This window comes from Bufo bufo, chromosome 1 (genome assembly GCF_905171765.1).
Source record: "Bufo bufo chromosome 1, aBufBuf1.1, whole genome shotgun sequence".
Lineage (NCBI taxonomy): Eukaryota > Metazoa > Chordata > Amphibia > Anura > Bufonidae > Bufo > Bufo bufo.
Genome location: NC_053389.1, coordinates 44,863,408 through 44,935,496, shown reverse-complemented (window position 1 = coordinate 44,935,496; position 72,089 = coordinate 44,863,408). Strand labels below are relative to the sequence as shown.

At 45.6% G+C, this 72,089-nt stretch overlaps 3 protein-coding genes across 3 annotated transcripts; 2 read left to right on the top strand and 1 right to left on the bottom strand.

Moving 5' to 3' along the window:
- Window positions 1-15,897: 15,897 nt before the first annotated feature.
- On the top strand, window positions 15,898-19,270 carry LOC120986821 (chymotrypsin-like elastase family member 2A; the record flags this gene model as incomplete). The annotated part of the gene is made up of 7 exons (XM_040415526.1): window positions 15,898-15,996; window positions 16,247-16,344; window positions 16,451-16,579; window positions 17,046-17,182; window positions 17,820-17,965; window positions 18,271-18,423; window positions 19,246-19,270. Coding segments are annotated over 7 exons (780 nt in total), but the record flags the coding sequence as incomplete, so codon positions are not given.
- Window positions 19,271-27,731: 8,461 nt separating this feature from the next.
- TMEM147 (transmembrane protein 147) lies at window positions 27,732-37,579 on the top strand. Its single transcript, XM_040422412.1, has 7 exons — window positions 27,732-27,809; window positions 27,886-27,955; window positions 31,743-31,808; window positions 32,544-32,680; window positions 34,443-34,527; window positions 35,489-35,610; window positions 37,344-37,579. The coding sequence occupies exons 1-7, from the start codon at window positions 27,733-27,735 to the stop codon at window positions 37,462-37,464; spliced, it is 678 nt and encodes a 225-aa protein (XP_040278346.1). The 5' UTR covers window position 27,732; the 3' UTR covers window positions 37,465-37,579.
- Window positions 37,580-42,316: 4,737 nt separating this feature from the next.
- On the bottom strand, window positions 42,317-60,669 carry ATP4A (ATPase H+/K+ transporting subunit alpha). Its single transcript, XM_040415525.1, has 22 exons — window positions 60,571-60,669; window positions 59,625-59,684; window positions 59,344-59,547; window positions 58,573-58,686; window positions 58,328-58,462; window positions 58,030-58,147; window positions 56,746-57,014; window positions 56,422-56,620; window positions 56,223-56,332; window positions 55,959-56,093; window positions 52,393-52,585; window positions 52,069-52,244; window positions 51,511-51,647; window positions 51,201-51,351; window positions 50,590-50,758; window positions 50,322-50,476; window positions 47,290-47,413; window positions 47,006-47,151; window positions 44,911-45,044; window positions 44,625-44,726; window positions 44,401-44,492; window positions 42,317-42,699 (listed from the first exon to the last, which is right to left on the bottom strand). The coding sequence occupies exons 1-22, from the start codon at window positions 60,652-60,654 to the stop codon at window positions 42,671-42,673; spliced, it is 3,036 nt and encodes a 1,011-aa protein (XP_040271459.1). The 5' UTR covers window positions 60,655-60,669; the 3' UTR covers window positions 42,317-42,670.
- Window positions 60,670-72,089: the final 11,420 nt, after the last annotated feature.

Here is a 72,089-nt window from a genome sequence, read left to right as displayed (position 1 = left end):
GTCTGCTTAGCTGCTGTATCTAATCCTATCATGTGTGATACTGTCTGCTGAGCTGCTTTATGTAATCTAATCATGTGTGATACTGTCTGCTGAGCTGCTGTATCTAATCCTATCATGTGTGATACTGTCTGCTTAGCTGCTGTATCTAATCCTATCATGTGTGATACTGTCTGCTGAGCTGCTGTATGTAATCTAATCATGTGTGATACAGTCTGCTGAGCTGCTGTATCTAATCCTATCATGTGTGATACTGTCTGCTGAGCTGCTGTATCTAATCCTATCCTGTGCGATACTGTCTGCTGAGCTGCTGTATCTAATCCTATCATGTGTGATACTGTCTGCTGAGCTGCTGTATCTAATCCTATCATGTGTGATACTGTCTGCTGAGCTGTGTATCTAATCCCATCATGTGTGATACTGTCTGCTGAGCTGCTGTATCTAATCCTATCATGTGTGATACTGCTTATTCTGAGCGATGCGTTCTGAGACAACCACACAGTACTACATCCCCCATCATGTGCATTTCATTATCACTATTATACCGTGTATATTCGTATACTACACGAGGACACGTTACCAGTGAAGGACGGGCAGATCTTACATCACAAAGGTTCTCAAAAATCTCTAATAATTCATATCACAGCGGACCCCTCAACCCCAGTGAAGTACATGCCCCCACTTCTCTCGGCTCAGTGACAAGACTGTGGACACGTCACCTTGAGATTAGGGAGTTTAACCCCCCCCCCCCTCCCCCCACGCCTTCAATCTTCAAAAAGTCACACCAAAAAATTTGTGGGGTAGAAAAGAAAGAAAAATCCTCCTTTATTTTTATGGTTTAGTTTGTACAACGTTCTTGGTGCTATACAAATGACGTCATGACCTTATTTTCTGGGTCAGTACGATTACGGCGATATCACATTTATATAGTTTGAGTTAAGCTTTACTACTTTTAAAAAAGTTCAAACTTTTTTTTATTTAAAAATTTTATTTTTTGCTTTGATCCCATTTTGGATACATTAGACTCTTGATCATTTTTTTATTCAGTTTTTTTTTTTTTTTTTTATTTCTGTGGTGGGGGGGGTCTGAGGTGAACATTCAGACATTTTTTGGATGTATCAATACCAATAATATTTATCTTTTTATCCTAATAAATATATATATATATATAGATATACACTGCTCAAAAAAATAAAGGGAACACTTAAACAACACAATGTAACTCCAAGTCAATCACACTTCTGTGAAATCAAACTGTCCACTTAGGAAGCAACACTGAGTGACAATCAATTTCACATGCTGTTGTGCAAATGGGATAGACAACAGGTGGAAATTATAGGCAATTAGCAAGACACCCCCAATAAAGGAGTGGTTCTGCAGGTGGTGACCACATTCCACTTCTCAGTTCCTATGCTTCCTGGCTGATGTTTTGGTCACTTTTGAATGCTGGCGGTGCTTTCACTCTAGTGGTAGCATGAGACGGAGTCTACAACCCACACAAGTGGCTCAGATAGTGCAGCTTATCCAGGATGGCACATCAATGCGAGCTATGGCAAGAAGGTTTGCTGTGTCTGTCAGCGTAGTGTCCAGAGCATGGAGGCGCTACCAGGAGACAGGCCAGTACATCAGGAGATGTGGAGGAGGCCGTAGGAGGGCAACAACCCAGCAGCAGGACCGCTACCTCCGCCTTTGTGCAAGGAGGAACAGGAGGAGCACTGCCAGAGCTCTGCAAAATGACCTCCAGCAGGCCACAAATGTGCATGTGTCTGCTCAAACGGTCAGAAACAGACTCCATGAGGGTGATATGAGGGCCCGACGTCCACAGGTGGGGGTTGTGCTTACAGCCCAACACCGTGCAGGACGTTTGGCATTTGCCAGAGAACACCAAGATTGGAAATTCACCACTGGCGCCCTGTGCTCTTCACAGATGAAAGCAGGTTCACACTGAGCACATGTGACAGACGTGACAGAGTCTGGAGACGCCGTGGAGAACGTTCTGCTGCCTGCAACATCCTCCAGCATGACCGGTTTGGCATTGGGTCAATAATGGTGTGGGGTGGCATTTCTTTGGAGGGCCGCACAGCCCTCCATGTGCTCGCCAGAGGTAGCCTGACTGCCATTAGGTACCGAGATGAGATCCTCAGACCCCTTGTGAGACCATATGCTGGTGCGGTTGGCCCTGGGTTCCTCCTAATGCAAGACAATGCTAGACCTCATGTGGCTGCAGTGTGTCAGCAGTTCCTGCAAGACGAAGGCATTGATGCTATGGACTGGCCCGCCTGTTCCCCAGACCTGAATCCAATTGAGCACATCTGGGACATCATGTCTCGCTCTATCCACCAACGTCACGTTGCACCACAGACTGTCCAGGAGTTGGCAGATGCTTTAGTCCAGGTCTGGGAGGAGATCCCTCAGGAGACCGTCCGCCACCTCATCAGGAGCATGCACAGGCGTTGTAGGGAGGTCATACAGGCACGTGGAGGCCACACACACTACTGAGCCTCATTTTGACTTGTTTTAAGGACATTACATCAAAGTTGGATCAGCCTGTAGTGTGTTTTTCCACTTTAATTTTGAGTGTGACTCCAAATCCAGACCTCCATGGGTTGAAAAATTTGATTTCCATTCTTTTATTTTTGTGTGATTTTGTTGTCAGCAAATTCAACTATGTAAAGAACAAAGTATTTCAGAAGAATATTTAATTAACTCAGATCTAGGATGTGTTATTTTTGTGTTCCCTTTATTTTTTTGAGCAGTGTATATATATATATATATATATTTTTTTAAACTTTATTTAGCTGTTTTAGGGACCTGAGCCTCCGATTGCTTGTACTATACAATGTAATACTTCTGTACTTACTATAGTGAATAGAAATTCTACCGCCCGAGGCAGGAGGTAATAAGAGCAGGCCCCCCCCACTACCATAGAGGCTGAATCAACCAATGAATCAGAATCACAGCCACACCCAGGCATGATGAATCTAAACATCACTTAATTTGTGCACATTCACACGACCGTTTTAATAACATAATTTATTCTCTCCTCCTTTTTTTATACTCATCCATTTTTTGCGGACCGTTTTTGGCGGATGACACACGGAAGCCACTCTTCCGTTTTTTGCGGACATGCGGATCCGTTATTTGCGGATCCGCAAAACGGAACGGATTACAAACGGTCGTGTGAATCTACACAAAGTGGTTGTCCAACCTTGATTTAGAGATGGCCTATCCTCAGAATAGGCCATTACTAGTTGATCGGTGGGGGTCTGACACCCCTCAACCCTGCCTGGTGTAGCTCTGAACCACAATGCACTGTCAACCTTAAAGTGGAGGGAGTTCATCAATAGAGCGCTGCTTGCCCTGACTTTAATGGGTGCAGCGCTGTAGTGGGAGATAAGTTGTCATAATAGGACATCCCCTTTAAGGTCGGTGTACATGATTCCACAATAAGAAAGACGCTGGGCAAAATTGGTGCAAGACACTGATAACCACAAAAGAACAGAAATATGTGTCTAACATTTGCCACAAAAACAGCTAGATGAACCCCAAGACCTTTAGGATAATGTTCCGTGGACTCAAAGGTCAAAGGTGGAGCTTTTTGGAAGACATAGGTCCCGTTGCATGTGGTGTAACGCGACCACCACAGCCATAAGAACATCATACCAACATGAATTGTAGGAGTACGATGGCGGGGGCAGGACCTGGATGACTTGTCATAATTGATGTAACCATGAATTCTACTCTATATCTTGAATTCTTCTTCTCTATCGGAAAAACCCTGAAGGAGAATGTCCATCCGTCAGTTTGTGACCTAAAGCTTTCGGACAGACAAAAAAAGTTGCATACAACAGTTTTTATCGAGCCAAAAAACAGTACTTAAAGGGAACCTGTCACCAGGATTTTGTGCATAGAGCTGAGGACATGGGCTGCTAGATGGCCGCTAGCACATCTGCAATACCCAGTCCCCATAGCTCTGTGTGCTTTTATTGTGTTAAAAAACCTTCTTGATCAATATGCAAATGACCTGATATGAGTCCTGTGTCCGGAGATGAGTCTAGCGGAAAGGAGCCCAGCACCGCCCCGCGTCCTCCGAATCTCCTCCTTGCTGGCTGACGTCACAGAGCTAGCGCATGCGCAGTGTCGGCATCATGTTCATTCCCTGTGCTGGCATCAGCACAGGGAACGAACTACGCATGCGCTAGCTCACGCATCGCGAGATTTCGGCGCTCCAGCTCTGTGACGTCAGCCAGCAAGGAGGAGATTCGGAGGACGCGGGGGCGGCGCTGGGCTCCTTTCCGCTGGACTCATCTCCGGAAAAAAAAGAAGTTATTCGATTTTTTTGCGGCGCAGACGGATCACAGACCCATTCTGCATCGGTTTGCGCCAGCCACACGGACGGTGCCCGCGCATTGGCGACCACAATTTGCTGTCCCCAATGCACGGAATGGCCGTGCGCATGAGCCCTGTCCCTTTGGATTTAATGTTTGAAGTTTTCAAATGCATTTTGCTTTTTTCTGTAACTGTTTCTTCAAAGAACCTCCTTTCATATCCACATTTACATAATCAATTCCCTGCACCTTAAGTCACAATAATGATTTTTTTTTTTTAAATGACGTGGAATAGATTTAAAGGGGTTGTCTCGTGGATAATGTCCTACATTTTGCAAACCTTAAGCACCTTTATCGGGATACTTTTCTAATTGCATGTCATTAAAAATACATCATCGCCACTGAGTGATTGACCTCTATCTGTACATCTCACTGAGGCGGTCGCACGCGCTCAGTTTAAATCGTCAACTGTCACCAGCCATATCTTCTGTTAGAAGCTGTAGCAGTTCAGGTGTGACCACATGGAGTGGTTGTGTTTCGGTCATGCTGTGGTTAGGGAACGCATGTGGCCACCGCATGTTTAATCATGCTTTTAGGATATGTTTTTTTGCCTGTGATCGTTAATAGACTTGTTTTCGTGGTTCTTTAGCATTCTGAATAACTTCAAGTGGTGACACATATATGTGCTAAACATATAACGCAAGAGGCTGACCAGCTGTATAGACAATGATGTCAGCAGCCTGACCATCCAGACCTGGCACCTTCCAAGTTGTGATGATCGCACATACAACAGGTGCGATCATCACAACTTGCAAAGTGACAGGTCTGTCTCAGCAGAAAGGACATGCCCCCCTCCGCTGTGATAGGGAGAGAGCTGCAGCAGAAAGGACACGCCCCATGAGCTGTGATAGGGAGAGAGCTGCAGCAGAAAGGACATGCCCCCCCTCCGCTGTGATAGGGAGAGAGCTGCAGCAGAAAGGACATGCCCCCCCTCCGCTGTGATAGGGAGAGAGTTGCAGCAGAAAGGACATGCCCCCCTCCGCTGTGATAGGGAGAGAGCTGCAGCAGAAAGGACATGCCCCCCTCCGCTGTGATAGGGAGAGAGCTGCAGCAGAAAGGACACACCCAATAAGCTGACCGCCTGAAATAAATCTAGCACAGCAATTGGATCAATGAATAGAGATCTCTGGTTCCATGTAAGGTAGGTACAGGGCTGGTTATAGCTTTGTCATGTGCTGTGTGATGTCTGATCTTTTACATCAATCATGGCATAACCTTTTTAAGGGTCCATTCACACAAATTGCGGATCCACAATACACCCGGCCGGCACCCCCATAGAACTGCCTATTCTTGTCCGCAATTGCGGACAAGAATAAGACACGTTCAATTTTTTTGCGGAGGAGCTGCGGCCCGGAAGTTCGGGGCCGCGCTCCGGAAATGCTGATGCGGAGAGCACATAGCATCTCTTCCGGCCCCATAGAGAATGAATGAGTCCGCACCAGTTCCCGATATTGCGGAACGGATGCGGACCTATTTGTCCAGTTTGTCAAAATCATGAATCCTGGTACCTTTTGCCCCCTGAGTATTAGGCACATACTCCCACACTCGAAGCTCTAGTTCTCTAGTTGTTAATCCCTCATAGATGATGGGGCAGGGACATGTACAGGGGCGTAACTATAGGGGAAGCGGCTGCTTTGGGGCCTGAACTCGGAAGGGCCCACCCCCTCAAAAGTATTCTACAATGACATGATAAACAGTATATATGTCTAGGAAATGGCCGGGCCTGGTCTGAGGGAGAGATCTTGACTAGCCGCAGGAGTGAGGGTTGCACGGGAGAAGGGGGTTACAAACAAGGGTGGGGGCCCTGTTCAAAAATTTGCTATGGGGCCGCGGCAGTTGTAGTTCCGCCACTGGACATGTAGCAATTTGAATCTCACCTCACGTTGAGCAGGTGATAGGCCATGCCCCCAAAGAATCCAAAATATGGGTTTCTCCTTCAATATTAGGACGTGCAATGCAGTTACCACATGGGGCCACACACCAATTAGGTTTCCCGGCTTCAAAAATGGTCTTGTTCGTAGGAGCACAATAACCGTTCACTAAGATGTCTCTCAAATTCTTAGATGGACTTGAAGGTGATATCACAGGATCACACAGGAGTACTCGCCGGTATTTTTCCAAACGTTTTTTCATGTTATTTAGGCCTCATGCACACGATCGCTGTCCTGGTCCGCGTCCGAGACGCAGTATTTGCGGCTCAGGTGCAGACCCATTCACTTCAATGGGACCGCAAATCCGTGTGTTGTCCGCATCCGTTGCTCCGTTCCGTGGCCCCGCAAAAAAAAATATAACATGTCCTATTCTTGTTCGTTTGGCGGACAAGAATAGGCATTTCTACAATGGGCCGCCCGTTCCGTTCCGCAAACGGGCGGCTTCAGTGTTTAGCAGATCCTCAATTTGCAGACCGCAAAAAACTAAACGGTCGTGTGCATGAGGCCTTGATCTGCTATGGCTAAGGCGATAAGACATTCTTCAGATACATAAATGAAAAAAGGAAACTAAAACAAGGAATTAACAAATTAAAAACAAAAGGCAGGTATATGGAAGAAGATAAAGAACTAGCTGACTGTCTCAATGAATAGTTCTGTTCAGTTTTTACAAAGGAAAATGAAGGAGAAGGACCTCAGTTAGGAAAGAAGACTAATGAATCTTTTGATGCATGTGTCTTTACAGAGGAAGAGGTTCTAAGTCAGCTGTCTAAAATTACTACAAATCAGTCACAGGGGCCTGATGAGATACACCCAAAGCTATTAAAGAGCTCAGCGGGGAACTAGCAAAACCATTAACAGATTTATTTAACCAATCACTTGTAACAGGAGTCGTCCCAGAAGATTGGAAATTAGCAAATGTTGTGCCCATTCACAAGAAAGGTAGTAGGGAGGAATCGGGCAACTATAGGCCAGTAAGCCTGACATCAATAGTGGGGAAATTAATGGAAACCATACTTTTTTTTTTTTTTTTTTTATATTTAAATATCTTTATTGCTTTTCTTAAATAAGAACAATATAAAAAGGATATCTGGTCACAGAGAATAAGCACGTATGACAAGTAAATTTAAACAATGTATCACTTCGGTGCTAAGCAACATACATACATACAAAGGCATCTAAATCAAAAGATACCCTAAATTAATATCAATTCTCTGTCACACATATCAAAACCAAAACCATCCCTCCCCCCAAAACACCAAAACCCTAAATTTTATTCCAGGTCTTCTGTAGCGCAGCCCCAATGGGGCAAAGAAAATCCACACGCTCCAGAAGCCCGGATTCCAATATACTGAATATATTGTATGTATGCTGTTGACGTTGCCCTAAAATATGGGATAATAATACTCCATCCCCCGTATTGACACACCACTGTAGTTGTGAACACAAGTAATAGATTTGAAAGTGAGGCAGGCCTAGACCGCCATTACTTGTCGCCATTCGCAAATATTGTAGCTTAATACGGACCCTTTTTCTGCCCCATATCAGGTCATTTATCAATCGATCAATCAGATTAAAAACACTATCCTCAATCCAGGCAGGGCAGCAACTAACCGTGTACAATATCCAAGGCAACAGAACCATTTTAATCAGCGCAATCCTATTAATCTGCGAGATCGGAGGTTTCTGCCAAACCCTTATTTTTTCCCTTATTTTCCCAACTAGGGGGGTGACATTTAGTATATTGTAGTCCCTGATGGTATTACTAATTTTTATCCCTAAATAGTCTAAGTGGTCTGTTGGAGCGATAATTCTGACCCTAAGATCATTCAAGGGGGGCGTCCGATTCAGGGGGAAGAGTACAGATTTTGCCCAATTTATCTCGTATCCGGCAATTCTACCAAATTCCTCTGTTATCCGCATAACATCTAGGACGCTTCTCCATCCGTAATTCAGATAAAGCAATACGTCGTCTGCATATAGACAGATCTTATCGTTCGTCCCTCTCCCCCCAAACCCCACTATACAAGGTTCAGCCCGTATCCTGCAGGCGAGGGGTTCCATAAAAATTGAAAAGAGGACTGGAGAGAGGGGGCATCCCTGTCGTGTTCCCCGCTTTAGGGAGACAGCAGGGGTAAGCACCCCGTTAACATTAATTCTGGCCGTTGGTCCACTATACAGTATAGCAGTTTGACCCATCCAATAAATTCCTGACCCAGATTCATCCTATGCATAACGCGCCAGAGGAAGGACCACTCCACCCGATCAAACGCCTTGGCGGCGTCCAGAGACCCCCTCCAATCTGAATGTTAAGGATGGTCCGGCGTATATTGGTCTGGATCTGTCGCCCGGGGATAAACCCTGTCTGATCTGTATGGACCAGGCCAGCTATTACTTTTTTTAGCCTGTTAGAGAGAACTTTTGCAATTATTTTATAATCTGCATTAAGCAGCGATATAGGGCGATAATCATCAACTTTGTTGCCATTTTTCCCCTTCTTCAGGATCAGCGTAACAGTTGCCTCCGTCAAGGACGGGGGCAGCTTTCCACATTTGCTAGATTCGTTCAGGACCTGCAGCAACCCGGGCAGGAGCACCCCCGCATGGCTCTTATATATGCCAAACGGGAGTCCATCCGATCCGGGCACCGAGGAGCCCCGGGTCTCATGCAAAGCCGCCTGTAGCTCACCCAAAGAAATGGGGGCGCTCAAGGGGGCCGAGACCGAGTCCGACAGCACCGGGATCTTGACCTGTTCTAGGAAGTCGTCTATCTTGGTCTCTGTTTCGTCCACTCCGGAGCAGTATAGGTTGCTAAAATATTTTAAGAATTCTCCCTCCATCTCCACTCCTCTTTCCAATCTGCGCCCATCACCTGTCAGTATTTGTCTAATTTTTTGGGGGGGCTTTTGATTCGCTAGGATGGAAGCCAATAACTTACCCGGGGTACCTCCCTCACAGAAGTCTTTGTAGCCCATAAAAAATTGATTCTGAGCTTTTTTCCTCATAAAGGTTATATAGTGGAAACCATACTTAAAGGGGTTGTCCGGGATTGGGAAGATTGGAGTATGTGTACAACAATGCCCTAAATGTTACAATCGTGCCTGTCCTACCTTTACCCGACATTTCTAATGCCCAGTTTTCAAATCTCCAACTCTCAGCCGGAAGCGCTGTGTTTCCAAGACTCGGTGACGTACCGGGTCCCTTTCTGCCAAGTGAAGCCTCTTCTTCCGCTTCCCAGGGAGCCCGGTGACGTCACCCTCAGCTACATGAATTATTCAAAGTGCCTGGATGGGCGGTAACAAGGCGGCAAACAACCGCGCTAAGCCACGCCCATCCGGTCCGGTGACGTCACCGGGCAGGGCGCTTTATTATGAATGAAAGAGACAGAGCACTGAATATTAATTAGGGGGCGGAGTCACGGCGGAGATGAAACCACGTTTAAAAATAAAAAAATTATTTGATCCTGGACAACCCCTTTAAGGAGAGGATTGTGGAACATCTAAAATCCCATGGATTGAAAGATGAAAAACAGCATGGGTTTACTTCAGGGAGATCATGTCAAACTAATCTTATTGATTTTTTTGACTGGGTGACTAAAATAATAGATGGCGGAGGTGCAGTAGACATCGCTTATCTAGACTTTAGTAAGGCTTTCGATACTGTCCCACATAGAAAGCTTATCAATAAATTGCAGTCTTTGGGCTTGGACTCCCATATTGTTGAATGGATTAGGCAGTGGCTGAGGGACAGACAACAGAGGGTTGTAGTCAGTGGAGTATATTCAGACCAAGGTCTTGTTACCAGTGGGGTACCTCAGGGATCTGTTCTGGGACCCATATTGTTTAATATCTTTATCAGCGAAATTGCAGAAGGCCTCGATGGTAAGGTTTGTCTTTTTGCTGATGACACAAAGATTTGTAACAGGGTTGATGTTCCTGGAGGGATACACCAAATGGAAAAGGATTTAGGAAAACTAGAGGAATGGTCAAAAATCTGGCAACTAAAATGTAATGTTGATAAGTGCAAGATAAAGCACCTGGGGCATAAAAACCCAAGAGCAGAATATACAATCAGTGATACAGTCCTAACCTCAGTATCTGAGGAAAGGGATTTAGGGGTCATTATTTCAGAAGACTTAAAGGTAGCAGACAATGTCATAGAGCAGCAGGAAATGCTAGCAGAATGCTTGGGTGTATAGGGAGAGGCATTACCAGTAGAAAGAGGGAGGTGCTCATGCCGCTCTACAGAGCACTAGTGAGACCTCATCTGGAGTATTGTGCGCAGTACTGGAGACCATATCTCCAGAAGGATATTGATACTTTGGAGAGAGTTCGGAGAAGAGCTACTAAACTGGTACATGGATTGCAGGATAAAACTTACCAGGAAAGATTAAAGGACCTTAACATGTATAGCTTGGAAGAAAGACGAGACAGAGGGGATATGATAGAAACTGCTAAATACATAAAGGGAATCAACAAGGTAAAAGAGGAGAGAAGATTTAAAAGAAGAAAAACTGCTACAAGAGGACATAGTTTTAAATTAGAGGGGCAAAGGTTTAAAAGTAATATAAGGAAGTATTACTTTACTGAGAGAGTAGTGGATGCATGGAATAGCCTTCCTGCAGAAGTGGTAGCTGCAAATACAGTGGAGGAGTTTAAGCATGCATGGGATAGGCACAAGGCCATCCTTCATATAAGATAGGGCCGGGGGCTATCCATAGTATTCAGTATATTGGGCAGACTAGATGGGCCAAATGGTTCTTATCTGCCGACACATTCTATGTTTCTTTGTAATGGTTTGGATTTGCTCTGTAAAATTAAATTAAAATTAATTTAATTTAAAATTGTTATTTCATTTAAATTAAAAATGTATTTAAAATTGTATTTAACCTGTAAAATAAAAATAGGCTACTTTCAGAACTCCAATAGAAGTGAATGAGAAGCACACTCATTCACTATGGGGGCCCCATTCTAGAGAGAGGTGCGGGCCCCACGATTTTGTCTGGTGTCTGTCATATGACATTTTTTTCCCTAGGTGACAAGATGCTAATAAAAGCTACAATTATTTACGGATCTTCACATTCAATTATTTTTACACAAGGTCTCTGATAATCTGCTTTGTAAATATTCTGGGTGGTGGGAACAGCCCCACCGACAGTGTACAGGTACAGCTGGACAAACACAAGATAAGGCGCCTCCATATATATGAGCTGTTGCACTGAGCCCTACATTAGCTAAGATGATCCCCCTGATAGTAGCAGTGTTCCTGGTGGCTGGGGGTAAGTAGTATAAAATGCATGGCTGTGCAGTCTGGTAGCTGGGGCTAAGCAGTATAGGATGCATCGCTGCACAGTCTAATGGCTGAGAGTAAGCAGTGTAGAATGCATGGCTGCACAGTCTGGTAGCTGGGGGTAAGCTGTATAGCAGGGATGGCAAACCTGAGGCTCTCCAGCTGTTGCAAAACTACAACTCCCAGCATGCTCACACTGCCTACAGCTATTAGCCTACAGCAGGGCATGGTGGGAGTTGTAGTTTTACAGCAGCTGGAGGTCTGCAGGTTGGCCATCCCTGCAGTATAGGATGCATGGCTGCAGAGTCTGGTGGCTTAAGGTAAGCAGTATAGGAGACATGGCTGCACAGTCTGGTGGCTTAAGGTAAGCAGTATAGGAGACATGGCTGCACAGTCTGGTGGCTGGGGGTAAGTAATATCAGATGCTTGGCCATGCAGGCTGGTGGCTGGGGGTAAGTAGTATAGGACAGAACACATTGTATACCCCGGTGACTAGGCATAATTATTATAGGATGAATGGCTGAGTTTCTGGTGGCTGGAGGTAAGTATTATAGGATGAATAGCTGCACAGTCTGGTGGCTGGGGTTAAGGATGCATTCACACAACCTTATTTTCGGTCAGCATCCGATCCGCAGTTTTTGGAGGTTGCACATTGACTCATTTCTATGGGGCCCGAAAAAAAACATGAACAGCACATGAATGTCATCAGTGTGCTGTCTGCATCTGCAGATGATAGAATGTGTCCTATACTTGTTCAATGGGGTCCGCGAAAAGTGTGGGATGCACGATTCAAGTATTGCAAAACAGATATGGTCGTGTGATTGCCCCCTAAACATTATAGGATGTATAGCTGCACAATCCGGTGGATGGGGGTAATTATTATAGGATTTGTGGCTGCACAATCCGGTGGATGGGGGTAATTATTATAGGATTTGTGGCTGCACAGTCTGGTGGTTGAGGATAGGTTTCATAGGATGTATAGCTGCACAGTCTGTTGGATGGGGGTAATTATTATAGGATGCTTGACTGCACAGAATGGTGGCCGGGGTACATTTTTTTAGGATGCACAGTCTAGTGGCTAGGATAATCTATACTCAATGTGGCTGGGGTAAGTGTAGCAGTGCTCCTATTAGCAGATCATAAGCTATATACAATATATTGCTGTATAGTTTATTGGTGGGGGTGAGTAGTATAACACACTGAAAAAGTCTAGTGATTAGGGGTAAGTAGTATAGAATCCACAGCTGTACAGTCTGCTGGCTCAGATTAGCAGTCTTCTATGTCCTGGGAGGGGGTACTGTAGGTGTAGGCATGCCCCATGTGGATGGGGGGTAAGTGGAGCAGAGCTCCTGTCAGCTGAGGAGAGGCACTATAGAAATAACCTAGCCGTACAGTCCGGTGGTCATATTATAGAATATGCAGCTGTACATTCTGGAGGCTATGGGTAAGTAGATACAGTGCACCTGGTGTTTGGGGGGTAGGTGGTATAGCATGCACAGCTGTACAGTCTGGTGGGGTAGGATTGGCAGTGCTTCATGTGGCCAATGATAAGTAGTATAGAACACATAGATGCAGTCTAGTGCCAGGGGTATATGTAGCAGTGGTCCTGGTGGCAGGGGGTAAGTGGTATAGAACATATGGCTGCACAGTCTGGTGGCTGGGGCCAACTATTAATGAATACATGTCATGGTTATAGAGTCTGGTGCCTGGGGGTAAGTAGTAGTAGTAGTGCTTCTGGTGGCTGTGGTTAAGTAGTAGTAGTGCTCCTGGTGGCTGTCGTTAAGTAGTAGTAGTGCTCCTGGTGGCTGGAGGTAAGTAGTAGTGCTCCTTGTGGTTGGGGGTAAGATGTAGTAGTAGTGCTCTTGGTGGCTGAGGGTAATTAGGATAAAACACATGGCTGTACATTCTAGTGCCTGAGTAAGAGTCCGGTCATATAGGGGGATGGGGGCATGGCAGTGGTGGTCCATCTATGGATGCCTGAATTAGGGCTGGCGTCAGCACCTGGGATACCTAGGCAAATGCCGGGGCCCACTGAGCTGCTATAAGCTCTTCCATCAACCATCAATACAGATGGAAGCACTTATTGCTGGAGCTTCAGGGTTGCAGCTATTGTGGAAGCCACTGCTGTGGGCCCTGAGGGCAGAAGGGGCCCTGGAGCAGTAGCAGGGCCGCAGAGTCAGACTGGAGCAAGGAGCATCAACAGCATGCAGAGGACGGCTGCCGCTGCCCCCCTTACAGGCTCCTGTGCTGAGAAGCTTCAGACAACACCTCTACATAGGACGTGCTGGCTGAGGAGGAGAGAGACTGCAGGGCTGGAGCAGTAGTGTGAAGACAGTCTGTGAGTGAGTGTGCACTGTGACTGTCTCTTCTCTGTGGGATATGGCAGGGAACTCTTCAAGCTGCTGCTGGATGCTGTAGTAGACCATCAGCTTCATGCTATAGTTGTTTTATTGCCTCATTAAGGCTACTTTCACACTTGCGGCAGGATGGATCCGACAGGCTGTTAACCCTGTCGGATCCGTTCTTCCGCTATTTCGCCGTGCCGCCGAACCGGCGCTCCGTCCCCATTGACTATAATGGGGACGGGGTGGAGCTCCGGCGCAGTACGGCAGTTCGCAGTGAGAGGCCACCGGACTAAAAAATTCGGACATGCAGGACTTTTAGTCCGGCGGCCTTTCGCCGTTCACTGCCGTGCTGCGCCGGAGCTCCGCCCCATCCCCATTATAGTCAATGGGGACAGAGCGGCGGTCCGGCGAAATAGCGGAAGGACGGATCCGACAGGGTGAACAGCCTGTCGGATCCGTCCTGCCGCAAGTGTGAAAGTAGCCTAAGCAGTTTTCCTCCATGACACCTGCCCCTTTCCCCCATATCCTGTCCTATCCTATCCTCATGGAGCCCCTGCTGTCTCCTTTCCTCCCTCATGTATCCAGAGCTCCTGTTCCACCCTCCTATCTCCTATTGCTGCCCTGCACAGACCTCCCACCACTTCTTCTTGTATCACTCCCCCTCAGAGCCTCACCTTTTTTTGACCTGGCATGAGTGGGGAAAAGTTGCAGATTGCGGCGCAAAGGACCTTTGCGCCACAATCTTTGTCAGAAATACTCCTAATATAGGTGTATTTCTGTTTAATAAATGACCCCCTAATTGTATTATTATATTATTATTCCAGGGGAGGGCTATTATCTTTATGTTATATAGATTCTAGTATATTATGCTGTGATGTGAACCCACTTGGGGGGGTTCATACAAAAATTTGCTGTGGGGCCCAGTCAGTTCTAGCTAGTGAGGGACTGTTACACAGTATAATGACCCCAGTGTCCCCTCCATACAGTATAATCCCCAGTGTGGGGGCCACGGGCCACTGGGGTCATAATTATGAATGGGGGTCACTTAGGGTCATTATTCTGAATGGTGGGCCACTGTGGGGTCATTAAACTGTGTGTGGGGCCACTGGGGGTTATTATACTGTGTGTGGGGGCATTGGGGGGGGGGGGCATTATACTGTGTGAAGGGCCACTAGTGGTCATTATACTGTATGGGGGTGTTGAAGCTGCTTTTAAAAAGCATGTAAGATACACTCTGGTGCTCCAAATCAAGGTACCCCAAGGGGTTAATATCCACGCGTGGCAGAGACATACACTGACACAAAGGCAGGTCAAAGACAGTCTCTCCCTTTATTACAATGAATAAAGCAGTTTATACATCTTCAGAGGGGGTGTCCCCCTCTGGGGCGCATACAATTATTTCATTGGCTAAGAAGGAAAAGAAGATAACACTTTGCTTCTGCGCAGTATGCACTGTCATACAAACTTTGGTATGTGAACTTAATGTAAACATCTGTGTGTTAGCGCCATCTTGTAATGGCGTCTCACTAACATTAATACTACATACGTCATTTATGACACTTCAAGGAGGTGCTTTATTATAGGCTAAATCCTAGACACATCTGGAGGGAGAAGTCAGGATGAGCTAAGCCCACAGCTGCGTGCCCCCCCCCCCTCCTTATTCTCTCCAGCGTTGAATATACAGGCAGACTGAGCATGGGGGGGGGGGGGGCACTTTAGATAAGGAACAAGCAGCTTAAAGCATCTAGTTATACAGTCCTGAAGATACAAAATATAGAATGATATTCACACATCTCTATCAGTGGCCATTGGGGGTCATTATACGGTGTGGGAGCCACAGGGGTACATGTCAATGTAAAAAAATGCCACAAGGGGGCCCACTGAGATTTATCCGCATGAACCTGGAGCCAGCCCTGTGCCTGATATTCTATAACTTCCTCTTTTCCTGTTGTCTTGTGCAGCGTCCGGCTTTGGAGTCCCCGCTATCAAGCCCTCAGGATCACGAGTGGTGAATGGCGAGGAAGTCGTACCCCACAGCTGGCCCTGGCAGGTGAGCAGAGCTTCGTCCTCCATACATACCAAATAGAAGTTGCTCCCCTTAATGTACAGCTCCTTTATTAATTGGTAAACCAGCAATTCCCAAATAGCACGAACATTAAAGGAATTGCCCCAGAATGATTTGATAATACCCCACCCAGGGTCAACCACGTGCAGATGCTATGTATGAAGGCCTGTATTCTGCTGTGGTGTGCTTTTACACAGGACGCTGCTCCTTTTGCACCTTTTTTCCCATGATGCAGGTGTCGCTCCAGTACATCTCTAATGGATACTGGTATCATACATGTGGTGGAAGCCTCATCTCATCCAGCTGGGTGCTGACCGCCGCTCACTGCGTCAGGTACAGTACAATAGAGCAATGGCAGATCACTGACGCTAATACGTTGTTTCATTGTTGCGGAGAAGATTGGCCTCACACTCGCCTCCATCCCTTCTTTTTTTTTCAGTTCCTCTTACACCTACCGTGTCATGTTGGGCAAGCACAACTTTCGGGAGCTTGAGCCCGGTCAGAAGACCATCAGTGTGGTCAAACTGATCAACCATTCAAAATGGAACCCAAACAGACTCTCTGCAGGGTAATGTCTTCACAGTCCATCTGTATGGGTTATTTATGGGAACGTCAGACTCCTGAGAATTTCGTGAATATGTACAGTATCTGATACTTCAAGGGTAACTCCACCCAACAGGCATAGCTCCCACTTTACCTCCTCCGATATGCTTGGTGTCCTCCTGTGCTTGACATTTCCATCTGGTAGGAGATCCGCACCAACAACTGTTACAGGTGGTGACAAAAACTTTTCTTTTTGAAATATGAAGGGGCGGGGGGGGGGGGGGAAGGGGGGGGGGGAATATACTGTAGGGGCAAACAGGCCCAGTTTGGATCATTACATCACCCCATAAGTGGTTTTAAATTAAGCCAGACTTCTTGTCACAATATAGTCCGGTCCACAGTGAATCAAAGGAAAGTGAGACAGGGCTGAGGGTTGCACGGCTCCCCGTCCTACAAGGGAGACTCATGATATTTAAAATATTTTCCTCCAGATTTGACATCTCTCTTCTGAAACTGGAACAACCAGTAGAATTTAGTGATACTATCCAGCCTGTATTGCTGCCCCCTGCTGGTTATATCCTGCAAAACAATTACAGCTGCTATGTCACTGGATGGGGCAACCTGCAAAGTAAGTGACTTTAAACATATACAGTTTTTAGAATTGCATTAAATCAGTATGAGGTGTGAGGACTTGTGCGTGACCCCATGGCGGTTCCATAGGGATTGTAAGAAAAAGTTGCAGGAAGCGGTCCCCCGCATTGCGCCCCCATAGAAAATGAATAGAGGGCGGCTGCCCATGCGCAGTGCGCCCTCCTTCACTTGCGGGGCTCTGTTCTCGATATAGGTTCGGGTCCCAGCAGTGGGACCCGCACCTGTAAGACAATGGGGGCATATCCTAGCGATATGCCCTCATTGTCCATAATGAGACAACCCCTATATTGATAATATTTTACAATAAGACGCATGTCTGGAATGGTAAATGATTTGGGAAATAACTTGATAAAGGGCTACAGAGATGTAAACCCTGGGAATACAGTGCAGAATCTATGACGGGCCCCCACCTACCATATATTCTTTATTATACTGGTGACAGGAGGGCCCTGGAACTTCTGGGTTGCTACTTCTGTAGCCTCTAAAACTATACCCCTGGGAGGCAACATGTCTGACCCCATAGCGGTTCCACAACTTGTGAACAGATCATTATATAGTTAGGTATTTTGTTCTTTTGAATTCTTAATTTGTATGACTGTTTGCATCTTTTACAGCTAATGGACCTTCTCCTGACAGGCTGCAGCAAGGTCTTCTGCTGGTGGTGGACCACGCCACCTGCTCTCAGTCTGACTGGTGGGGTAGATCAGTTCAAACTAACATGATTTGCGCCGGTGGAGATGGCATCATCTCAAGCTGCTATGTAATTTATTTTCTAATTACTTCTAAATTCTGTAATTTTTACGTGCTGCCCGTACTACTGGTATCTTGTACTGATCTTCAGTGACATTATATTCTATACTCACACCTAAAGCTGCATCCAATGTAAAGATCAGCATAGCAGTATAGTGCCGCTGGAAACGCTTCCTAACAAACTTTCTGTTGTTGTGATCCCATAACGTGATGAACTCTAGGGAGACATAGACTATAGTACAGTCCCTCATGTTGGAAGTTGTAGTGTTGCCACAGGTTGAGGACCACCAACCTAATGTGACTTTGGCCTTGCAGGGAGATTCTGGAGGACCCTTGAACTGCCAAAATGACCAAGGCGCCTGGGAAGTCCATGGCGTGGTCAGTTTTGGTTCCTCCCTTGGATGTAACTACTACAAGAAGCCATCTGTCTTCTCCCGTGTCTCCGACTACGACAGCTGGATCAGTACGGTAAGTGTCATGGTGCTGGGTAAAAGTTGTAGTGTCACCGAAAACCACCAGTCACATCAATCCACCCACTTTCCAGCCTGATAAATGACAGCAGCGATCTGATTGGTTGCTGAGATGTGTCCAATTTTTGGCCTGCTTCGACGAGCAATGGACTAATCTCACTTAAGGGGTTATCCGAGTTATGGGGGGAAAAAAACAAAACATTACAAAACTCATCCAGACTTACATATACATGAGTTAAGTATGATTTATATATATAAAAAACTAAAAAAAAAACTAAAAAAAAAAAAAAACACCTTTGCATAGTGCCTCCTTTGTTTACATGCTGTGGGGGGCGTATAACAACAATCACTGAGCTCTCCCTCATGAATATTTGTGGGTGGGAGCAATCTGCCCAGCCCCTCCCCCTGCACTACATATAGATGTATATAAATATATATATACATAGAATTACCTATGTGCGTCTGGGGAGGGCTTATGGGCCGGATCACTTGTGACGGGAACGCTGTTTTCACAGGGCGGCCCCGCACTGCTGAGTGGTCGCACATGCGCGATGCCTCATAGGGGCCGGCGGGTGGGCACACAGGCTCTGACGTTTCGTGTACAGAGCTAAGCCACTCCCTCAGGCAGGGATAAGCCTGTACACGAAACGTCACCACGGGAGCCTGGAGGATGACGTCGGGGGTCACGTGACCCGCAGGACCACAAGGAAGTATAAAGTAATCTACAAAAGCATTGTTTAGGATGATATAAGGCACATTAGAATAAATATATATAACTTGGACAACCCCTTTAACCCCTCGCTTTCTTGTTTTATATCAGACAATTGCATCGAACTAAAGTCAAGAACCCCGGATGGCATCAATTATAATGTGAACTCTGCAAACAGATGAAAAGAGAAAACATCACGAAAACTGTCTTCACATCGTCCTTAATTTTTTCTTTGCCAGTATTTTACAGGAAATTTCTGTGAAATTAAAATAAAATAAAATAAATGTAAAAAAAAATTTTTAATCACTGTGGTTAACAATGGAAGGATTTATCCTCTGGCAATAGTCGCCATCTTTAAAAAAATAATAATACAAAAAAGAAACTACAAAAAACTGAACTCGGCAATAAGTGTTCTGTTTCCCTGCAGTGCCCCCACAGGCGAATTGAAGCATTACACAGTTCTCACCAAATGAAAGGATGTCCATGCAGTGTATTTCTATACAGTATAGGCTGAGAAAGCGAGAGATCCTCTGCTCATACTAATAGATGAGGGTCCTGGAAAGGGGACCGCCCTTTCCCGTAATAAAAAGAGGTATTCCCGCAATCCACTCTTATAGGTGATAATATGGCGCCATTGATGGGATCCCCCATAGATCCCTTGTATGGAGTGGCGGTCCAACATGCCAACATGCATACTGCCACTCTGCTATAGAAATCCTATGGGACTGACAAAGATAACTGAGCGCTGTACTTACTGTTCATCACTGAGACTCAAGATCCCCGATCCAGTGGTTCCCGCCCCCCTCCAGTGATCAGCCATTTATAATGGGAATACCCCTTTAAAGGTTTTTTTTTTCCCCCACAGACAATACTTTAAAAGAAATGGGGCAAAATGGGTTAAAAGTAACAATCGTTACTCACCTTACCGATCCCCGCCTCTGCCGTTCCAATGCTACTCTGGTCCCTGCAAGAGCGGGCGGCCCGAGCCGCCCACTGTCCAGTTACCTAACGATCTGATGCTCTCAGCATTAATTAAAGGGGTTCTCCCATGACTAATGTAAAAAATTAATATCAGACATCATATAGTACATGACCAGAACCAGCCCTGGACCTCACATGGATCCAGAGATCTCCCCATTCATTGCTCTGCTAGATTTATAACAAGCTGGCAGCTCAAGGGGAGTGTCCTTTCTGCTGCAGCTCAGGGGGCGTGTCCATGCTCTCCCTATCACAGCTCAGGGGGCGTGTGCATGCTCTCCCTATCACAGCTCAGGGGGCGTGTCCATGCTCTTCCTATCACAGCTCAGGAGGCAGTTGAAGGATGAAACTGAGCATGTGCGGCCATCTCAGTGAGTAGGACAAAGAAGTAAGAAAAAATAAACAGCAGGTGGCGCTGTACTGATACATTTTATTGAATAGCTCAGTGGCTGTACAAAATTTTAAATGACATGCAATTACAAAAGTATTCTGATCCAGGTGCTGGTTTGAAAACTGTAGAATATTTTTCGTGGGACAATCCCTTTAATGCTAGGAGCATCAGGTACTTATGCAGCCACAGGTGCCGCCCTGAATTGAACTGTATCACGGTCCTCAGTATTGTGATAGGACAGTATTTTATGCTATGGTGGTATTTGGTTCTGCTGGGGCAGTACTTTGTGCTGCACAAAGGCACTGCTGGCCCCGCCTACTTGTGTTATCCCTGCCTATGTTGGCCCTGCCCTCTGTCAATTTTACCCACCTACAACATTGGGCCACTTTTAGTTTTTTTTTCCAGTACCACTTTAAGCCTCATGCACACGTCCGTGGAACACGGACCATGAGATACCGGCCTGGATTCCTGCTGAGTGCAGGAGCGCACTGCGCCATTGGTTACTGTACAGTGGCGGCGGCACGAAGCGCACGGCGTCATAGCAACCAATGACGCCGTGCGCTCCTGCTCTGAACAGGAATCCAGGCCGGTACCTCACGTATGCATGAGGCTTTAAGCCCCCAGTCCGCCCCTGTGTCCTGCTGCCCTCCACGCCCTGTTTAACGCCCAGGTAATTAAATCATGGGCTGAGGCGGGTCACCTCTGGCAGAGCTGGCCCTCTAAGACTTTTCCTGTGTGTCAGACCGGGAACAGAAAGCACAGCAGCACCGGAAGGGCAGCATCGGGGATCGGTTAGGTGAGTAATAATCAGTAAAAAGTATTCCTTGGAAGACCCCTTTAAATGCTAATGTGAATAAACTTTAAAAAAAAATGCTCAAAAATAAGTATGAAACTATATCAGCAGCAGGGGCGGATTAAGTGCATGATAGGCCCGGGGCTGTCTACCCAACTTGGGCCCCCCCCCTCCCCCTCCATTTTAGTTTAGTTTTTTTTTGTATGAAGAGGCTGCGGTGCTTCGTGTGCGCCAGAGTCTCTTCTTAGGCCATATGACATCTTCAGACTAAAAAAGAATACCCCAAATTGGGTCCTAAACTGAAAAATTTGGTCGCCAAATTTAAAATACATATAATTGTAATAAAAAAGACATGGAGGAGAATACAGCACCACATACCTCTTACATCCAGGGACATCTCCTGTCATGTAGATCTTCTCTTTCCTCTTCTCCTCCATTTGACCCAGACCACCATGGCAAATTCTTTCAGCCACATCTCGTCTCTACAGTTTGTAACACAGACAGGGCCGCTGATAGAAATCATGGGGCCCCGTACAGCATACATGACGGGGCCCCCTTCAGCTCCACCCCCTGATCCCTCCTTCAGCCACACCCCTGGCCCCGCTCTTGGCCCCTCCCCAGACGCCGCCTTGAAACAACATGCAGATTTGTCTACAAGTGATATTTATTTTTCTCCAGCCAGTTATAAGTTTTATTATCCAAAAAAACATAAGTAATGTGGATGACACTTATGGGGGGATCTGTGGATGACACTTATGGGGGGATCTGTGGATGACACTTATGGGGGGGGGTCTGTGGATGACACTTATGGGGGGGGGTCTGTGGATGACACTTATGGGGGGTCGTCTGTGAATGGCGCTGTTATGGAGGGGATCTGTGAATGGCACTGTTATGGAGGGGATCTGTGAATGGCACTTTTATGGAGGGGATCTGTGGATGGCACTGTTATGGAGGGGATCTGTGGATGGCACTGTTATGGAGGGGATCTGTGGATGGCACTGTTATGGAGGGGATCTGTGGATGGCACTGTTATGGAGGGGATCTGTGGATGGCACTGTTATGGAGGGGATCTGTGGATGGCACTGTTATGGAGAGGATCTGTGGATGGCACTGTTATGGAGGGGATCTGTGGATGGCACTGTTATGGGGGGATCTGTGGATGGCACTGTTATAGAGGGGGATCTGTGGATGACACATACCGTATATAGCATCTTATGCTATGTGTCATCCACAGATACCCCTCCATAACAGTGCCATTCACAGATACCCTCCATAACAGTGCCATCCACAGATCCCCCCCATAACAGTCATCCACAGATCCCCCCATAACAGTGTCATCCACAGATCCCCCCATAACAGTGTCATCCACAGATCCCCCCCATAACAGTGTCATCCACAGATCCCCCTCCATAATGGTGCCATCCACAGATCCCCCCCATAAGTGTCATCCACAGACCCCCCGGCCCCCCCCATAAGTGTCATCCACATGACAGACCCCCCCCCCATAACAGTGCCATCCACGGATCCCCCGCCCTCCCTATAACAGTGCCGTCATGACGTCATCCATATAGATCCCCCCCCGCCACTCACAGTAGTATACATTAATAAATCGGTGCAGCCGTGCAGGCTGCAGACAGTAACTTTAATTTTAGCACAGGCACAGCGCTCATCTCTTTACTAAAATACTACCTTACATTCAGCTCCTGCCTCCTCCCTCCACCCTCCAGCCTCCAGTAACAAGTGCGGGCGGCAGCGCTCACTCACTGACGTCACGCGCCTGCGCCGCCTAGTGGGAGGAGCAGGCGTGTGACGTCAGTGAGTGAGCGCCGCCCCCACACTGCCTGCTGTTACTGGAGCCAGCCCACTGACAGCAAAAAAATTAAAATGGCTCGGGAGTCGGCAGCCCGGGCCCCCCTGCCAGCCGGGCCCGGTACAACTGGGCCAGCTGTACTGGCCTATCAGCGGCCCTGAACACAGACACATTAGATTTCTAAATTTTCCCATCAACCTCCCCATCCTGGTGTCCCCACAGCGTCATCCTGCCACCCCCAATACTGTGCCCGTTGTGCTTCCCAATGCCCCAGGTACTATACTGCTGAAAAAATAGTGACCCTAATAGACATAATTGGGGTAATTTATCAAACTGGTGTAAAGTAGAACTGGATTTCCAAAAGAGCTGTCAAATATGAAAGGTGGAATCTGATTGGCTGCTATGGGCAACTAAGCCAGTTCTACTTTACACCAGTTTGATAAATTACCCCAAATGTTCCTATAGTGTCCACAGCAGCTATAATGTCCCCTAGAGCGCCCCGAGTAATAATACTACCCTCTAGTGTGCTCCAGGTAATAATCCCTGTATAGTGTCCCCAGAAATAATAGAATTGCCCCTACAGTGCCTCCCCAATAGCAACTCCCCCATATAGTAATTTCCACCACACTGCCCCCACATAGTAATCCCCCCATAGTAATTTGCCCACACACAGTAATTTCCCCCACACTGCAATTTCCACCACACTGCCCCCACATAGCAATTTGCCCCCACATAGCAATTTCCCCACACTGTCCCCACATGGCAATTTCCCCCACACAATAGTTTCCCCCACACTGCAATTTGCCCCCACACTGCCCCATATAGTAATTTGTCCCCACACTGTCCTCACATAGAAATAACCCCACACTGCCCCCATATAGAAATTTGCCCCCACATAGTAGTCCCTCCCATAATAATTTGCCCCCACACTGCCCCCACATAGCAATTTGCCCCCACATAGCAATTTGCCCCCACACTGCCCCATCTAGTAATTTGCCCCCACATAGTAGTCCCTCTCATAATAATTTGCCCCCACACTGCCCCCACATAGCAATTTGCCCCCACACTGCCCCATCTAGTAATTTGCCCCCACATAGTAGTCCCTCTCATAATAATTTGCCCCACACAGCAATTTGCCCCCACATAGTGTAGTCCCTCTCATAATAATTTGCTCCCACACTGCCCCCACATAGCAATTTGCCCCCACATAGTGTAGTCCCTCTCATAATAATTTGCCCCCACACAGCAATTTGCCCCCACATAGTGTAGTCCCTCTCATAATTTGCCCCCACCACTGCCCCCATTTGCCCCCCCCCCAAAAGTAGGCACATGAAATAAAAAAATAAAAAATTAACAAAAAATGAAAAGATAAATACTCACCTATGTCCAGGGCCAGGCGCTTGCTCGCAGAGGAAGGCGGGATGAGTCAGGCGCGTCACAGTGCTGCGTCCCGTCACAGGCGCGCGATGACGTCATCACGCACGCCTGCTAGGGTGACCACATTTCCAAACTGCCATTCAGGGACACCCGCCCCGGCCCCCCCGCACCCATGTCCACTCCCCAAAAAATATGATTTTTGATACTTTTTTTAAAAAATTAAGTCACTTAGTGACAGCGGCGTACTTTGTACTTACGCTGGCAAGTTCATTGCATCGAAGTTATGCTTGAGATTGCTATAAACATGTCTGATCCTGTTTCACCTGAGGGGACACTAATAAAGGAGACACACAGAGAACTGAGGGGACACTAATAAAGGAGAGTCTCCTTTATTAGTGTCCCCTCAGTTCTCTGTGTGTCTCCTTTATTAGTGTCCCCTCAGTTCTCTGTGTGTCTAAGGAGACACACAGAGAACTGAGGGGACACTAATAAAGGAGACACACAGAGAACTGAGGGGACACTAATAAAGGGGACACACAGAGAACTGAGGGGACACTAATAAAGGAGACACACAGAGAACTGAGGGGACACTAATAAAGGAGAGTCTCCTTTATTAGTGTCCCCTCAGTTCTCTGTGTGTCTCCTTTATTAGTGTCCCCTCAGTTCTCTGTGTGTCTCCTTTATTAGTGTCCCCTCAGTTCTCTGTGTCTCTCCTTTATTAGTGTCCCCTCAGTTCTCTGTGTGTCTCCTTTATTAGTGTCCCCTCAGTTCTCTGTGTGTCTAAGGAGACACACAGAGAACTGAGGGGACACTAATAAAGGAGACACACAGAGAACTGAGGGGACACTAATAAAGGGGACACACAGAGAACTGAGGGGACACTAATAAAGGAGACACACAGAGAACTGAGGGGACACTAATAAAGGAGACTCTCCTTTATTAGTGTCCCCTCAGTTCTCTGTGTGTTTCCTTTATTAGTGTCCCCTCAGTTCTCTGTGTGTCCCCTTTATTAGTGTCCCCTCAGTTCTCTGTGTGTCTCCTTTATTAGTGTCCCCTCAGTTCTCTGTGTGTCTCCTTTATTAGTGTCCCCTCAGTTCTCTGTGTGTCTAAGGAGACACACAGAGAACTGAGGGGACACTAATAAAGGAGACACACAGAGAACTGAGGGGACACTAATAAAGGGGACACACAGAGAACTGAGGGGACACTAATAAAGGAGACACACAGAGAACTGAGGGGACACTAATAAAGGAGAGTCTCCTTTATTAGTGTCCCCTCAGTTCTCTGTGTGTTTCCTTTATTAGTGTCCCCTCAGTTCTCTGTGTGTCCCCTTTATTAGTGTCCCCTCAGTTCTCTGTGTGTCTCCTTTATTAGTGTCCCCTCACTCTCTGTCTCCTTCATCAATGTCCTCTCAGACCACAGGAGGCAGCTCACCTCGTCCCGGCACTGCTTCTGGCACATCTGGCAGTGGCAGACGCAGTACCATCTCAGCTTCTGCAGACCTTACGATTTGATGCGGTTGGCGATCGCCTTTGGTGTGAGGAAATCCGCCTTCCCCATTGCTGCGGCTCCCGACACCGGGCTCCGGTCCTGACTGTCACTGTACGGTGCTGTTCCTGGTAGGAATGAGGTCACACGGGAAGAGGCGGGGCTTCCATGTCTAATGGGCGGGGCCCCTGGATCACTGAGACGGCAGCTGAGCGGGTGCGGGTGGTGGGGGTGGAGTCGGAGCCGCAGAGAGAGCGGGACATGGTGACGTCACTGGTTGCTACACGCCAAGCGGGGCAGCCGTAGCAACCAGTGATTTAGGATGAATTAATTACAAGTTACAACAGCACTGCGGTCTGCGGCAGGCCCGGCAGCAGCGGCAGTGAATGTTGCAGACTGGCAGGCACCAGGCAGTTGATTCCGGGACTCTCTATTGTCCCGGTTTGAAGGCTCCCGGGACACGGGACAAAAATGTAAATTACGGGACGATCCCGGGCAAACCGGGACACGTGGTCACCCTAACGCCTGCGCCGGGATTTCACTACCGCATAGGCTTCAGGCCTACAAGGCCTGAAGCCTATGGCGGTGATCGGCGAGGGGACAGGGAGCTATGCGCTCCCGTGCCCCACCGCAGTATGTGGGCGTTCGGGTCAGCGTTGGGCCCCCCAGCGGCGCTGGGCCCGGGGCTGCCGACCCGAACGTCCCTATTGTAATCCGCCACTGATCAGCAGAATAGAATTCAGAAATGGAGGGTAGACATAGGAGCAGGAGCGGTGAATACTGCACCCCGGGGCCCCGATGTGGCTGAATCGGCTGCTCAGACCGTATTCCCTTTATCTGTATTGTGATTGTCCATGTTGCCTCCTTTGCTGGCTGGATTCACGTTTCCATCACATTATACGTTGCTCGTTTCCATGGTTACGACCACTCAGCAACCCATCAGCTGTGGTCGTGCTTGCACACTATAGAAATAAGTGGCCGATCCCTCTGGTGGCCGGGAGCGCACATAGGCTGGTGCTTTTGCCTACAGTGTGCAAGCGCGGCCACTGCTGATGGATTGCGGGGTGGTCTGTAACCATGGAAACGAGCCGTGTATAATGTGATGGAAGAATACTTGCGGCCAGCAGGGGGCCCTAAGCATTGGCTGAGTTTTGTGGTGGTGAATATGGAGATTAGCTCATATTTTGCTGCAGGATAAAGAAGGAGAACTTCAAATCAGAGGGGTACATGGCAATACCTGTGCCCCAATGGTGCCCGCCATCTGCCATTTGTCACACTTCGGGCCCCTCATGCTGTAGCTGAACCCCCTGTGTAGGATTCACCTTTATTTTAGTATAAAAATTATTTCTGTTCAGCTTACTATTTAACTTTTTTTGTCATTTTTCCAAATATTTCCATTGTGATAAATGACATAACCAGCTCACTTCAAGGGCTCGACGTGCATCATGGATTAGCAGCATGATGTCCTACATGACTATACTGAGGTCTGACAATGCAGAACCCTTCATTCACCGGGTCAGTCTAATCTAAGGACATGTCAGCAGAGTAGTCACAGACAGGGCACATGTTCAGCGCGCATGCGCTGAGGAAGGCCAGGCCACACCCACAACCTCAGCCCTTCTGTCAAGTAATCACCTATAACGCATGCGCGAAAAAGTGTCACCTGACACGAGCCTCTACTGTAGTGCGCAGCCGCGGTGTCCTGGTTCTGACTGATTGGCCTCTGTGAGGCGAGGGCCGGGGCCGGGGTCGCTGGTCGCCATGACGCTTTTTCATTTCGGGAATTGCTTTGCTTTGGCCTATTTCCCGTACTTTATCACATACAAATGCAGCGGCCTGTGAGTACCGGACACCGGGGGAGGCGGCGGGAGCCGGGGCCCCGGGAGTCGCTGACTGTGTGTCTGTGTGTTGCAGGTCGGAGTACAGCGCCTTCTGGAGATGTGTCCAGGCCGGAGCCACCTACCTGTGTGTGCAGCTCTGCAAGGTGAGTGAGACCGGGGTGGGGTGGGGCAGGTAATACAGGGATAAGGTGGCGCAGGGGACGGGGTAATACTGGGATAAGGTGGCGCAGGGGACAGGGTAATACTGGGATAAGGTGGCGCAGGGGACAGGGTAATACTGGGATAAGGTGGCGCAGGGGACAGGGTAATACTGGGATAAGGTGGCGCAGGGGACAGGGTAATACTGGGATAAGGTGGCGCAGGGGACAGGGTAATACTGGGATAAGGTGGCGCAGGGGACAGGGTAATACTGGGATAAGGTGGCGCAGGGGACAGGGTAATACTGGGATAAGGTGGCGCAGGGGACGGGGTAATACAGGGATAAGGTGGCGCAGGGGACGGGGTAATACTGGGATAAGGTGGCGCAGGGGACGGGGTAATACTGGGATAAGGTGGCGCAGGGGACGGGGTAATACTGGGATAAGGTGGCGCAGGGGACGGGGTAATACTGGGATAAGGTGGCGCAGGGGACGGGGTAATACTGGGATAAGGTGGCGCAGGGGACGGGGTAATACTGGGATAAGGTGGCGCAGGGGACGGGGTAATACTGGGATAAGGTGGCGCAGGGGACGGGGTAATACTGGGATAAGGTGGCGCAGGGGACGGGGTAATACTGGGATAAGGTGGCGCAGGGGACGGGGTAATACTGGGATAAGGTGGCGCAGGGGACGGGGTAATACTGGGATAAGGTGGCGCAGGGGACGGGGTAATACTGGGATAAGGTGGCGCAGGGGACGGGGTAATACTGGGATAAGGTGGCGCAGGGGACGGGGTAATACTGGGATAAGGTGGCGCAGGGGACGGGGTAATACTGGGATAAGGTGGCGCAGGGGACGGGGTAATACTGGGATAAGGTGGCGCAGGGGACGGGGTAATACTGGGATAAGGTGGCGCAGGGGACGGGGTAATACTGGGATAAGGTGGCGCAGGGGACGGGGTAATACTGGGATAAGGTGGCGCAGGGGACGGGGTAATACTGGGATAAGGTGGCGCAGGGGACGGGGTAATACTGGGATAAGGTGGCGCAGGGGACGGGGTAATACTGGGATAAGGTGGCGCAGGGGACGGGGTAATACTGGGATAAGGTGGCGCAGGGGACGGGGTAATACTGGGATAAGGTGGCGCAGGGGACGGGGTAATACTGGGATAAGGTGGCGCAGGGGACGGGGTAATACTGGGATAAGGTGGCGCAGGGGACGGGGTAATACTGGGATAAGGTGGCGCAGGGGACGGGGTAATACTGGGATAAGGTGGCGCAGGGGACGGGGTAATACTGGGATAAGGTGGCGCAGGGGACGGGGTAATACTGGGATAAGGTGGCGCAGGGGACGGGGTAATACTGGGATAAGGTGGCGCAGGGGACGGGGTAATACTGGGATAAGGTGGCGCAGGGGACGGGGTAATACTGGGATAAGGTGGCGCAGGGGACGGGGTAATACTGGGATAAGGTGGCGCAGGGGACGGGGTAATACTGGGATAAGGTGGCGCAGGGGACGGGGTAATACTGGGATAAGGTGGCGCAGGGGACGGGGTAATACTGGGATAAGGTGGCGCAGGGGACGGGGTAATACTGGGATAAGGTGGCGCAGGGGACGGGGTAATACTGGGATAAGGTGGCGCAGGGGACGGGGTAATACTGGGATAAGGTGGCGCAGGGGACGGGGTAATACTGGGATAAGGTGGCGCAGGGGACGGGGTAATACTGGGATAAGGTGGCGCAGGGGACGGGGTAATACTGGGATAAGGTGGCGCAGGGGACGGGGTAATACTGGGATAAGGTGGCGCAGGGGACGGGGTAATACTGGGATAAGGTGGCGCAGGGGACGGGGTAATACTGGGATAAGGTGGCGCAGGGTAATACAGGGTTAGGTCTCTACAGGGGGCAGGAAGGCACGGGGTGAAGGTGACAGCAGGACGGAGTAATGCAGTAACAGGCTGGTGAAGGCCGCACAGTTAGTAACATGGTACAAGGGGCAGTGGAGGTGGGTGGTTTGCACTGTGGATGACAGTACAATGGGTAGTGGGGCACAGGAGGTGGGATATCATTTTAAATGGTTCTCTGATGGAACATGTTAGGTTACTTTCACACTTGCGTTTGGTGCGGATCCGTCTTGTATCTGCACAGACGGATCCGCACCGATAATGCAAACGCTTGTATCTGTTCAGAACGGATCCGTTTGCATTATTCATTCAAAAAAAGTCTGTCAAAACGGATCCGTCCTGACTTACAATATGGTGCAATTGAAAACGGATCCATTCCCCATTGACTTTCAATGTGTCAGTGAAAACGGATCCGTCCCCATTGACTTACATTGTGTGTCAGGAGTCAGGACGGATCCGTTTGGCTCAGTTTCGTCAGGCGGACAGCAGAGCGCTGCAAGCAACGTTTTGGTGTCCGCCTCCAGAGCGGAACGGAGACTGAACGCAGCCAAACTGATGTATTCTGAGCGGATCCTTTTCCATTCAGAATGCATTGGGGGTAAACTGATCTGTTTTGGGCCGCTTGTGAGAGCCCTGAAACTGATCTCACAGGTGGACCAAGAAATGCCAGTGTGAAAGTAGCCTTACCCATTGTATTGGTGGCACTGTAGGTCATATATCAGTGGTGGCAGAGGGTTGGCACAGTGGGTAAACTATAAGCAACTGTAGTGGTGAAAAAGGAGGTGTGGCATCATTAGGGGGTTTGCACAGTTTGTAAAATCACATCCTAATTAGGGGTAGCCCTGTGGATGGCATGCTCTTGGGGGTAGGTAGGTTGGCACATCTAAGCAGAGGAGGCAGATCATTACAGGTTGAGGGTACCATAGTAAGTTACGATTGTACCAGGGCATTGGCACACGCAGGTCGCTTGGCACAGGGGAAGGAAGAGGAGCAGAGCAAGGTTTGCACAGAGACAGAATATCACAACTGCCTGGGTTAAGGGGGCACAAGGGCTAAGGCTACTTTCACACAAGCGTTTCTATTTTCCGGTATTGACATCCGTCATAGGGTCTCAATACCGGAGAAAATCGCTTCCGTTTTGTCCCTATTCATTGTCAATGGGAACAAAACGTAACTGAACAGAACGGAGCGCTCCAAAATTCATTCTATTCCGTTCTCATACCGGAGAGCAGCAGGCTGCGGTTTGCTTTACGTCCTGGGATGTGGAGCAAGACGGATCCGTCATGACCCACAATGCAAGTCAATGGGGACGGATCCATTTTCTCTGACACAATAGAAAACGGATCCGCCCCCCCCCCCCCCCCCTCCCCATTGACTTTCACTGGAGTTCATGACGGATCCGTCTTGGCAATGTTACAGATTATACAACCGGATCCATTCATAACGGATGCAGACGGTTGTATTATCAGTAAGGGAAGTGTTTTTGCTGAACCCTGCCGGATCCAGTAACAACGCTGGTTTGAACCCAGCCTAAGAGTAAGACCAGTACTTGGTTTAGTTGGCTCATTGGATTGGGCGCAGAACAGTGAAGGGTCTAGAGAAGGAAATGGCACAGTATATGGGATAACATAGTGAGAGGGGTTTGAAGAAGAGTCGGCGTGGCACAGGTGGTGGCACAGCTCATTAGGTGAAGGGGGTATAAAGCCTGGTAGGTGGTGGGTAGGTGTCAGTAACCAGTCATGATGGCGGACAGAGGGTGGGACGTCCATTCGTCATCCCACTGACATCATAGTGTCTGGATGGAGACAGCCTGTGGGTCCTGTCATGGTCTGTGATGCTGGCTTTGGGGAGGTGGCACCTGAAGCTGATGATATTTGTCTTATGTTCCAGATGCTTTTCTTGGCAACATTTTTCCCGACCTGGGAAGGAGCTGTCGGAGCCTACGACTTTATTGGGGTGAGAGATTCGGGGTTTGTGATTTTATTATGGGGTCACTCCTCCTGTGTCTGGAGTCCGAGGATTACTATTTTAACAGCTCGTGTCTATAGCAAAAATGATACTCCAGTCACCTCCAGAGCTGCAGTCAGTTTTTCTATTAGCTTTTAGATTACAACTAACATACCTCTTAGCTCAAGATCGTTCCCAGCTGTGGTGCATTCTGAGAGATCTGGTCTTTACATAAGTTACTGCATATTATAGACAATCGTGATTGCAGCTCTGGATGGCGCTGCAGTATAAGATGTGACATAACAACAGAATTGTGAATGCAGCTCTGGATGACACTGGAGTATAAGATGTGACATAATGGCAGAATTGTGAATGCAGCTCTGGATGACACTGGAGTATAAGATGTGACATAACAACAGAATTGTGAATGCAGCTCTGGATGACACTGGAGTATAAGATGTGACATAACGGCAGAATTGTGAATGCAGCTCTGGATGACACTGGAGTATAAGATGTGACATAACAACAGAATTGTGAATGCAGCTCTGGATGACACTGGAGTATAAGATGTGACATAATGGCAGAATTGTGAATTTCACTGGATATGAGTGGAGTGCAAAATGTAATGTAATAGTAGAATTGTGAATGCAGCTCTGGATGTGACTGGAGTACAATATAATATAATATAATAGATGGATAGATGTATCTCTCAGAGCTATAGCTCAGAATGTCTCTGTCTCCCAGGAATTCATGAAGGCCACGGTTGATCTGGCCGACCTGTTGGGTTTGCATTTGGTGATGTCTCGGAACGCGGGGAAAGGCGAGTACAAGATAATGGTGGCAGCGATGGGATGGGCGACTGCCGAACTTGTCATGTCAAGGTAAGAGTAGAAAATGTTATATAAAGGGGAAGATTGGTCCATCATCTCAGAGGAGTTGTGAGCTCCAGCCATAAAGTACAAAAAAATACTGCATCCAGATAGAAATGTTGGATTGCCTCAAAACTCGTCCTCTGGTTGTGTCTCTGGACAGATTAGACCAGGGATGCTCAACCTGCGGCCCTCCAGCTGTTGTAAAACTACAACTCCTGCGATGCCCTTCTGTAGGCTGATAGCTGTAAGCTGTCAGGGAATGATGGGAGTTGCAGTTTTGCAACAGCTGGAGGGCCGCAGGTTGAGCATGCCTGGATTAGACGATTGGTCTTTCCCCAGGAGAGGGTAACTAGACAGACCACTAGTACAGAGGATCCGCCATCAAGCACAAGCAGCTCCCACAGTTGTCCACCATCCAGCCTCAGGCTGACCCTTCTTTACACACCCCTGTCTCTGTCCGGACCATTTCCTGTCATGTAGAGGAAGGAAATTTTGCGTCTCGGCTGCCATTATATGGCCTGCCATTGACAGCCAGCCACCGTCGCCTACGTTTGCAGTGGTGTCATGTACGAGAAAGCTGGAGTGCTCTTGACTGGAACCGTATTGTCCTCAGTGGTGAATCCAGGTTCTGTTTAGGTTCTGACGATGGTCCATTTTGAGTATGGAGGCCTCTTGGTGGGCGCTTCAAGTCTGTCTTAGCTGTGGATCACACACTGCCCCAACTGCTGGGTGATCTGGGAGCTATCGCGTCGGTCACCCCTAGTAGTGATATGAGGGACACTTACAGCTCTGGTGCCGGATATCCTGTCACCACATGTGTTCCTCTCATTGCAGGGCTTCCAACTTGCAATGTTCATCCACACATAGCAAGGGTTTCCCAGGAATGTCTCCTTCAGATTACATCACTTTCTTGGCTGCTCAGTCACCAGATTTATTACCAATCAGCTTCAGCAACCTACGAGTGCGCAGCATGTCCAACTGGATCTTGGGGGGGGGTCCAGGCCGTGGGCCGGTTCTCGGGGGGTGTCCAGGCCGTGGGCCGGTTCTCGGGGGGTGTCCAGGCCGTGGGCCGGTTCTCGGGGGGGGTCCAGGCCGTGGGCCGGTTCTCGGGGGGTGTCCAGGCCGTGGGCCGGTTCTCGGGGGGTGTCCAGGCCGTGGGCCGGTTCTCGGGGGGTGTCCAGGCCGTGGGCCGGTTCTCGGGGGGTGTCCAGGCCGTGGGCCGGTTCTCGGGGGGTGTCCAGGCCGTGGGCCCGATCTCGGGGGGCTGTCCAGGCCGCGGTCCGGATATCGGGGGGCGGTGGGGGGGACGGTGTCCAGGCCGCGGGCCGGATCTCGGGGGGGGATGGGTGTAATGGCCGCGGGCCGGATCTCGGGGGGGGGGGGGGGGGGGGGTCCGGGCCGGATCTCGGCCAAACAGGGTCCTAGAGCCTCCTTTCCATTGTATAGTTTCCCCAATAATCTCTTTCGCAGTAATATTGGAATCACTTAGCCACACAGAGAAAGCTTTATTCCAACATCTCCTTCTTGGTGGGGAATTTTATTTTGTCAACAAGGTGTATTTTTCAGAATAAAAGGGCTTCAGTGCTGTAGAGCGCCCCCTAACCACCACATTTTAGAAATAACATCCTATGGAAAGTTACGCCACTTGCCAGCTATGACACTAAAGCCTTTGGGGCTGATCCAGGCTCACTGATGTATGACGTACTCCTTCTTCCTCTTTAAATCTTAGTAGATACTTTTAAACTTATGCAATGGCTTGTTTTGATACTAGGTGTCTTCCTCTTTGGGTCGGTGCCCGAGGTATTGAATTTGACTGGAAGTACATCCAGATGAGCATTGATTCCAACATCAGCCTGGTAAGACATCCTCACTGCCCTAGGGTTGGGCGATATCAAAAACATTCCTACGATAACGATATTAAGAAATTTATCGCGATAACGATATATATCGCGATAAATGCCCATTTAGAAGAAAAATCACTTGGGGCCACAAGGAGACATTATACTCTATGGGGCCACAAGGAGATATTATATACTGTATGGGCAGGCAGCGGGGCACAAGCAGACATTATATACTATATGGGCTGGCCGCTCGGCAGGCAGTGGGCCACAAGAGTCCTATGCTGCATGGGGGCACCCGGAGACATTATACAGTCTGGACTTAGGAACTATACTGTAATGGCGCCACAAGGTGACATTATACTGTATGGGACAACAATTTGTAACCCCTCCGCCATCTGTATAATAATGTCTTGTGGCCCCCTTACAGTAAGGTCTTCTTGTTGCTCCTGTATGGGGGAAGCAGGGAGACATTATAGTTTATCAAGTGCCATCACCATGTGCAGTGCAGCTTGCAGCCAGGGCCGCAGAAGACATAGACAGTACAACCTTTATTTCTGACACCCGGGCGTTAGGGTCTCTCACTCCTCTTCCCTCCACCTTGGCTTGGACACGGACTGCTGACTGACTTTGCGCTCCTTGCTCCTGTGCTCGGCCGGTGGTCGAAGTCTTGAATATGGGAGCGAGGGGGAGCCGGGGCGGCCGCTGCAGGAAGCAATATGTACGGTACACATATGCACGATGCAGGGGCGGGCTGACACAGATTTAGGAGCGGTCAGCACGCATATGACCGCTCCTATGATGTCACCAAATACTGCGGTTATTTGGAAACAGCGATATCACCATATGGCTGTTTCTTTATACCGCGGTATATCGTTGACACTTGTTTACCGCTCAACCCTACACTGCCCTGTCTCATTCCTGTCTTCTGCTAAATGTCTGGTGTACCCTCTCAACCTGTACTCATTGGTCTTGCCAGGTGCACTACATGGCGGTGGCGGCCCTGGTCTGGATGTGGACGCGCTACGATCTTCCTGCTCACTTCCGGCTGCCTGTCACAGTCCTCTTGGGGCTCAGCATGTACAAGGCCTTCCTCATGGAGTGAGTATTTACCTTCTAAGCTGATTAACCCCTTCAACCATCTTGATCTTGTACCGGTACATCACGGTGGCTAAAGGAATGTATGGAGCAGGCTGCTGCAGTAAGCCCGCTCCATACACGGCGAGTGCCAGCTGTATAATACAGCAGCATCGGGCCACAGTAATTGGGTCTGGCGTGATCGCCGTTCCCCATCATTTAAACCCTTAGATTGTGGCCTCTATGAGATAAGGCAGGCGGATGCAGCTTCCTCTGCCCAGCAGTGAAATTGCGGGTCTCCGATTGGTTACCATGACAGCCTGGAGCCTGCCGGAGGTTCCCAGGCCTACCATGGTAAACTGCCTGTAAAGCCGTGCATGAGGCACAGCTCAGCAGAGAGCACAGCAAAATGCCATTCACCCTTATAGATCTCTATTGGGGTGAATGGGACAAAGGATCAAAAGGCGGCAAAGTATAATAAAAAAAAAAAAAAAACACAAATATTGAAAGTTTAAATCGCCCCCTTGCCCAATTTTCGCATCCGAAATTGTCTGTACTATTAAAATATAAAAAAGGAATTTCCTGTGTTGTGAACGCTTTATTGGGAAAGAAAATGAAAAACAAACAATTTACTGTTTTGTCGCCTTCCCCAACCACAAAAAAATGGAATAAAGCCTCATTCACATGTCAGTGTTTCACGGACGTGTGCTGTACGTGTTCTCCTCATTCATTTTAATGTGTGTATTCAGACATCAGTGTTTTAGCACGGTCCGTCGGTCAGTGTTTTTTAGCACAGATGCATGCTCTTATTTTGTCCGTGTTCACGGATCCATCACGTCCATTCTAGTCTATGGGTCCGTGAAAAACACAGATGCCATCCGTGTTGCACATCTCATTAGGAAGAGATGCTTTGAAAATTATTTTTCAGCTGTTCAGTGTCAGTGAAACACGGATGCAACACGGACAGCAAAAACGGACACACGGACCCAACACGGATCCTTCACGGATGCATCATTGACCACCTGCTCACAGATTTGAACATGGACGTGTGAATAAGGCTTAACCGTTATCAGAAAGTCGCATATGCCATAAAAATGGTACCAATAAAAACTACAGTACATCCCGCAAATAACAAGCCCTCGTACAGCTCTGTGGACGGAAATTTAAAAAAGTTATAACTGTCAGAAAATGGAGATGCAAAGAAAATATATATTTTTTTTTTTATAATTTTTTATTTTTTTTTCAAAGGTTTGTATTTTTTTAAAAGTAGTAAAAAAAAACTATACAAGTTTGGTATCGCCGTAATTGTATTTAGCTGCACAATAAGGACGTCATGTCATTTTTAGCGCACTGAGAAAACTGTAAATGTCAAAAAACCTTGGTGGAATCGTGAATTATGAATGAAAAAATGAATACATTTTTTTCCCCCCATTTTCCAGTACAAGACATGGTCAATTAAATGGTATCATTAAAAAATACAACTTATCTCGCAAAACATAAGCCCTCGTATGAACGGAAAAATAAAATATTGAAAAACAAAACAAAATGAAAAACCAAAAATGGGCCCGGTACTTTTGTGCAAGATGCTACTCTAAAGCCACCAGTCATTTTTTGAACTGGTTCTGTTGTAACGGACCCTCAGCTGTGAGAAACGTAAGATCAGGAATGATCTTTAACTTCTGGATGTAAATAAGAATGCTTCCATTCACTGGCAGCAGGCAGAGGTCATAACATTGTTTTTGATCTTTCTTTTGCAGCTGCTTTGTGCACATTTTCTTACTGGGCAGCTGGACGGCTCTGCTCCTGAAGGCGGTGACCACCGGCGTCCTGTCCCTGAGCTGCCTCACGCTCTTTGTAAGTCTCGTCCACGGTAACTGAGCCCCTCCTGCCGACTCTTCAAGAAGATGTGAACATGGGGGTGGGGAGAGCTTTCTATGTTATTCTACTTTAAATTAATTTCATAAAACCTTTATAATAAAAGATCGGACCAATCGCCTCTGCTTTCCCTCTTGCTCCAGTCGCCACCAGAGCTGCACTTACGGTTTGGCTGTCAAGATGCAGACCCCTTTATGTCACTGCTAACCCGTGCTGTCTGTACAAAGCATGTCGTGCTGCAGTGCATAGTGGGAGATGTATTGTCTACCTAGTCTACATACATCTCCCACAATGCAATGCAGCAGGTTATAGGGTCTCAGCCGTGCCTCCTCGACAGGGGTCTCGGCAGCTGGAAGTTTTCATTGTCATTCTGAAGGCTTGCAGTGGCCACTGCCATTGATTTACTTCTTAGGCTGCGTTCACACGAGCGTGTCCGGATTAGTTCCGGATGCGTCCCGGTGTGTTGCGGCAAACCCGCGCGAGTAGGAATGCAATTGCAGTCAGTTTTGACTGCGATTGCGTTCCGATGTTCAGTTTTTATCGTGCGGGTGCAATGTGTTTTGCACGCGCGTGATAAAAAAACGACTGTGGTACCCAGACCCGAACTTCTTCACAGAAGTTCAGGTTTGGGTTCGGTGTTGTGTAGATGTTATTATTTTCCCTTATAACATGGTTATAAGGGAAAATAATAGCATTCTGAATACAGAATGCTTAGTAGGTGATCAATTGAGGGTTAAAAAATAAAAAAAATTAACTCGCCTTCTCCTCTTGTTCGCGTAGTTCTCCCGGTCTTTAGTTCTTTAACCACTTAAGGACCACAGGTTTATACCCCCCTAAAGACCAGGCCCTTTTTTACAAATCGGCACTTTACAACTTTAACAGTTTATTGCTCGGTCATGCAACTTACCACCCAAATGAATTTTACCTCCTTTTCTTCTCACTAATAGAGCTTTCATTTGGTGGTATTTCATTGCTGCTGACATTTTTACTTTTTTTGTTATTAATCGAAATTTAACAATTTTTTTGCAAAAAAATGACATTTTTCAGTTGTAAAATTTTGCAAAAAAAACGACATCCATATATAAATTTTGCTCTAAATTTATTGTTCTACTTGTCTTTAATAAAAAAAAAAAATGTTTGGGTAAAAAAAAAAATGGTTTGGGTAAAAGTTATAGCGTTTACAAACTATGGTACAAAAATGTGAATTTCCGCTTTTTGAAGCAGCTCTGACTTTCTGAGCACCTGTCATGTTTCCTGAGGTTCTACAATGCCCAAACAGTACAAACTCCCCACAAATGACCCCATTTCGGAAAGTAGACACCCTAAGGTATTCGCTGATGGGCATAGTGAGTTCATAGAACTTTTTATTTTTTGTCACAAGTTAGCGGAAAATTATGATTTTTTTTTTGGTAAAAGTTGTCTTTTGCCAAGATATTTCTCTCACCCAGCATGGGAATATGTAAAATGACACCCCAAAACACATTCCCCAACTTCTCCTGAATACAGAGATACCAGATGTGTGACACTTTTCTGCAGCCTAGGTGGGCAAAGGGGCCCATATTCCAAAAAGCACCTTTTGGATTTCACTGGTCATTTTTTACAGAATTTGATTTCAAACTCCTTACCACACATTTGGGCCCCTAGAATGCCAGGGCAGTATAACTACACCACAAGTGACCCCATTTTGGAAAGAAGACACCCCAAGGTATTCGCTGATGGGCATAGTGAGTTCATGGAAGTTTTTATTTTTTGTCACAAGTTAGTGGAATATGAGACTTTGTAATAAAAAAAAAATAAAAAAAAAAATCATCATTTTCCACTAACTTGTGACAAAAAATAAAAACTTCCATGAACTCACTATGCCCATCAGCGAATACCTGGGGGTGTCTTCTTTCCAAAATGGGGTGGACAAATGGGCCCATATTCCAAAGAGCACCTTTCGGATTTCACAGGGCATTTTTTACAGATTTTGATTTCAAACTACTTATCAAGCATTAGGGCCCCTAAAATGCCAGGGCAGTATAACTACCCCACAAGTGACCCCATTTTGGAAAGAAGACACCCCAAGGTATTCCGTGAGGGGCATAGTGAGTCCATGAAAGATTGAAATTTTTGTCACAAGTTAGCGGAAATTGATATTTTTTATTTTTTTCTCACAAAGTCTCCCTTTCCGCTAACTTGGGACAAAAATTTCAATCTTTCATGGACTCAATATGCCCCTCACGGAATACCTGGGGGTGTCTTCTTTCCGAAATGGGGTCACATGTGGGGTATTTATACTGCCCTGGCATTCTAGGGGCCCTAAAGCGTGAGAAGAAGTCTGGAATATAAATGTCTAAAAAATTTTACGCATTTGGATTCCGTGAGGGGTATGGTGAGTTCATGTGAGATTTAATTTTTTGACACAAGTTAGTGGAATATGAGACTTTGTAAGAAAATAATAATAATTTCCGCTAACTTGGGCCAAAAAAATGTCTGAATGGAGCCTTACAGAGGGGTGATCAATGACAGGGGGGTGATCAATGACAGGGGGGTGATCAGGGAGTCTATATGGGGTGATCACCCCCCTGTCATTGATCACCCCCCTATAAGGCTCCATTCAGATGTCCGTATGTGTTTTGCAGATCCGATCCATGTATCCGTGGATCTGTAAAAATCATACGGACATCTGAATGCAGCCTGACAGGGGGGGGTGATCAATGACAGGGGGGGGTGATCAATGACAGGGGGGGGTGATCAATGACAGGGGGGGGTGATCAATGACAGGGGGGTGATCAGGGAGTCTATATGGGGTGATCACCCCCCCTGGAAGGCTCCAGGGAGACGCCTGTATGCGTTTTGCGGATCCGATCCATCTATCAGTGGATCCGTAAAAATCATGCGGACGTCTGAATGGAGCTTGACAGGGGGGTGATGAGGGAGTCTATATGGGGTGATCAACACAGTCATTGATCACGCCCCTGTAAGGCTCCATTCAGACGTCCGTGTGCGTTTTGCGGATCCGATCCATCTATCAGTGGATCCGTAAAAATCATGCGGACGTCTGAATGGAGCTTTACAGGGGGGTGATCAATGACAGGGGGGTGATCAGGGAGTCTATATGGGGTGATCAGGGGCTAATAAGGGGTTAATAAGTGACGGGAGGGGGGGTGTAGTGTAGTGTAGTGTAGTGGTGCTTGGTGCTACTTTACTGAGCTACCTGTGTCCTCTGGTGGTCGATCCAAACAAAGGGGACCACCAGAGGACCAGGTAGCAGGTATATTAGACGCTGTTATCATAACAGCGTCTAATATACCTGTTAGGGGTTAAAAAAAAATCACATCTCCAGCCTGCCAGCGAACGATCGCCGCTGGCAGGCTGGAGATCCACTCTCTTACCTTCTGTTCCTGTGAGCGCGCGCGCCTGTGTGCGCGCGTTCACAGGGAATCTCGGCTCACGCGAGATGACGCCAATCGGCGTTAGTGTGACCTGGGAGCGCCGCAGAAATGACGCCTTTCGGCGTTAGTGTGACGGTAAGTGGTTAAAAAGATGAACTATGGGCTAAAGGACCTTTGGTGACGTCAGATCACATGCTCCAATCACAGGGTCCATCACCGCGGTGATGGACCCTGTGATTGGAGCATGTGATCTGACGTCACCAAAGGTCCTTTAGCCCATAGTTCACCTTTTTAAAGAACTAAAGACCGGGAGAACTACGCGAACAAGAGGACAAGGTGAGTTAATTTTTTTTATTTTTTAACCCTCAATTGATCACCTACTATGCATTCTGTATTCAGAATGCTATTATTTTCCCTTATAACCATGTTATAAGGGAAAATAATACAGTGTATAGACAGTCACCTAGCAACCGTGCGTGAAAATCGCACCGCATCCGCACTTGCTTGCGGATGCATGCGATTTTCACGCAACCCCATTCACTTCTATGGGGCCTGCGTTGCGTGAAAAACGCAGAATATAGAGCATGCTGCGATTTTCACGCAACGCACAAGTGATGCGTGAAAATCATCGCTCATCTGAACAGCCCCATTGAAATGAATGGGTCCAGATTCAGTGCGGGTGCAATGCGTTCACCTACCGCATTGCACCCGCGCGGAAATCTCGCCCGTGTGAACGCAGCCTTATTCTAAATTGCATCAATCCTCCAATCACTTCCAGAGCTGCACTCCTAATTCAGTTCTCTGTCTGTCTAAACTGGATGCGGTTGTAACAAGCCTTCAGCTGTGAGAAGTATTAGGTCACTACGTGCCCTTTAGTTTCACTCGTGTTTCCCATCCCCCCACCATTCCCTGCAGTTCTCTTCTATTTTAAAGGGGTTCTCTGGGCTTTTAATATTGATAAGCTATCCTCAGGATAGGTCATCAATATCAGATCGGCGGGGGTCTGACACTCAGCGCCCCCACCAATCAGACGTGCCCTTCTCTCTTGCTGCTTCTTTTCTATAGACCAGGGATGTCCAACCTCCGTCCCTCCAGCTGTTGCAAAACTACAACTCCCATCATCCCTGGAAGGCCCTTAGCTATCAGGGAATGCTGGGAGTTGTAGTTTTGCAACAGCTGGAGGGCCGCAGGTTGGGCATCCCTGCCATAGACAGCAGCTGTGAGCAGGAAGCTAGACGGCACGAACACTGCGCGCCGTCTCCTCATACAGCTGATCGGCGGGGGTGCCGATCCGATACTGATGACCTATCCTGAGGATAGGTCATCAGTATTAAAAGCCCGGAGAACCCCTTTATTAGAACCCGTTGCTCTGTTCCTTGTTCTAAAATGGAATGCCAGAACGGCAGTGAAGACTGACACACTTAACACTCATTAGTAACTTCTTTAATAATGTATTTGTATAACACGGTAATCTCCATCGTACAGAGCTGTGACATCACATAACATCTACAACCACATTCACCCCCTACTTGGGGAGAGATGGGCAAAGTCACAGCAGAAATAGAGGGTAAGAAAACGCTGCCCCCCTCATTCTGAGCATAGATCACCCCCGGACACGCTGGAGCGACACCGCAGCTGTACCCGGAGGAGCTCGCAGGCCGCACCATTTCTGAGATCAAGTTTTCCAGATTTCTTATATACAGCAGATTCTCTGATTCGTTGTCTTGGGTCGGCCGTGAAATGATCGGAGAAAATCAAGGGCTCCTTGTGAGTGAGGGGCCCGACTTTGTGTGTCTTCAGAGTAGGAGGGTAAGGGACGGGGTCCGGGGCGTCTAATAGTAAAGCTCCTTGTCAAACCAGCCTGCGGAGAACACAAGGATGATTTAAAGGGCCGGTAACATCAATCAGTTTCATGGCGGCAGTAGATGATCTGCACAGAACTTCCTCTGATTGTAAAAGTAAATGCACCCACAGCCACCTAATACTCCTAGTATGCGCACCCCCTGCTCACAGAACGGAGATACGGGTGCGGTCATATGCTCTCTGCGGCCCTGTTATAATGAATGGGTCCGTATTTGGTCTTGTGCAGGGATGCTGAACCTGCTGCCCTCCAGCTGTTGTAAAACTACAACTCCCATCATGCCTTGCTGTAGGCTGTCCGGGCATGCTGGGAGTTTTGCAACAGGTTGGGCATCCCTGGTCTTGTGCATGAGGCCTGAGGCTCCGCTTTTATCAGTGACTCCAGTTTAGCCGCACTGACTTAAAGGGGTTCTCTTACTTCAGCAAATGGCATTTATCATGTAGAGAATATTAATACAAGCCACTTCCTAATGTATTGTGATTGTCCATATTGCCTCCTTTTCTGGGTAAATTCATTCATTTATTCCATCCCGTAATACACTGCTTGTTTCCATGGTTACGGCCACCCTGCAATCCAGCAGCGGTGGCTGTGCTTGCACACTATAGAAAAAGATGCCAGCCTATGTGAGCTCCTGCTGGATTGCAGGGCGGTTGTAACCATGGAAACGAGCCACGTATAATAATGTGATGGAAAAGTGAATCAAGCTGACAAAGGAAGCAATATGGACAATCACAATACATTAGTAGGTGCCTTGTATTAATGTCTGTACATAATAAATGCCATTTGCTGAAGTGAGACAACCCCTTTAAATCTGCCTCCTACAGGTCCAGGCGGGTTTTCTGCACCCATGCTTTACACTGCAGGTCTGCTGCATCTAGGCACAGCTATGATCAGTGACTCCAATTCAGCAGCATAGTCTCAATTGAGCCCGACAATCTTTAATTCACCTCCTGTCAATTATATGCTCCAACGACTTTGCCGTCCACCATACTTTACACTGCGCCTCTGCAGTTTGGCTGATTCGTATTAGGCAGTGCATGGATATTACCAGAAAGCTGATGCCCACAGCGTAGAGGAGGAGCATAATAAGGCGGTGGATCCTGAAGAGCACAGAGTAAGGGCTTGTTCACATGACCGTGCCGTTTTTTGCGGTCCGCAAATTGCGGATCCCGCCCGTGTTTCTTTCGCAATTTGCAGAACGGAACAGGAGGCCTATTATAGAAATGCCTATTCTTGTCCGCAAAACGGACAAAAATAGGACATGATCTATAAATTTTGCGGGGTCGCGGAACAGAGCAACGGATGCGGACAGCACACAGAATGCTGTCCGCATCTTTTGAGGACCCATTGAAATGAATGGTTCCGCATGCGGAGCGCAGAAAACGGCCCGTATACGGAACGCAAAATACGTTCGTGTGAACGAGCCCTAAGGCTACTTTCACAAGACTATAGTGTTTTGCGGTCCACAAGACACGGATACCGGCCTGTGTGCGTTCTGCAATTTGCGGGCTAGAATAGGACATGCTCTATCTTTTTTTGCAGGCCCGCGGAACGGAACTACGGATGCGGACAGCACATGGTGCTGAACGGAATGCAGATCCATCGATACAGTCATGTGAATGAGCCCTAAAAATAGTGTTGCAGCTGTAGCTTTAAGGACATATCGGGTCTTCTAGGGCCCCTGGTGAACAGTCTACTCACTTCCTGGGTGTCTGCGGACTCCAAGCTTACGGATCTCGTCATAAACGAAAATCAAGATGCCAAACGGCAGAGGGACGAGCCACCATTGGAACCTAAGAAGAAGGGGGAGGTGAGGTAAGAACGGGGACTGGCGAGACGTGACCCGTCCATGTAATGACCTGTGGTCATGTCGTGCTCCCGGGGGGGCGATACGCATGACGCGTGAATCTTATGGATGCTCTTACCTGATGGGCATGAAGTTAAAGACGTTGGGCATCCCCGGGCAGTAACACAAGAAGTTACCAAGACACAACTGGAAGACGATGGCGCTCACCAAGACTTTATTCCTAAGGGAGGAAGGAATGGCGCAGATCATTACATACGGACATTTATATAATACAGTGAACGTCCTTTAATCCAGAGCTAGTCTGGAATCAGGAGCTGCTTCTGCTCAGGGGCCCTGGTACCTGAGGGGCCCTGGACAACAATATGAGATTCTGTATATTAAGATCGAGAGTGGAATTTACACACCTGAAAAATCCCTGCTGGAAGACGGAGAGACGCCTGGTTTTTCTGATGAGGACGTCGGCGATCTGGCAGACCTCGATACTGATGAAGAAGACGGTGTAACAGTTGTACTGCTGGTAGAGGCGCTGGCTGAAGGTCTGGAAGGCAAAGCCAAGGTGAATGTGATATGGAGCAGGCCTATAGAATGTATGTGCTGTCTCAAGTGTGCAACAGTGACTCCTGCAGGATGATAGTGAGTACTGCAGGTGAATCATTTATAATTACTATAGATACATTCATGCAACTGTGGAAAAAACGACACGCTGTCAGTTTTTCAAGGCTGTTGCATCAGTGTGTGGATTTTCTGACTGTCGTTCCGTTTTTAATGGCCATTAAAAACTGATGAATTTCATATATAATTTTTTTTTTACATCCCAAACCCCTGCGAGTGGCCTCACAGTATACATATTGCCCCCACAGGGCCCGCTGGACATCAAATGGCCCCCATAATGCCTTCCAATATGATTAATGGACCCCATATAGCCCCCAATATGATTAATGTACCCCATTAATGACCCCCCAGTATGATTAATGGCCCCCATAGTGCCATCCAATATGATTAATGGCCCCCATTAATGACCCCCCAGTATGATTAATGGCCCCCATAGTGCCATCCAATATGATTAATGGCCCCCATAGTGCCCCCCCATATGACTAATGCTCTCAAGTAGGAATAATGCCTCTCTTGGTGGCCCCCATTATCCATGTGCAGGAAAAAAAAAAAACGTGTGCACCCGCCCGTTGGATGGGTGCACTCCTGTCTAAACGGCCGTTAAAAACGGTCCCATTGATTTCCGTGGGGTCCATCTGGTCTTGAAAACGGGCAAAAATAGGACATGTCCTATTTTTTTATGGCTGCTATTCACTGGCCGAGTGAACAGCCCCATAGACTTTTATTGGTTTTGAAAACGACAGTGTGACTTCCGATTTTCATGTTTGTCTGAATGAAGCCTAAGGCCTCTTTCACACGGGCGTCGCGTGTGAGGGCCGGATAGGATGCGGGAAAATGCGCAATTTTTCTGCACGAGTGCAAAGCATTTTAATGCGTTTTGCACGTGCGTGAGAAAAATCGCCATGTTTGGTACCCAGACCCGAACCCCGACTTCTTCACAGAAGTTCGGGTTTGGGATCGGTGTTGTGTAGATTTTATTATTTTCCCTTATAACATGGTTATAAGGGAAAATAATAGCATTCTGAATACAGAATGCAAAGTAAATTAGGGCTGGAGGGGTTAAAAAAATAAAAATAAATTTAAACTTACCTCATCCACTTGTTCACCCAGCCCGGCTTGTCTTCTTTCTTCTTCTTTGAGGACCTGAGAGAAAAGGACCTTTGGTGATGTCACTGTGCTCATCATATGATCCATCACCATGGTGATGGACCATGTGATGAGGGCAGTGACATCACCAAAGGTCCTTTTCTCTCAGGTCCTCAAAGAAGAAGAAAGAAGACAAGCCGGGCTGGGTGAACAAGTGGATGAGGTAAGTTTAAATTTATTTTTATTTTTTTAACCCCTCCAGCCCTATTTTACTTTGCATTCTGTATTCAGAATGCTATTATTTTCCCTTATAACCATGTTATAAGGGAAAATAATAATGATCGGGTCCCCATCCCGATCGTCTCCTAGCAACCATGCGTGAAAATCGCACCGCATCCGCACTTGCTTGCGGATGCTTGCGATTTTCACGCAGCCCCATTCACTTCTATGGGGCCTGCGTTGCGTGAAAAACGCACAAAGAGGAGCATGCTGCGATTTTCACGCAACGCACAAGTGAGGCGTGAAAATCACCGCTCATGTGCACAGCCCCATAGAAATGGGTCTGGATTCAGTGCGGGTGCAATGCGTTCACATCACGTATTGCACCCGCGCTGGAAAACTCACCCGTGTGAAAGAGGCCTAAGAAGGAGTTCCGACAGACCGAGGCTCACAAGGGAATGGGAACATTGGACCATATTGATGCAGAATTGGGCCCTATGTCGATTCCTGCTGTGGACCCCCTTCTGTGTCGTCCCTTGAGATTCTGCTCAGAGGACGGTAATTTCCGCCATCTTGTATTACCCATTCCTGGCCGTAGCTGTCCTGCAAATCCTGTAAGTGCTGGTTTTCCCAATTGGCACGGAGCCCCAGACAGTAGGCCGGGTACCAGCCCTCCTGAGCCATCGTCGTGAAATAGTCCACAAAGCCGGCAAACGACTGAATGACACCTGGGAACAGAGAAGACGGAGATGGCAGCCATGTTCAGGGCCGGTTCACCAGGTCAACCATCCCCCAAAACGGGCTGAATATTTCCCAGCACATATTTTCGCTCCCACTATCTAATCCCATATTCCCTCTTCATTTACCTATCTGGAAGTAGGAGTACACCGCCAGAGCTTCATTCACCAGACGGTTGCGCCGCGGGTTTCTAGGCTTTAGGTGCATGATGTCGCTCTCTGCTTTCTCATAGGCCAAAGACACAGAGGGGAACTGAACATAGAAGAAACAGGATGACACTTTATACTGTGTATGTGATCTGTAACATCTGTATCAAATATAAACGTCTGCTTAAATTGCATCTAAAATTACTTATCCTGATGCAGAGTTACATCCTGTATTATACTCCAGAGCTGCACTCACTATTCTGCTGGTGCAGTCACTGTGTACATACATTACATTACTTATCCTGTACTGATCCTGAGTTATATCCTGTATTATACTCCAGAGCTGCACTCACTATTCTGCTGGTTCAGTCACTGTGTACATACATTACTTATCCTGTACTGATCCTGAGTTACATCCTGTATTACACTCCAGAGCTGCACTCACTATTCTGCTGGTGCAGTCACTGTGTACATACATTACTTGTCCTGTACTGATCCTGAGTTACATCCTGTATTATACTCCAGAGCTGCACTCACTATTCTGCTGGAGGAGTCACTGTGTACATACATTACTTATCCTGTACTGATCCTGAGTTACATCCTGTATTATACTCCAGAGCTGCACTCACTATTCTGCTGGTGGAGTCACTGTGTACATACATTACATTACTGATCCTGAGTTACATATTATATTATACTCCAGAGCTGCACTCACTATTCTGCTGGTGCAGTCACTGTGTACATACATTACTTATCCTGTACTGATCCTGAGTTACATCCTGTATTATACTCCAGAGCTGCACTCACTATTTCGCTGGTGCAGTCACTGTGTACATACATTACATTACTTATCCTGTACTGATCCTGAGTTACATCCTGTATTATACTCCAGAGCTGCACTCACTATTCTGCTGGAGGAGTCACTGTGTACATACATTACATTACTTATCCTGTACTGATCCTGAGTTACATCCTGTATTATACTCCAGAGCTGCACTCACTATTCTGCTGGAGGAGTCACTGTGTACATACATTACATTACTTATCCTGTACTGATCCTGAGTTACATCCTGTATTATACTCCAGAGCTGCACTCACTATTCTGCTGGTAAAGTCACTGTGTACAGACATTACTTATCCTGTACTGATCCTGAGTTACATCCTGTATTACACTCCAGAGCTGCACTCACTATTCTGCTGGTGCAGTCACTGTGTACATACATTACTTATCCTGTACTGATCCTGAGTTACATCCTGTATTATACTCCAGAGCTGCACTCACTATTTCGCTGGTGCAGTCACTGTGTACATACATTACATTACTTATCCTGTACTGATCCTGAGTTACATCCTGTATTATACTCCAGAGCTGCACTCACTATTCTGCTGGAGGAGTCACTGTGTACATACATTACATTACTTATCCTGTACTGATCCTGAGTTACATCCTGTATTATACTCCAGAGCTGCACTCACTATTCTGCTGGAGGAGTCACTGTGTACATACATTACATTACTTATCCTGTACTGATCCTGAGTTACATCCTGTATTATACTCCAGGGCTGCACTCACTATTCTGCTGGTGCAGTCACTGTGTACATACATTACATTACTTATCCTGTACTGATCCTGAGTTACATCCTGTATTATACTCCAGAGCTGCACTCACTATTCTGCTGGTGGAGTCACTGTGTACATACATTACTTATCCTGTACTGATCCTGAGTTACATCCTGTATTATACTTCAGAGCTGCACTCACTATTCTGCTGTTGGAGTCACTGTGTACATACATTACATTACTTATCCTTTACTGATCCTGAGTTAGATCCTGTATTACACTCCAGAGCTGCACTCACTATTCTGCTGGTGCAGTCACTGTATACATACATTACATTACTTATCCTGTACTGATCCTGAGTTACATCCTGTATTATACTCCAGAGCTGCACTCACTATTCTGCTGGTGCAGTCACTGTGTACATACATTACATTACTTATCCTGTACTGATCCTGAGTTACATCCTGTATTATACTCCAGAGCTGCACTCACTATTCTGCTGGTGGAGTCACTGTGTACATACATTACTTATCCTGTACTGATCCTGAGTTACATCCTGTATTATACTCCAGAGCTGCATTTACTATTCTGCTGGTGGAGTCACTGTGTACATACATTACATTACTTATCCTGTACTGATCCTGAGTTACATCCTGTATTATACTCCAGAGCTGCACTCACTATTCTGCTGGAGGAGTCACTGTGTACATACATTACTTATCCTGTACTGATCCTGAGATACATCCTGTATTATACCCCAGAGCTGCACTCACTATTCTGCTGGTGCAGTCACTGTGTTCATACATTACTTACCCTGTACTGATCCTGAGTTACATCCTGTATTATACTCCAGAGCTGCATTTACTATTCTGCTGGTGCAGTCACTGTGTACATACATTACATTACTTATCCTGCACTGATCCTGAGTTACATCCTGTATTATACCCCAGAGCTGCACTCACTATTCTGCTGGTGCAGTCACTGTGTTCATACATTACTTATCCTGTACTGATCCTGAGTTACATCCTGTATTATACTCCAGGGCTGCACTCACTATTCTGCTAGGGGAGTCACTGTGTTCATACATTACTTATCCTGTACTAATCCTGAGTTACATCCTGTATTATACTCCAGAGCTGCACTCACTATTCTGCTAGTGGAGTCACTTCGTACATACATTACTTATCCTATACTGACCCTGAGTTTTATACTATATTGTTCTCCAGAGCTGCACTCCCATTTTTGGTTGGTATTTGATACAGCCAGTAAGCTTGTTGTAAAGGGGACACTCCCTGGAATGCAAATCACCTGCTCTGTGCAGATGCTGAACAAGCAGGGAATGCTGGGAGATTTTGGCTCTGAATCCTACAGAATTTTGAATGCAGCCCTGGAGTACAGTACAGGCTGTAAATACTGTAATGTATTTTTTATTGGTTCATAGACCAATACTCACAATATCAGTGCACAGCTCGATGAAGAGGATGGTGATGCAGCCCAGGGGCAGGGGGACACTGGCTGTGATGTAAATTAGATATGGCGCCAGCTCTGGGATGTTCTTGGTCAGTGTGTAGGCAATGGATTTCTTCAGATTGTCAAAAATCAGACGACCTGAAAAAGAGAAGACAGCAGCCCCATGTATTATATAACAGGCAGTGGAGACCATTATTATGACAGAGCACTACACCAGCATTGCCACCAGATGGCACCAGATTCCACCTTACCCTGTTCTACACCTGTGACGATGGAGGCAAAGTTATCGTCCAGTAGGATCATGTCAGCCGCGTTCTTGGCAGCATCGGAACCAGCAATTCCCATAGCGACTCCGATGTCAGCCTTTTTCAGAGCAGGGGAGTCATTAACACCGTCCCCTGTCACAGCCACGATGGCTCCCTGTAAAAAGAGCAAGTGGTGCTGCAGTCAGAGCTGATAGATTGTAAGCTCTTGGGAACAATGCATCACCCCCTTTGAATGCTCATCTCATGCACACAAATGTATTTTCTTTCCGTGTCCGTTCCGTTGTTTTTTTCTGGCCCGTATGCTGAGCTAATTACTTCAACGGGGCCGCAAAAAAAAAAAAAAAAACGGAAATAACTCGCAAGTGTGCATTCAGTTTCTGTATGTCCGTTCCGCAATAAAATAAAACATGTCCTATTATTGTCCGCATTACATACAAGAAAAGTACTGTTCTATTGTGGGCCGGCCGTACCGTACCCACATTGCCGGTATCCGTGTTTTGCGTATCTGCAATTTGCGGACCACAAAACAACAACAACGGTCGGGTGCATGAATCCTAAGGCAGATGATAATTCTACTTTGTCAGGGGCTTATTTACCAGTTTCTGACAACTTTCCACAATGATCAGCTTCTGCTGGGGGGACGTACGGGCGAACACCATCTCCGGGTGCATCTTCAGAGCTTCCACCAACTCCTCGCTGGACATGTCTTTCAGCTGTCCACCGTTAATGACGCAGGCCCGGGCATCTCTGAGGAGGAGTCACATGTGGACACATTAAAGTAAAATTCCAATAGTTTGGCAAAGCGTCCTACCAATTGCACTGGATTCTGCTAATCTGGCATCCTGTCCTTCCCATGCATGCCGGATTAGCGGTGAGTTACTAGACATATACTGGTGGGTTTATTACCGTTTGTTCACTTGCTCTACAGGAATGCGCAGGCGAGCTGCAATGTCTTCCACTGTCTCGCTGCCTTCGGAGATGATACCGACGCTGGCTGCAATAGCCTTGGCTGTAATTGGATGATCTCCGGTGACCATGATAACCTGCAAAGAAAAAAAAATACGGAATCAAATTATTACTGGCGCCTTTCTTTGTTTCATGTCACACAAAAAGAGCAGAAAATTGAAACTATCATGAATTTACCACTAGGTGGCGCACAGGAATGAATGAAAGTGCATTGTGATCTAGTTTATTCACAGGTGAGTTTCTATTTAACAGCACACCACATGGCCATTGTGGGTATTGCAAGTAAAATGTATAAATGGTTCTAAATGATCCAGGATCCCATATACTGTAGATACATAAACCTATGAACGTCTTGGGTTTAGATAGTTTACTTACTTCAACCTATGGAATTGCGCCATTTACTGCTGAATTAACAATGAACTCATCCCGATTTTTCATGATATATCCTCCACCACAAGGCGGAGCTCTAGAGTCCCATACAGTTTTCTATTCACTTACTCGGATTCCAGCGGTTCTACATTTCATGACGGCGTCAGGGACGGTGGCCCTAGGGGGGTCAATCATAGAGATCAATCCTGCAAAGCACAGACCACTGGTGGGGAAGTTCATCTCTTCCGAGTCAAAGTTATATCCACGGGGAAACTCCTTCTCGTTGAGGTAGAGATGACAAAAACCTGATGGGTGTAATGAATGGTAACTGTACATGGATCCCGCCATAATCCCATAGGAGGTTAAATCTTCAATAATATTCTCATAAATCCAGTATCTCCACCATACATTTTGAGGAACAAGGTCTACACTTGCTCATGTTCTTCTACTTACCCAAGACTCTTTCTCCGAGGCCTCCAAGGTCCATATACGCTGTCTGGAAAGCTTCTTGCCATTGGGTGTCCAGAGGAAGCTCCTGTCCTTTAATCATGATGGTGGAGCATCTCTCTAAGATACGTTCTGGAGCTCCCTTCATCACAAGGAGGTAGCGTAGGTCCAGGGGGTCTTGCAGCTCATGGATGGACAACTAGAAAATAATCATCATCATCAGTCCTAGGCCATTATGGTGTCACTCTAAGATTCCCTAAAGAGGATCCTTGGCCAAAGTCAAACTTCTCCTTTCTCTTGTAGGACAATTAACACACCAGGGCAGATTTACTAATCCTGTGGGAGGGGAAAGGGGGCGCGGCAGTTGCAGAGAGAGCTGAGCCTTTAGGTGTAACGGCAACACCCCCGTTGCTCCTAGAGGCTGATTTGCATATATTAAAACTTTTTTATTTCTCAGCAATGCGGGCACATATGGACATGGAATGAAACCAAGAAAAAGCCTCAATATACTAAACTATGAGTCTGGGCAAAGAATTGAAAACCAATATAAACCTACAGTGTTGTTAATCGACAAGCAACAAAAAATGCCCAAAGTAATCAAAAAATATAATAAATTTTATTGTAATAAATATATAACATATCGTAATGTGTATAAAAATAAAGATAACAGGGAAAAGAGCCAGCAGAAAGGCTCATGCCGCAAAGCCAGAGACAGGGATTCAGCAGAGGCTAAATCTAGAGACAAGAGGGAGGATTAGTACCTCAGAGAGTAACAATGCAAGACCCTATAGTAAAGGGTAAGCTGAGCCCAACAGGAAGTCATAATCAAATCAATGTATACCGCAGGACATGATGGGGGGTGAAGACAGCAGCACAGGTCAGGAGAGGAACCTTGACGCGCGTTTCGCCTCAGCTTCGTCCTGAGGTAAGTAACATGTAGCAATAAGCCCCTATTTATATCTCCCATAAGTACCAGGCGCATATGATGTAAGTAAAAGTCAAAACAGCTGATGCCTAATACCGAGCGCTTCATAACTGGTGATGCACGCCGAGCCAGCAATGGCGACGTTGCACTCGTCAGGAGGAGGAGGGGTGGAACGCACACCATGCGTTCCAGCCAGCCTCCCGAGGAAACATAGCGGCGTCCCCACGTGACCCGGCGCACAGCGCACCACGGCAGAGCGCTTCATCAGCTGATCTAGTAACATAGGAAGCCTACCGCCACCAAGTCCCTGCTGTTCTCTTCCTCCTCTCACCATCCACAGGTCTCTCGGGCTGTACCTGATGGTCAATTCTGTAGAGCTAGGAGGATTTGCTCTAGTGAGGTCAAGTTTGAGCGACGGGCAGCGGACCTGTCACGTAGGTTTCTGGAGAGGGGTTATAAGTTATAGTTAAAAAAAAGTGATCAAGAAAGGCTATGCGAAAGCCAAAAACCTCCCTAGGGAGAATCTGTTGGGTCATGTTCCCCCCCAAAAAAGAAAGAGATTATGGTTTCCCTAGGTTTATTACCAACTTCAATGCTCAATGGAGACAACTGCAGGATATTCTCCAGAAACATTGGCAAGTCCTTCGAGACTTGAAGAGAGTGATCTCGGAGAGACCACTTGTCACTTGGAAGAGGGCAAAAAATCTAAAGGACATGGTGACTAAAAGCCATTATGTGGCTCCGACGAGAGGTGGTCTGTTTGGTGATAAGGGTCCACAATGGGAATTTTTCCCATGTGGTAGTTGTACCGAATGCCATTATATGGTCAAGACAGGCAAATTTACCAATGCTGGCAGGGACATCTCCTGTAAAACAGAGGCGGTTATCTATTACGCGGGGCGCCCTTGTGGTTTGAGCTATATAGGGATGACCACAAGGGCGCTCAAGAGTAGAGCATTAGAACATATTCGGGACATCAAGGCAGCAGGTGAGATCACTGAACAGGACAAACCTAAGAAATTGAAACCGGTGGCGAAGCATTTTAGGGGGGCCCATAATTGCAATCCCAGAGGAATCTCTTTTAGAGGGACTGATCGCGTAAGATTAGGGATTAGGGGACATAAAGCCTCGTCTCCTCCAAAAAGAAACAAAATGGATGGTTCTGCTCAATACTGTGACTCCTCATGGATTGAATGAGGCTTTGCGTTTCAAATCCTTTCTTTAGGTATGATTTTATATGGATTTTTTGTGATTTTGATTCTTTTTTCTGTCTACATATTTTCCTTTGTAGTCATATGACCTGATGAATATTGAATCATTATCTGTGATATGTGACGAGAGGGATGGACCGCCTGGAATGAGAACATGAAGATGGATTATTGCAGCGACCCTATCATGGGATATTTTTTTGATAATACATGTTTGGTTCTTATTATGTATTTTTATTACATGTTTTTATTCTGTATGTACTTTTTTACCAGTCACTTTTGACTTTTCTGTTTCATTGTTATGGATACGTTCACATAGACACATTGTTGTAGCACTGTGTACTGTGATGTCATAGGTTTGGATGGGTATTACGCTATATCACTTTAGCTGACGTCAGTATTCCTTGTGATGTCAGCACTTCCTACACTACTAGGATCAATAGTTTATGATGGCTATTGCCCTATGTCACTTTAAATTATGTTATCGGTATCTCTGACACTACTGTTCCGAATTATCACTTGTATGGGTCAGTATTTTAGACACTGCTATTATGAATTTTTACTTTTATGTATTTATTATGATTTTTATTAGATTATTAACTTTCTTTTTATGATTATGTATTTTGCACTTTATATATGGATTATCTTTATTACTGATTAAGTATTTGGTTGGTTATGGGATAATCCATTTTTTACACTATGGTCTAATCATGCAATTTATGTAACGCACTATGGTATAACTACTTACTATCATCTGAAGGCAATTGTCTATGCTGGGAAGATACGAGATGTGCAGCACCTGAAACTACGGATACTGGAAGCCTGTGCTAGCATTTCTCCTGCGGTGTTGCTATCAGTGTGTGAAGAGTGGGAGAAGAGGGTTGCATTGACAATCCAACACAATGGGCAGCACATTGAACACATTTTATAAGTGGTCAGAAACTTGTAAATAACTCATGAAAGAATAAAGTTACGTTAAAACCAAGCACACCATTGTTTTTCTTGTGAAATTCCCAATAAGTTTGATGTGTCGAATGACCCTCTTCCTATTGAAAAAACAAAAGTTGGATTCAAAATGGCGACTTCAAAATGGCCGCCATGGTCACCACCCATCTTGAAAAGTTTCCCCCCTCACATATACTAATGTGCCACAAACAGGAAGTTAATATCACCAACCATTCCCATTTTATTAAGGTGTATCCATATAAATGGCCCACCCTGTATATTTATTACAATAAAATGAATTATATTTTTTGATTACTTTGGGCATTTTTTGTTGTTGCTTGTCGATTAACAACACTGTAGGTTTACATATAGACATGGGATAAACACAGATGCCTTCAACTGCCAAGTGCACATGTAACAGGTCAGCCAGTTTCATAGGTACAAAACTGCTGACAGATGCCCTTTAATCCATCAGTGTCCCTCTTTCTTCTCACCTGGAACTTGTTAGTAGAGTTGAAGGGAACTTCTGTCACCTTCTTGAAGCGTTCTCTGTACTCCATGACGTTGCCGACTGTCAGCTCAGAGAACTTCAACAGAGCCGTCTCAGAGGCGTCTCCAATAACAATACGCTGTAGGAGAAGACAATCTATTATGGACACACTGGCCGCCTCCATCGCTTGGCAGGTCTAGTTTACATGTTCTATGGAGTCGTTCTTCTTAGAAAGATGAGTTCAAAAAAAGTTGTTTCTGGTTCTAACCTTGGGTACTGGGACTCCGTCCTGCCCTCCCTTGAAGGCGGCTCTATTGCACAGAGTGACCACCTTACTTAGAGCTCTCCAAGTGTCCGATGTCTGGTCAAAACTTTGTCCTGAAAAGACAGAAAATTTTACGTTGCTGTGAAGCAAATGCCTAACAATATTGGTAGGTCTCTATTACTCAGGGCGGCTCTAACGTTACCTGACTGGTCTTCAGTGGTGTCAGCTGAATGGATCTGGTTGTCGAACCACAAGTGAGACACAGTCATTCGGTTCTGAGTTAAAGTTCCTGTCTTATCTGAGCAGATGACTGATGTAGAGCCCAGGGTCTCCACAGCTTCAAGGTTCTTGACAACACAATTTTTTCGGGCAAGACGCTTAGCAGTGAGAGACAAACATACCTAAGAATAGAAAATAAACACTTCAGAAGCCCATGAAGTGGACCAGAACTTGCAAACACTACACTTTAATTCTATTCATGCTTATTGCCGCCATTGTGCGCAGTATGGCCTACTTGTTTTCTTACCGTGACAGTGGCCAGAAGACCTTCAGGAACATAGGCTACCACAATAGCCATAAAGAAGACCATGGCACGGAGGAAAGGATAGCCGATAACCATGGCAACAACAAAGAAGGTAGCTCCAAAGAAGATGGCCAGACCAGCGATAATGTCCACAAAATGCTCAATCTCAATGGCGATGGGTGTTTTCTCATTCCCCACGCCTGATGCCAAGGTGGCAATACAACCAATGATGGTCCGGTCACCGGTGTTGATAATTACTCCTGTGGCAACTCCTGTTGAGAGAAGTTTTTTGTATTGATTGTGAACTTAAAAAAATGAGTTGTACAGGATTAGGAAAACACGGCCAATCTCTTCCAAAAACAGTGCCACACCTGTCCACTAATTGTGTTTGGTATTGCAGCTCAGCTCCAGTCACAGTGCCAAAAAGAAGCCATGTTTTTCTAATCCTGGGCAGGCAGTTCCTTCGTGTTGTCTATGGCAAATGATGATTTTTGGAATTTTATCTATTGATGTATACCGAATGACGTGTATAATCGATGATGATCGAAAATATTGTTTTTCTATATGTACGGTATATTTTTTAGGCAGTCTGAAGGCTTTTTTAGGTCATCTGGTCTGTGGTCTGTATTTTTAGGTGGTTTGTAGAGATGAGCGAATTTCATGTTATGAAATTCGTTCACGCTTCGTTTGGTTACCACTGACCATAACGCAATTCTATAATGGAATGCATAACGGAATGCCTTTAGAGGCATTCCGTTATTCATTCCGTCATAATAGAAGTCTATGGCCAGCATAATGGATCCGTCAGGTTTTCCTTATGCTGGCCATAGACTTGTATTATGACGGAATGGATAACGGAATGCCTCTAAAGGCATTCCGTTATGCATTCCATCATAGATTTGCGTTATGGTCCGTGGTAACGAAATCCATAACGCAATTCTGCTTTTACCACCAAATGAAGCGTGAACGAATTTCAAAATATGAAATTCGCTCATCTCTAGTGGTCTGTATTAATTTAGGGAGTCTTTTATTATGGATTCCCAGGGACTGGGACTATTTATTTATGGATCTGTATTTATTTGGGGGCTTTGTGTAATTAGGTGGCCTGGTTTGTGTTTTGCATTCATTTTGGGGTTTGTTGAAACGATTCATGAGCCAGGCATAAAGCCCAAAAATGTATACATTAAATCTTGAATAGTATGAGCTATCATTACGAGCATAGGACCTCTATGATGATAGATTCTACTCTGAAGACTAGATATTCTGTAGCAGACTACGGTTCTTTACCTTCCAGACACATGGTGGAGAAGAAGGCAATGTTCCTTGTTTCCAGAGGACTTTCATTGGTATATTCTGGAGATCGGGTCTGTGGTTCAGATTCCCCAGTTAGGGAAGAGTTATCCACCTGAAACATGATGAAAGCCATGAACAGGACACACCATGACAGTCTACAAGTTTGTACACTTTCTAATTAGCTTTCGAGATGGTCGTTGGAAGATTGCCCAAATACCTCAGATGTCTTGCAGGCCTATAGCACTGGTACAAGTATCTTCCCTGAAGAATAGAGATGACTGGTGGGCCCTACCTTACAGCCCTGTGAAGTGATAATTCTGATGTCCGCCGGTACACGGTCTCCACCCTTAATCTCCACCAGGTCTCCCACCACCAGTTGGTTGGCATTGATCTGAAACTTTTCCCCGTCTCTTATTACAGTGGCTTGCTGAAACCAAACATATGGATGTAAACATTGAGAAATGACCGTAAACATTTCCATTTCATACTATAAATGGAACAACTGGTGGAAGCTTTAGAGAACACCATGTATCATACCTGAGGCACGAGGTTCTTGAAGCTGGCGATGATGTTGGTACTCTTGAATTCTTGGTAATACCCAAAGCAACCAGTCACGACCACGACAGCTATGAGGGTGATGGCCAAATACAACTAGAAGTAGAAGATGACGGGGCAGATTAGTATATAGTGGAGGAACGTTTGGTGGTTTAAGTCCCACCAGTTCCAGAAGGCCAACTATCTGCAGAGGTTTTCTAGTATAAACATAGAAGACAATATAGTAAATAGTAATGGTAGACTTCAGAATTCATTTCTCTCCCATAAAAGGTTGATACGACCCCTTGCCACCTCCGACCCATGATGGTCCTACAGAGAAGTAGGCTCTCTTGACCATAGATATCCAAACAATTTTGCCAGTGAGACATTCCAAAAATGTGTGATACTTCGCACCATGCAGTATTTATTTAGGAACTTTATAGCAATATTATTTAGACAACTGTAGGGAAGTATTATGTGGCAATGTATAGCGCTGTTATTTGAGCCTCATACTTTGCACCACTTACAGTACTGGTAGACTGAGCAATAGGTGAGGGGTTTTCTAGAAACTATGGCTAGCACCGCCATGTTATCAGATTAGCTGTTGGAAAACAAGGGGCCCTAACACTGTTCTTGCACAGGGGCCCCCACGACTAAAGTACGGTATAGATATTTGTGCACTGCATGGCAGTATATCACATGAGGTCACAGGAAGAAGGTATTGCACAGGGCACCATGAAGAAACCTGAGAAACCTCAGTGGTTCTTGACTCACGTTGTCCGCACTGGTCAGATCTCCCTGTGAACACTGGATCCCGAAGGCGATCAGGCAGATGGCAGCAGCCACCCACATCAAGCACTGCAGCCCTCCTGCCAGCTGCCGGGCAAACTTCACGTACTCCGGGGTACCTTTAGGTGGCTTCAGCTCATTGGGTCCATCCCGGATTAGTATCTCACCTGCATAGCTGCTCGTCATGCCCTAAGGGTTTATAGTACAGAGAGATGAGAAAATCCGTTACCTTATATCGTTATTACGCGTTTCAGGATCTTACTTACTTTGGTGATGTTTGTCTGGTACTTCAGCTCCAGCTCCTCTACGGTCAGCTCATGGTCATTCTAGAAGAAGAAGCAGAGACCATACAAATGAACTGTCAATGTTAGCGTCCCTTTAAATGGTTACTGTTTAAAGGGACGCTCACAAAAAAATTAAAAAATACGCACTTTTATCTAGTGAATGGTTCAGCTTCCATATCTGCATAACTGGGTAGATTTGTCATTCAGGAGTCTGGGAAACCTGGGTGACAAAAGCTACGGCAGACATATTGTTTGCCCTCAGGAGAGACTTTGTAACAAATTGAGGATGCTCTATGGACTTTGGCTACATTTACAGCCTCCTCGCAGCCTGACGCGGCTGATACCAGAGAGCAATAGATTGTATTCAAAGCAAATGAAAAGACAGACTGCAGTCTACTTTTTGGCTGTTGCGGTACGTGACAGTCTCATTTCCTTGCTGTCGACCACAGGATGGAGAAGCAATTGACATATATTTGTGGTTTTGGTATCGACCTCCTTATAGAAGATTCCGAGAACTGCTGAAACCTCATGACATCACTGGCACATCCACTTACAGTCATCTTCAGATGTAACAGACAGGAGAGAGAGAATGTCTTATAGAGAGAGTATAATGTCTTATACTCCATTCACATCCAGAGCTGCAGCCATGCCGGCTATTTGAAATCTCATAATGCGCTGCCTTCTCTTCAGGCTGCAGTTGATGGTGTAAACACTACAACCCCCAACATTCAATACAGCAGCAGGCTATGCATAGACAAAGAGCCAACAAAGAACAGCAGAGAGTCACAATCTCCTGCAACCTCAGAGGTAACAGGAAGCTAGAAGAAAATTAAATGCAGCTTTGGTTGTGAATGGAGAATAAGGTGTAAATGTAACTGTGGACTCCTGAGTTCCTAAAGTATCAACCAAAGCTCCAGCCACTCCTTACTATGTCCATTTCCTTCTTCATATTTTCCATTTTCTCCTTTTTCTTTAACCCTTTTCCTTCTTTCTTCTTAATTTTCACGTCCATCTCCCCCTGTTGATCCTTCCCGGCCTCCACCGAGTACAGATCATAATTCTCCTGTGTGAGAGAAAACATGAAAATAATATCATCCTGCAGAGCATCGCGCATGACTAGAGCGGAAATTATAGTATTTATATCCTTGTACATAGGAGCAGTATTATAGTAGTTATATTCTTGTACATAGGAGGCAGTATTATAGTAGTTATATTCTTGTACATAGGAGCAGTATTATAGTAGTTATATTCTTGTACATAGGAGGTAGTATTATAGTAGTTATATTCTTGTACATAGGAGGCAGTATTATAGTAGTTATATTCTTGTACATAGGAGGCAGTATTATAGTAGTTATATTCTTGTACATAGGAGCAGTATTATAGTAGTTATATTCTTGTACATAGGAGGTAGTATTATAGTAGTTATATTCTTGTACATAGGAGGCAGTATTATAGTAGTTATATTCTTGTACATAGGAGGCAGTATTATAGTAGTTATATTCTTGTACATAGGAGCAGTATTATAGTAGATATATTCTTGTACATAGGAGCAGTATTATAGTAGTTATATTCTTGTACATAGGAGGCAGTGTTATAGTAGTTATATTCTTGTACATAGGAGCAGTATTATAGTAGTTATATTCTTGTACATAGGAGGCAGTATTATAGTAGTTAAATTCTTGTACATAGGAGCAGTATTATAGTAGTTATATTCTTGTACATAGGAGCAGTATTATAGTAGTTATATTCTTGTACATAGGAGCAGTATTATAGCAGTTATATTCTTGTACATAGGAGCAGTATTATAGTAGTTAAATTCTTGTACATAGGAGCAGTATTATAGTAGTTATATTCTTGTACATAGGAGCGGTATTATAGTAGTTATATTCTTGTACATAGGAGCAGTATTATAGTAGTTATATTCTTGTACATAGGATCAGTATTATAGTAGTTATATTCTTGTACATAGGAGGCAGTATTATAGTAGTTATATTCTTGTACATAGGAGCAGTATTATAGTAGTTATATTCTTGTACATAGGAGCAGTATTATAGTAGTTATAGTCTTGTACATAGGAGCAGTATTCCAGTAGTTATATTCTTGTACATAGGAGGCAGTATTATAGTAGTTATATTCTTGTACATAGGAGGCAGTATTATAGTAGTTATATTCTTGTACATAGGAGCAGTATTATAATAGTTATATTCTTGTACATAGGAGCAGTATTATAGTAGTTATATTCTTGTACATAGGAGCAGTATTATAGTAGTTATATTCTTGTACATAGGAGGCAGTATTATAGTAGTTATATTCTTGTACATAGGAGGTAGTATTATAGTAGTTATATTCTTGTACATAGGAGCAGTATTATAGTAGTTATAGTCTTGTACATAGGGGGCAGTATTATAGTAGTTATATTCTTGTACATAGGAGGTAGTATTATAGAAGTTATATTCTTGTACATAGGAGGCAGTATTATAGTAGTTATATTCTTGTACATAGGAGCAGTATTATAGTAGTTATATTCTTGTACATAGGAGCAGTATTATAGTAGTTATAGTCTTGTACATAGGAGCAGTATTATAGTAGTTATATTCTTGTACATAGGAGGCAGTATTATAGTAGTTATATTCTTGTACATAGGAGGTAGTATTATAGTAGTTATATTCTTGTACATAGGAGGCAGTATTATAGTAGTTATATTCTTGTACATAGGAGCAGTATTATAGTAGTTATATTCTTGTACATAGGAGGTAGTATTATAGTAGTTATATTCTTGTACATAGGAGCAGTATTATAGTAGTTATATTCTTGTACATAGGAGCAATATTATAGTAGTTATATTCTTGTACATAGGAGGCAGTATTATAGTAGTTATATTTTTGTACATAGGAGCAGTATTATAGTAGTTATAGTCTTGTACATAGGGGGCAGTATTATAGTAGTTATATTCTTGTACATAGGAGCAGTATTATAGTAGTTATATTCTTGTACATAGGAGGTAGTATTATAGTAGTTATATTCTTGTACATAGGAGCAGTATTATAGTAGTTATAGTCTTGTACATAGGAGGCAGTATTATAGTAGTTATATTATTGTACATAGGAGCAGTATTATAGTAGTTATATTCTTGTACATAGAGGCAGTATTATAGTAGTTATATTCTTGTAAATAGGAGCAGTATTATAATAGTTATATTCTTGTACATAGGAGGCAGTATTATAGTAGTTATATTCTTGTACATAGGAGCAGTATTATAGTAGTTATTTTCTTGTACATAGGAGGCAGTATTATAGTAGTTATATTCTTGTACATAGGAGGCAGTATTATAGTAGTTATATTCTTGTACATAAGAGCAGTATTATAGCAGTTATATTCTTGCACATAGGAGGCAGTATTATAGCAGTTACATTCTTGTACATAGGAGGCAGTATTATAGTAGTTATATTCTTGTACATAGGAGGCAGTATTATAGTAGTTATATTCTTGTACATAGGAGCAGTATCATAGTAGTTATATTCTTGTACATAGGAGCAGTATTATAGTAGTTATATTGTACATAGGAGGCAGTATTATAGTAGTTATATTCTTGTATATAGGAGGCAGTATTATAGTAGTTATATTCTTGTACATAGGAGCAGGATTATAGTAGTTATATTCTTGTACATAGGAGCAGTATTATAGTAGTTATATTGTACATAGGAGGCAGTATTATAGTAGTTATATTGTTGTATATAGGAGGCAGTATTATAGTAGTTATATTCTTGTACATAGGAGCAGTATTATAGTAGTTATATTCTTCTACATAGGAGGCTGTATTATAGTAGTTATATTGTACATATGAGGCAGTATTATTGTAGTTATTTTGTTGTACATAGGAGGCAGTATTATAGTAGTTATATTCTTGTACATAGGAGCAGTATTATAGTAGTTATATTCTTATACATAGGAGCAGTATTATAGTAGTTATATTGTACATAGGAGGCAGTATTATAGTAGTTATATTGTACATAGGAGGCAGTATTATAGTAGTTATATTCTTGTACATAGGAGCAGTATTATAGTAGTTATATTCTTGTACATAGGAGCAGTATTATAGTAGTTATATTCCTGTACATAGGAGCAGTATTATAGTAGTTATATTCTTGTACATAGGAGCAGTATTATAGTAGTTATATTCTTGTACATAGGAGGCAGTATTATAGTAGTTATATTCTTGTACATATGAGCAGTATTATAGCAGTTCTATTCTTGTACATAGTAGCAGTATTATAGTAGTTATATTCTTGTACATAGGAGCAGTATTATAGTAGTTATATTCTTGTACACAGGAGCAGTATTATAGTAGTTATATTCTTGTACATAGGAGGCAGTATTATAGTAGTTGTATTCTTGTACATAGGAGCAGTATTATAGTAGTTATATTCTTGTACATAGGAGCAGTATTATAGTAGTTATATTCTTGTACATAGAAGCAGTATTATAGTAGTTGTATTCTTGTACATAGGAGCAGTATTATAGCAGTTATATTCTTGTACATAGGAGAAGTATTATAGTAGTTATATTATTGTACATAGGAGGCAGTATTATAGTAGTTATATTCTTGTACATAGGATCAGTATTATAGTAGTTATATTCTTGTACAGAGGAGCAGTATTATAGTAGTTATATTCTTGTACATAGGAGCAGTATTATAGTAGTTATATTCTTGTACATAGGAGGAGTATTATAGTAGTTATATTCTTGTACATACAGGTAGGAGCAGTATTATAGTAGTTATGTTCTTGTACATAGGAGGCAGTATTATAGTAGTTATATTCTTGTACATAGGAGGTAGTATTATAGTAGTTATATTCTTGTACATAGGAGCAGTATTATAGTAGTTATATTCTTGTACATAGGAGCAGTATTATAGTAGTTATATTCTTGTACATAGGAGCAGTATTATAGTAGTTATATTCTTGTACATAGGAGCAGTATTATAGTAGTTATATTCTTGTACATAGGAGCAGTATTATAGTAGATATATTCTTGTACATAGGAGCAGTATTATAGTAGTTATATTCTTGTACATAGGAGCAGTATTATAGTAGTTATATTCTTGTACATAGGAGGCAGTATTATAGTAGTTATATTCTTGTACATAGGAGCAGTATTATAGTAGTTATATTCTTGTACATAGGAGCAGTATTATAGTAGTTATATTCTTGTACATAGGAGGCAGTATTATAGTAGTTATATTCTTGTACATAGGAGCAGTATTATAGTAGTTATATTCTTGTACATAGGAGGCAGTATTATAGTAGTTATATTCTTGTACATAGGAGCAGTATTATAGTAGTTATATTCTTGTACATAGGAGCAGTATTATAGTAGTTATATTCTTGTACATAGGAGCAGTATTATAGTAGTTATATTCTTGTACACAGGAGCAGTATTATAGTAGTTATATTCTTGTACATAGGAGGCAGTATTATAGTAGTTATATTCTTGTACATAGGAGGCAGTATTATAGTAGTTATATTCTTGTACATAGGGGGCAGTATTATAGTAGTGATATTCCTGTACATAGGAGGCAGTATTATAGTAGTTATATTCTTGTACATAGGAGCAGTATTATAGTAGTTATATTCTTGTACATAGGAGGCAGTATTATAGTAGTTATATTCTTGTACATAGGAGCGGTATTATAGTAGTTATATTCTTGTACATAGGAGCAGTATTATAGTAGATATATTCCTGTACATAGGAGGCAGTATTATAGTAGTTATATTCTTGTACATAGGAGCAGTATTATAGTAGTTATATTCTTGTACATAGGAGCAGTATTATAGTAGTTATATTCTTAACCATATTTCTTTTTATTGAGGTAAGAAAACAAGGCCACATGCCCACACAAGACATCAGTATCATAACATTAAAAGTTACAGTAGTTATCCAGCATACAAGTCATGAGTAGGCAATACTAGCGATTATCATCATCATCATCACCATAAAACAAACATCAAAAGGAGGAAAAAAGGGGAGGAGGGGGAGACAATGGGTTAGGTGGGGGAGGGGGCAGAGAAGTGAGGGAATCCTGCTCTATCATGTGAAACTCCTGTGTGATTTCCATGGGGACCATAGCTTTAGGAAACAATGGCGAGAGTTTGTTTCCCAATGCGCCAATTCCTCAAAGCGGTAGACATGATCTACCTTGTCCGTCCACATATCTAGATTTGGTGGGGAATCAGTTTTCCACAAAAGGGGAACCAGTAATCTCGCAGCTGTGATCAGCATTGTAGGGAGATTATTCTTAGCAGGGGTTATCGTGCTATTAGGGCACCACAGTAGGATAAGTTTGGCATCTAATACGACTTTAGTTTTGCAAACGCTATTAATCATTGATTCTATCAATTTCCAAAACGGTTGGATCTTATGGCAGAACCACCAGATATGTGATAGTGAACCGGTTTCTATGCCACACCTCCAGCACACCTCAGGTACCTCAGGATTAAGTTTGTGCAAGAATTCAGGAGTTTTGTACCATCTACTTAGCAGCTTAAAAGAGTTCTCCTGAACTCTTACACAGCGACTGAAGCCATGAGAGTGGGCTAAAACAAAGGCTCTCTCCGGTTCCGTTAGGGTCATATAAAGCTCTCGCTCCCATGAAGTCACATAACCGAGCTCTGGAGGTAAAGAGGAAAGCAATTCCTTATACATCTGGGATAATGGCCTAAGAGGAGGCCTAGGGGCCAAGACTTTATTTTCAAGCCAGGAAGGGGAGCTATTACTAGCAAAGTTCACTACGCATAACTTAGTATCTCTCTTAAAGTCTGCTAAGTGGAAAAAAGGAGCTGACTTGATTTCGGGGCGATCCATTATTAAATCCCATTGCAAACTACCGTCTGGGAGAAGGACATCCCGCAGGGACAAACCAGCGAGCCTTGACCAAATCCCGGAGGGGTTTGACACAGAAGGATGAATATAGCTCTGTAACAATTTAAGAGGCATACAGGGGTTAGGGAAGTTAAACTGCTGGGATTTGACCATTTTAGACCATTCTACTAGCATTCCTTTCCAAACCGGGGAAGAGGCGTAGTGATTGGCTGAAAAGGGCCTAACACCCCATAGAGTGAGCTGATCTTGGCTGGTGAGTAGTACAGATTCGAGCCGTGAGCAAAGAGAGTTAGATTTGTGGGTCAGGGCAGATATACATCTACATAACTGAACAGCAGTGTAATATGACTTTACATCAGGCATCCCAAAGCCTCCAAACTTCTTGTCCCTTGTAAGGACAGAGTATGCAATGCGTGGCGACTTACCATTCCAGAGGAAGCGCGTGAACACTCGGCGGACTTCTGAGAAGTATGAGTTTGGCAGCCATATGGGAATGGCTTGCAGCAAATAAAGAAATTTGGGGAGAATGAAAGTTTTCAGATAGTTTTTCCTCCCTATCCACGAAACAAAAGGGAGTTTCAGATTCTGTAGGTGAGTGCGAACCTCTTGCAGGAGTGGAGCATAGTTAAGGGAGGCTAGGTCTTGAATATTGGCCGAAACACGTGTTCCTAAAAATGTAATGTCTCTGGAGGCCCAGGTAAATGGGGTGGCACGTTTTAGACTATTGACTACAGATTGGGGACATGAAATATTAAGTGCCATGGATTTCCCATAATTTATTTTAAAATTGGATACAAATCCAAAATCCTCAAAAGTATTCAACAACTTGGGCAAGGCCTCTGCAGGGTTGGAGGTCATGACTAAAAGGTCATCCGCAAATGCTGCAGTAACATGGGTTTGCGAGCCAATCTGAAGGCCTTTGATAGCAGGATCTGACCTAATTTTACACAAAAGGGTCTCCATGACCAGTACAAACAGTGCCGGGGAGAGGGGGCACCCCTGTCTTGTCCCATTGGTGATGCGAAATGGTGGGGACAATGCTCCATTGACTTTGACCATGGCAGAGGGGGCCGAATAAAGGGTGTTAACAGCACTAATAAACTGGTCCGGGAGGCCAAACTTCGACAGGGTCCGCGACATAAAGAGCCAGCTGACCCTGTCAAAGGCTTTTTCCGCGTCCGTGCTCACCAGGACTAAAGGCTTAGAGGATCTCTTGGCCCAATTCACAAGATGTAGAAGCCGCACCGTGTTCTCCGACCCCTGTCTGCCATGGACAAAACCTACTTGTTCCTCATGTACAATGTCAGGGAGGACATCCTGAAGCCTGGTAGCCAGAATTTTCGCCCACCACTTCACATCATTATTGAGTAAAGATATTGGCCTATAGTTACTGCAGCATGTTGGATCTTTGTTTTCCTTATGGAGGACAGTGATGTGCGCCAATAAGGAATGAGGAGCAAGAGACCCCCCTGTCAGAAGGTAGTTGCACAAGTTCCTGAAACGTGGGATTAACACATCCTGAAAGGATTTATAGTATGCAATGGAAAATCCATCCGGTCCGGGGCTTTTGCCCGATGGGATAGACATAAGGACCTTGCGCACCTCCGAGTCTGAAATAGGCTTAGTCAGGAGGGAAGTTTTTAATGGGGATACAGAGGGAAGATCTAGAGACTGCAAGAATTTGTCAGTAGCCTCGGATAAATCTCCTGGTGTAGTCCCATTAGGGGGTGGCAAATTATATAAGGCCTCATAGAAGGCACAAAATGCTTTAGCAACATCTGGAGTGGACTTATGTATTTTGCCCTTGGAGTCTTTAATAGAGGAAACAAAGGAGTCAGAAAACTGCTTCTTGGCAATTGCCGACATCAGTCTGTTTCCTCTATCCCCATGTGCATAGGCCTTAAATCGGGAACGAAGTACCAACTTTGCTGAGGTGACATTCAATAGATTTTTTAGTTTTGTTCTGGCTTCAGTTAGTTCTGCTAGGGTGCTTATAGCCCGAGATTCCTTATGGGAGGATTCTAAACGGGTTATGTTCGCCAATAAGGCGTCCAGGGCTAGTGTCCTTTGTTTTTTCAAAAAAGCTCCCAAAGCTATAAGCTCCCCCCTGAGGACCACCTTATGGGATTCCCATAATATAGAAGGAGAAGGAGGCGACTCTGGGGTATCATTAAGCGTGAAAAATTCAGATATTGAGGCCTTAATTTTATCTGCATGTCTGGGGTCTAGAATCAGGGTATCATTGAGACGCCACAAGCGCTCCCTTCTCTGTGGTCCAAACAGGGAAAAATTAACAATGACAGGGGCATGGTCGGACAATGTTATATTACCTATCCGGGCTCCAGAGACATTACGCACGTGAGAACTCGACAGGAAAATGTAATCCAATCTGTGGAAAGACAGTTTAGCATGTGAATAAAAAGTATAATCTCGGCCATTGGGGTTTAGGGCCCGCCAGACATCTAATACTTTAAGTTTCCTCAGGGAAATTTTTAATCTTCTCAGGAGCCTGTAAGATACTGAAGGTCTGCCCGCCGAGGTGTCCACCGCTGGCTCCAGGGCAACATTGAAGTCGCCCCCCAAAACTAGTAAGCCCTCAGTGAAGGAGGATAACGCATTAAGGGTCTGAACGAGCCATGGTACTTGGCCTTTATTGGGAGCGTATAAGTTAGCAAGGGTCACTGGAGATTCGCCCAGTAAACCCTTTACAAAGATGTACCTGCCCTCAGGGTCCGCTGAGATAGCTGAGTGCTTAAAGGGGAGGCATTTATGCACAGCTATACTAACCCCTCTACTGGTGGAATCATGAGTACTGTGAAACCACTGGACAAATTTCTTGGGGGGAAGTTTAGGAACTTTGCCTGTTCTAAAATGGGTCTCTTGCAAAAAGGCCACAGAGACCTTATCTTTCAGAAGGAGAGATAGAGTTTGAGACCTTTTACATGGCTCGTTCAGCCCGTGCGCGTTTAGTGAGGCGACTATTATAGAAGACATTTCTGCATACATTCAGGTGAGTAAATGCATAATACATCCATGGAAGTATGGAAGAGCACACAGATGATATGAGCAGGAGAAGGGAAAAAAGGTAAGGGAAGTACAAAAGAACAAAAAATGAGTAAGAGAACATTAAACATGTCAAGTTGACAAGTGAGTAACTCAGACTAGATACCCGTCCGAGGAGGGTTAGGCACTCTACCTATCACCAGCCAAGACAGGATTGGACTGGCGAGGGGGCAAGTAAAGCACCTGTGGTCTAAACAAAAGAGACCAAAAACAGAAAAAGTGTCCAGCATCTTAATCCGTCCGGTCATCACCCTGCAATGAGGAACGAAGTGTAATACTCTAGAGGTAGTATCCTTTAGCGACAGAGACACGGTGCAAAAACATTCAAATATGACACAACATTAAGCCCAATTAAAAGGTAGGCCATAAAAATAAAACCGTAAAAAGTCTGCCTTTAGAACCTGTATATCGTAGAGGTGAGCAACAGTCATCTCCAATTCTGGGGAGGTAGAAATATCAGCAAGGAATGCTTGTAAGTGCTTCTAATCAGGTGGGATCTCTGTCAATCCTGCTGCGGCCCGAGCGATCCGACTTGCCTGTAGACGCCGTCTGCCATGCGGATACGCGAGGTGGTGTGGGAAGAGCGCCATCTTGGTCAGCTGGCAGCCATGAGGGAATTTCCACCGGAGGAACGTCCAGAGACCGCCAGACAGAATCCAGGTCTGCAGGTGAACGCACGGTGAGTAGCTTGCCATTTCTGGAAATTGCCAACCCAAAGGGGTATAGCCAGCGGAATGGGGTCGAGGTTTTCCTTAGGATTTCCAGGAGAGGTCTGAGGAGACGTCTTTTGGTCAGAGTGGATGGCGCAATGTCCTGAAACATCTGAATCGGGGTATTTTCATACTCCAACACTTCCATCTCTCGTTGCCTTTTTAGGAGGGCTGCGGTGTCTACATAACTCAGTAGGCCGCAAATTACGTCACGTGGTGGCTCTTGTGGTTTAGGCCTAGGGCGCAGCGCCCTGTGTATGCGCTCCACCACGATCCCCTCCGCTCTGTCTGGCCCAAGCATTTTGGAGAACAGCTCGCGCGCCACAGTTGGTAAGGCCTCCGTCGCAATCGACTCAGGTAGGCCGCGTATGCGTATGTTGCGCCGGCGACTCCGGTTCTCCTGGTCTTCTAGTTTCAGGAAGGCCTCATTCAGTAGAGCTTTGTGGGAGGCCAATACTTCTGATGCTTTGCCTTGATAGGCTATAATGGCGTCCTGCGTACCCTCTAGCGTGACCACTCTCTGGCCTAGGTGCTTCATATCGTCTTTGATGTCCGCCAGATCTTGTTTAAGAGGTGTAAGGGCCGATTCAAGAACCCGGCGGAGGGTCCGCTCTGATAAAGGCGAATCTCTGGGCCTCCTGTCTGAAACATCAGAGCCGTTACCCGCATCAGATAGCTCTCCTGCGTCAGAGTCCTGGGCAATAGACGCCGCCATATTGGCGCCTTTCTGCGCGGCAGCTCTCGGTGCTTTTCGTAGGAACTTCTCCATCTCAGGCTGTCTGGAGCGCAGTGGGGTAGACTCTGAGCTTCCTCTGTTCTTTTCTTTGCCAGGTTTCCCCATAATCAGGTAAAATATAGGCTTTTATAGGGTAAATGAGCCGGAATGCTGGAGGAGCTCAAGCTCGTGCGGCCATTCAGCTGCATGGCTAGGCTCCGCCCCCTATAGTAGTTATATTCTTGACAATTTTCTTTTTATTGAAAAGTAGCAAAAAGTTGTTACACCAGTGACCTTGCATCATAGTGATAAGGCAAAAAGAATGTACCGTTGCTTCACCAGGGTGGATAGGCACATCCCCCAAACATGTCTAGGCAGTATTAATAATGCAATTAAACAGACCAGAGATATAGCATGAGGCAAAGATAATACAGCATAACATCCATATGATAGGCCCTAGTTGATCCTTGTGGGGACACGCCTTGGACATACATTAGTGTGTACTTGTGTCGGTCACATGGTTTACAGGGACAATTTATCTAATTGGTGAACAGCAAGGCAACGGCCTCACAAAGAATATTCATAACCGTAACGTAAATCTCTAAGCACATCTTGTAAAAGTATAAGGCAATCTGGTGTTGGAGGTAAAATGAAGTAGTTCAGATCGTAAGGGTCAGGTGACCTTTATTGAGTAGCTGATGTTTGTGACAAGCGATAACGCAACCAAGGGTTCCACATTTTAGCATGCTTCTCATGAGATCTACTCTCCCAGCTGGCTAGTTCCTCCAGGCGCTGTATATGATCTACCTTATTCATCCAATGGGTTAAAGTGGGGGGATCTACACTCAGCCACCTTTGTGGAATGATCAACCTTGCCGCTTGAATCAGTTGAGTGGCTAAGCTATTCTTAGAAGGGGAAAGATCTTTGGTGGGTAACCATAGAAGGACCAACTCAGGAGACAAAGTTATCTTCTTGTGTATAATAGAGTTAATGGCCTTAGATACCGTCGCCCAAAACGGCTGTATCAGCGGACAGGACCAAAAGATATGTGAAAGTGTACCCACACCATCTTTACATCT

Coding starts and splice junctions, on each gene's coding strand:
- TMEM147 (XM_040422412.1), top strand. CDS start 27,733: ATGACGCTTTTTCATTTCGGGAATTGCTTTGCTTTGGCCTATTTCCCG. Junction 27,810..27,885: donor ACATACAAATGCAGCGGCCT/GTGAGTACCGGA, acceptor TGTGTGTTGCAG/GTCGGAGTACAGCGCCTTCT. Junction 34,528..35,488: donor TTGATTCCAACATCAGCCTG/GTAAGACATCCT, acceptor TGGTCTTGCCAG/GTGCACTACATGGCGGTGGC.
- ATP4A (XM_040415525.1), bottom strand. CDS start 60,654: ATGGACGTGAAAATTAAGAAGAAAGAAGGAAAAGGGTTAAAGAAAAAG. Junction 58,148..58,327: donor TCACTTCACAGGGCTGTAAG/GTAGGGCCCACC, acceptor ATCATGTTTCAG/GTGGATAACTCTTCCCTAAC. Junction 44,493..44,624: donor TTTAACTTCATGCCCATCAG/GTAAGAGCATCC, acceptor CCTTCTTCTTAG/GTTCCAATGGTGGCTCGTCC.